We start from the raw sequence: 72,089 nt of genomic DNA on the forward strand, positions 1-72,089 counted from the left end.
TACTGGAATATCATGAGCGTGAGGAAGCTATTCAAAGATTGATACAGGAATTGCATGAGCAGCTTGAGAACACTCAAAGAGAAATAAAGGAATAGCATGAGCAGGCTGAGATCAGTCAAAGAGAAAGTCAGGAATGACGTGATCAGGCTGAGAACACTCAAAGAGAACTACAGGAATTGCATGAACATGAGGAAGCTAATCAAAGAGTAATACAGGAATTGAGAGAGCAGGATGAGAATACATGAAGATCACTAAAGGCATTCATGGAATCCATAAACAGAAAGCTGAAAGAAGTCAGGGAGACCACAAAGGGAATGCTGAATGGAACCCAACAGAAGGAATGGGAGTCCAAGGAAACCATAACCAATCAACTAAGTGATTTGAGAATAAACACTGAACACCAAATTAAGGAAGTAAAGAAGTTCATACAGGATCTAAAACAAAGCTCCAACAAAGAATTTGAAGCCATCAAATCTGACCAACTAGAAGGAAAAGAAATAAAAAACAAAGTAGAAGGTCTTGATAGTAGGTTAGACCATGCAGATCAATCTCGGGGATTGAAGACAGCCTATACATTATAGAGAAAGAACATACAATCATCCAAGACAAATCCAAGAAATATGATAGATCTATGCAATACTTGGAAGACACCATCAGAAGGCCTAATCTGAGGATAATGGGTATAGAAGAGCACCTAGAGACAGAAATTAATGGTCTAGGAAATTTGTTTAACAGAATCTTAGCAGAGAACTTCCCAAACATGCAAAAAGATAGCCTTATTCAGATACAAGAAGCTTTTAGAAATCCAAATAGACCAGACTAGAATAGGACATCCCACCATCACATTATAATCCACACAGGATCAATTCAGACCAGGAAAAGATCCTTAAAGCTGTCAAGGAGAAAAGATCAATCACATGTAAAGGGAAACCTATTAGAATCACCTCAGATTTCTCAGCAGAGACAATCAAAGCAAGAAGAGCCTGGAATGTTGTATGCCATGCCCTAAAGACAACTATCTACCAAGAATACTATACCCAGCTAAACTTTCCTTCATAACTGAAGGTCAAATAAAAACCTTCCATAGCAAAGAAAAATTGAATCAATATATCTCCAGCAAACCAGCCCTACAAAGATTCTTAAAGATGTTCTACACATAGAAAACCAGCAAGACCACAATAAAGGCCAAGAAACCACACCCAAACTGAGAATCCAAGAACCATAGGAAGAACCCAGTTGCCGCAGCCCCCAAGAAGGTGGATAAAATGGCAGGAACTCCCAAATACTTCTCAGTCCTATCTCTCAACATTAACAGACTTAACGCTCCCAAGATAGACCACATTTTAGCCCACAAAGCAAACTTGTCCAAATTCAGAAACATTGAAGTTATACCTTGCATCCTCTCTGACCACAAGGGAATAAAATTAGAACTCAACACCAAAAGCCACCAAAGAAAGTCCTGTAACACATAGAGGCTGAACAACACACTGCTGAATCACGAGTGGGTCATGGAAAAGATTAGAAAGGTAATTCAAATGTTCATGATATTCAACAAAAATGAACACAGAAGCTACCAGCTCCTCTGGGACACAGCAAAGGCAGTACTCAGGGGCAAGTTTATACCTTTGAGTTCTTACATCAACAAATTGGAGAGATCTGAAACCAACAATTTAATGAGACAACTGAACCTCCTTAAAAAAGAGCAGCAAGATAACCCCAATCCAGTAGAAGAAAAGAAATAATTAAAATTAAATCAGAATTAAATGAATTAGAACCCAAAAAACTATAGAAATAATCAACAAAACAACGAGTTGGTTCTTCGAAAAAATTAACAAATTGACAGACCCTTGGCAAATCTTATCAGAAAAAGAAGAGAACACACCCAAATAAATAAACTCAGATGAGAATGGAAACATCAATACAGAAACAACCAAGATTCAGAACATCATAAGGGAATACTTCTCAAAACTTTATGCTAATAAGTTTGAGATCTTGACAGAAATGGACCTTTTCCTAGCAAATATTGACATACCAAAACTAAACCAATATGAGTTAAACCATTTTAACAGGCCCATATCAAGCATTGAAATAGAAACAGCAATAAGAGACCTCCCATCTAAGAAAAGTCCAGGACCATATGGTTTTACAGCGGAATTCTACAAGGCCTTCAACAACTCTTCAATGAAATTGAAAGAGAAAGTTCACTACCGAACACATTCTATGAAACCACCATAACCCTCATCCCAAAACCAGGCAGGGACTCATCAAAGAAAGAGAACTATAGACCCATTTCTTTGATGAACATTGATGCAAAACTTCTCAACGAAATTTTTGCCAATCGACTTCAACAATTCATCCAAAAAATCATACACCACGATCAAACAGGATTCATTTCAGGGATGCAAAGCTGGTTCAATATACGCAAATCAATTAATATTATTCATCACATCAACAGGAGCATGGTTATCTCAATAGATGCAGAAAAGGCATTTGACAAGATCCAATACCCCTTTATGATGAAGGTTCTGGAAAATCAGGAATCCAGGGAACATTACTCAATAAAGACGGTATATGACAAACCTACAGCCAGCATTATACTTAATGGTGAAAAACTAAAGCCATTTCCTCTTAACTCAGGAACAAGACAAGGATGTCCACTCTCTCCACTTCTCTTCAATCTAGTATTAGAATGCCTAACTACAGCAATAAGACAAGATGCAAACATAAAGGGGATCCAAATAGGGAAAGACGAAGTAAAACTCTCCCTCTTTTCAGATGACATTACCTTGTATTTAAAGAATCCCATGGAGTCAACTCTCAAATTACTCCAGCTGATTCGAAATTTTGGCAAAGTAGCAGGCTGTAAAATTAACCCTCCCCCCCAAAAATGGCTTTTCTGTATGCCAACAATGAGGAGAGTGCGGGTGAAATCAGGAAAGCAATTCCTTTTGCAATAGCCCCACAAAAAAAGAAAATACCTAGGAGTTAACTAAAAAAGTAAAGGACCTCTATAATGAAAACTTTAAAAACCTGAAAAAACAGAACTTAGAAAGTAGAAAAACCTCCTATGCTCCTGGATCAGAAGGATCAACATTGTGAAAATGGCAATACTTCCCAAGGCTATCTACAAATTCAATGTGATACCTATCAATATTCCAACCTCATTCTTCAAGGAAATAGAAGAGTCAATCCAAACATTCATATGGAACAATAAAAGACCATGAATAGCAAAAATGATCCTTAACAGAAAGAATAGTACTGGAGGAATGTCAATACTAAATTTCAAACTACTACAAAGCTATAGTAATCAAGACAACTTGGTCCTGGCACAAGAACAGACCTCAAGACCAATGGAATAGAATTGAAATCCCAGAAATGAACCTATAGACCTATACCCACCTAATCTTCAATAAGAGAACTAAAAACTTGAATGGAAGAACGACCTCCTGTTCAGTAAATGGTGCTGGAAAATTTGGTTAATCAACTGTAGAAAACTAAAGCTAGATCCTTATATATCACCCTGCACCAGAATCAACTCGAAATGGATCAAAGACCTCAAAGTCAAAGAAGACACCCTGAAAACATTACAGGAAGGAGAAATCTTAGGTCTCCTTGGCACAGGCCAACATTTTCTTAATAGAGACCCAGAAACACATCAAATCAAAGAAATGTTGGAGAAATAGGATTGCATGAAGCTGCAAAGCTTCTGCATGGCAAAAGACATAGCTAGCAAGATCAATAGAAAGCCCACAGATTGAGAGAAGATCTTCACTAGCCATACAATGGATGAGGGTCTCATATCTAAAATATACTTGGAACTCAAAAAATTAAATCCCCCAACAACAAATCTTCAAAGAAACAACTGCCCAATAAATAAACAGTCTAAAGACCGTAAGAGAAATTTCTTTGAAAAGGAAATAAGAATGGTCAATAGACATATGAAGAAATGCTCAACCTCCCTAGCCATAAAAGAAATGCAAAGCAAAACAACATTGAGATTCTACCTCACCCCAGTTAGAATGGCTATAATCAAGAACTCCAATAACAACATGCTGGAGGGGATGTGGACAGAAGGGAACCTTACTGCATTGTTGGTGGGAGTGTAAACTTGTTCAATCACTTTGGAAAGCAGTATGGAGGTTCCTGAAAAGACTCCACATAGAGCTCCCCTATGACCCAGCAATCCCACTTTTGGGCATTTACCTGAATGATCACAAACAAGACCACACTAAAACTACCATCACAACTATGGTTATTGCAACATTATTTACCATAGCTAAGATATGGAACCAACCCAGATGCCCCTCAGTAGATGAATGGATCAAGAAAATGTGGTATATATATATATATATATACATATATATATATACATATATATATGTATATATATATATATATACATACACACACACACAATGTAATTCTATGCCTCCATCAGAAAGAATGGCATTGCACTATTTGTTAGCAAATGGAAAGACTTGAGAAAAATTGTATTAAATGAAGTAAGCCAGGCCCAAAGAAACATAGGTCCCATGGTTTCCCTTATTTGCAATAAAGAATATATGTCTGCGACAAGAAGAAAAGGTCAAAAGCTATGTACACATGACCAGATAAGATTATGTTAAGCGAAATGAACCCCAAGATAGGGACACAAGTTGTTTTTTTCTTGCTTGCTATTGTTATAATGTACCACATGTTTTTTTTGTTTCTTTGTATTTTCCTCCCCCATGGTATGACCCCTGTTTTCACTGTATTTGATGTTGGTGCCCTGCATCTTGTATATATACTTCTCTAATTTGGGGAGGAGAAGGGAAAAAACAAAATGCTTAAATAGGGATACAGGTTTAACAATGACATGTAGAAGACACTATATTGAAAAACAAACTTTACAATTTAGGCTGACGGGAGTGTGTGTGTGTGTGTGTGTGTGTGTGTGTGTGTGTGTGTGTGTGTGTGTGTGTGTGTGAGGGGGGGACTTGGGGGGAAGGTAGGCATATAGTTGTGGAGTGGGGAAGGAAGAGATGGTAGGGGACAAACAAATGAAGAGGTAACAATTCTTGGTAGGAAATGTACTCATTACCTTGCTCATGTAACTGTAACCCCTCTGTACAATATTTTTACAATAAAAACTTATTAAAAATAAGATATTAAAACAAAACTTGGACACACTTTTGCATCCTAAAAAAAAAGAAGAAAAATAAAGAAAGCCAGAATAGCTGTTATCTCTTGGACAATATATCGAACTTGGCAGATCATATGTATTCAAAATTGTAACGTTACCGTCTCCCAACAGCTATATTGAGTGTGTTTCCTTCCTAACTGTCCCGAGAGCAATGATTCCCCGCCAGGATTTCATAGCACCCTCAAAAAGATCTTCAGTTATTTTATATCTTGTCATGAGAATCTCAGAAAATTGTTAACAAAAATTAATTCCTTTCACTTAAAATGTAATTCTAGCACTGAACTAGTGGCTCATGACTGTAAAGCCAACATTTAGGAGGCAGAGGCAAGAAAATCACAAGCTTGAGTCTAGCTTGGACTATATAGTGAATTTCTAGACAACCTAGTCTATCTAGCAAGATCTTATCTTTAAAAATATGTTCACATAGTTATTTAGTAAGTAGTTATCACAATAAATTCAAACAAAGGGATTGTATAGGGTGAATTTTGTTACCCCAAAGTCCATATGTTAAAACCCTAACCTTCAGTACAATAGCATTTGACTAAATTTGGAGATGAGGCTTCTAAAGATACAAGAAATCATATGGTACACCTTCATCTAATAAGATTGGTGTTGCTATAAGACGAGAGTGAGACACCAAGTTGTCCATCTATAGAGACAATAATACAATGAGGCAGAAATTTAAGGAAAGAGGCTTTAAATCTTACACTTCCAGTGTTCAGAATTACAAAGATTATAAATTTTGTTGTTAAGCCACCCATTCTATGTGGGATTTTATTATAATAGCTTTAGTAAACTAACACATAAGTGCTATGATTTGTATACAAATCCCACCAAGCCAAGATCCTGTCTCTGCATCCTCCCAAATCCATTGCAAACTCTGATTGTAGAAAAAGCCCATAATCAGGCCACCTACCTTACACACAACTACCTCCATTAACCACCAGATCAATTCTGGACATCTTTGTTTGTTTGTTTGTTTGTTCTGTGTTGGTCCTACGGCTTGAACTCACAGACTGGGTGCTGTTCCTGAAAATTTTTGCTCAAAGCTAGCCCTCTACCCCTCGGGCCACAACTCCACTTCTGGCTTTTTAGCAGTTAATTGGAGATAAGAGTCTCATAGATTTTCCTACCTGTACTGCAATATTCAGATCTCAGCCTCCTGAGTAGCTAGGCTTACAGGCATGAGCTATTAGCACTGAGTTGAGTATCTCTTTTAGACTCTGTTTGTACTGGCCTTATCTCTTCCAGCACCCACAGAAAACTTTTGGTACAATGTCATGGACAAGGGAATTGCCCTTGGCAGGGCACTGCCAGGCACTGCTAAGCTTGATTAAGAAATATAAACCATAATTGTGCTTAGTGGGAGTTTCCTTTCTTTGTACTTTCACATCCTATTGTCCAAGAGCTCAGGGAGTTGAATGAAATATAGCTGCTTGTAGTTTTTATGTGGGTTACAGGTGTGTTCACCATAGAGTCAACACCTCTGACCAGGGACACATAGCATTGCACTAAAAACTCAACATGTAAGACTGTTTTCAAATCTTCAAAATGGGAATCATATGCCATTGATATAAGTCTAAGGGACTTACCAAACCTTGGTGTTCAAGACAATCCAATTCACTTACCATCAGGTCTAATAGAAGAAGGAGGAGGAGGAGGAGGAGAAGGAAGAATAAAGTCCCCACTGTTATAAGGAAATAATGAAAAGCTACATTATATAGGGAGTCTTACATAATCCCATCTGCGTGGGAGATCTAAAAATGATCATTTTTATTTACTTCACAAATAATTATGTTTACAACACAGTACTTCCCATGTGCAAGTCACTATTCTACATACTTTATTAATATCAATTCATTTACGCAGAGGTGGGTTCTATTCTCAGGCTGCTTTTACAGGGGGAGAGCTTGGCACAGAAAGATCAAGTGACTTACCCAAGTTTACACATCCAGAGCTGGGGTTAAACTCATCCCTCTAAGGTGTCCACATGCAGAACTATGACTGCTTGACCCTGTTGTTTGAGACAATATGGAAGTGAAGGGCATTCTTAGAAGACCTTCTCTTACTCTCAGGCTCCCCTTCACTGTGGAATGATAGGTAAGAAGACTGACTGTCCACTATCCTCAGCTGGACTACCAGGGGAGAGAACAAGAGAGGATGAAGCCAGCCTGCCAGTCCTCCAGCCCCACCATCAGTCACCAGCCTTTCTCTTCCCCTCAGCCAGGGCGTGGCTCTCAGAAACTAGCTGAGGCCCCTAACACCTGAACCATAACTAAATAGCACTGTGCATATCCCAGGATGACTGGAAATTGCTTCTTATTGCTGCCAGTCTCTCTCCCCACACCCTGTCATTCAGCATAGCAGCAGAAAGGGCAGAGTGGCAACTCATATTTTATTCTACATGCTGCTGTACTCCACACAAACATGGGAGCACTCACATGCACAGAGAGCTTCCAGCTGAAGGAGAACCAAATCCAAGTGGAACACCAGGGAAGCACACTGGAAGTGAAGATGGAGAAGGCTAGTTTCCTTCTTTCGTTTCATTCATTCACTCATTCATTCATTTACTGGACAAAGATGCAATTAAGAAGATTTTTCACCAAGAGAAATCACTTCTCTCCCTTCTTTCCCTCTTTCCTCCCTCACAGGCTTCCTTTCCATCCTCCTCTAGAGAAACTCTCCCCAACTTTATTTCTATGGTTTCTCAGAGTTCCTATTCCTAAACAAAGAAGAGTATCTCAGGTAGAGATAAGTACTACCAAGGAACTTAATTTAACCCAGCACTGGAACAGGGTAGGTGCCACTCTACTTTCTGGATAGAGTCACCAAGAAAGGTATGGAAGAACAAGAAAAGCATTTAGGGGAATTGAAGAGTAAAATCTCTGCATTCAGTGTCCAAGAGACACTCTGGTTAATGTAACTGTGGGTAACAGACCAGATATTGCACAATATAGACAAATACTCATTTCTAAGAGGCATCAAAAGTCTTTTGGTAGATAAATATGTGCCATTTTGGTATGTTAGTTATATGGAAAAATAATAGAAAACTGCTGTGCCCAATTCTTGTAACTAGTGGGGTAAATGGGGAGAACTCCATCTTGGAAGTCAAGAGAAAGCTCATTGTCTGATCCAATCACTTAGTGTCACAAGCCTTCTTATCCTCATCAGCGAAGTGGGGGAAATGGCATCTGCTTTAAACGGGTTAGAATTTGATGAGACAGACATCACAAAATTACGGGCATGTCCTTTGACACATGAGATACTCAAAATTTGGGAGCTACTGTATAGCTAAGTACAGCTAAGCTACTGTATAGCTACTGTACAGCCTAAGCATTGTGGGGCCTCAGGCAAGTTCCTTAAAGAACTATCATTTATACAGTGTCTTCATATAACAGGCCTCATTTTGGACATCATTCATGGGCTACATTTTCTCACACATTCTTACAGTGATGAGGCTGGATGATAACCAACATCTCTCCAGTTTAGACATCTTCCATTAAGATGAGGTATGCTGCGACCACCAAGCCAGGGAAATAAGAGTAATGCCTAGGACAGCCTAATCTGAGAGAATTTCCCAGGAATCCACAGGGATCTCAGTAGCTCCAAGTCTCTTGAAACTCAGGCCACATCCCCATCATGTGCCTAAAGTTGCCTTATCTAATAATGAGGTGCTCCAGACATTTGCTCTGGTACTGCCTTCAGTGAAATTTCCATTCTGTTCTCCCATCAGCCACCTGGTCTATCTGATAGAACACCTGTCCTAGTCTCCAAATTTCTATCTTGGCACTGCATGTGTCGTGTCATTATGCCTTGGGGGAATAGCCCATGAGTACTCTCCCCTCCAGCCCCATTCCATACCCACATGTTTTTACCCCAGGGGAGGCAGCAGTGGTAAGCTAGTGATAAAGATGATCTGAGAGATGAGCCTGGAAGAAGCTTTATTTATCTCTTGGTCCTACCCAGTCTGCAGTGTAATGAAAGCCTCAAAATCAAAGATCTAGGAAGAACATGGCACTGGAGATAGCACTTTCATTGAGCTGAGGATTTGGACTTTGGGACAACCATTTACATTCTTGTCAGTTTGTTTATTTGATTTCCTCCCTGGGCTCATAGGTAGGTACTAATACATAAAACTTAGCTAACACTGTAACATTGTCTCATGCTTTTAGCAGAAATAGTGGTGGTCATGGTTATTTTCTGAGCTTCTCATGTGTCTCAATCTCTATTTGTATTTAATTCTTATACTTACTGTTCTCATTTCAACAATCCCAGTTTGCAAATGAGGAAACTAGGAGAATAAAATAGCTTAAGATAATAAGGCAGATAAATATTGAAACAGGAATTGGAACCTAAGCCTGTCCAAATCCAAACCCCAGATTCTTTCTACTATGCCCTTCCTACCTCTCAAAACAAAGCTGAAGGTCTTTCCAAAGCTCTACCAGGTAGAGGCCAGCCTCCTGCCCAGGCCCTACAGAAGCACAAGAAGGAGAATCAGACTCTGTGAAGCTTTCCTCTAAGTTCCTCAAGTACAGAGGTATCCTATGGACTAAGAATCAGAGGAGACATTCACCTTTCTCTTCTGCCCAAGTAGTTCCTTGTTTGTAATCAACTGAGCTCAGCCCAGCCCAGTCCCACTGAGCCCTCATTCTGCTTTTGTCTTTCCTGCTGAAGGCAATATTCTGCTCCTAGGGAATCCTCAGAGATTTTTCACCAAGAGAAACCATTTCTCTCCCTTCTTGCCCTCTTTCCTTGCTCACAGGCTCCCTTTCCACCTTCCTCTAGAGAAGCGCTCCCCAACTTTATTTCTATAGAACACATGTCTCCACTGACTCAACACTCCCTAAACCTGAGGAGAGAGTTCTTTTTCTCACCCCAGGGCTTCTTTCCTGCTCAGATGCTTCCCTGGCTTTCACAAAAGAAGCTGCGGGTGAGGGTTTTTCCATTTAATTTCATTTTTCATCATTTTTACTCCTTTTGGATGGTTCACATCTGAGGGTCTCAGTGGATTAACTGGCCAATCAGATTTCATTATGAGCCCAAGTAGTTCTTATCATTAAACCTGTAATTTATTTCTTCTGTGTTTCATAAAATGTGAAATATTACCATTCTCCAGGAGCTTGAAGAGAGCGGGGATGCCCCATTAAGTTCAACACTGCTCCTCCATAAGAGGCTGTAATTATATGCGGATTTTTTTTAAACAGCTAAGTTTCTACTTGCAGATGCTAACAAAAGAAATAAGCTTTTAATCCAAACATAATTAATATGAATTACCTCCCCAGTACACCCTGGCTTTGCACCATTAAACTTAATTTTTGTTTTGCATGATAATTGTGTTATCATTACCATTTATAGGACAACTCAGGGACCCTCACTTTGTTTTCAGTCAAGACCAAAGGGACTGGAAATGACTTCCTTCCCTCTGCCAACCCCAAGCTGCCAGCCAGCCTTTCTGACCTGACCTTCACAGCTCCTGTGACATGAGACAGCCAGACCACAGCTACATTGCTGACCATAGACTTTGCTTCAATAGAAAAAGAAGAGATTCCCACTCACCCAGGAGACAGGCAGAGGCAGGGGCTGCTGCTTTATCATTATCACCATCGTCGCCATCATCATCATCGTTATTATCATAATTGTCATTATTGTTCATAACAGTAATGAGTACCACACAATTTCTTTGCAGCATGCTCCAGCTACCCTGCTATTGGTTATGGCTCCCAACTATCTAGGGAGCCTATACTCTGAATTATTTAAGCAAAGCCCTAGAAAATCATAGATTGAGCATAAAAGCCCTTGGTTTTGTTAAAGTTTCCATTCAAAACTCTGATTTCCTCTCACTCACCTCTGCTGCTTTGACATCTCTCTATCTCCCACTCTACTTTATAAGGGACACTCATGCATATTTGTTCATCTGAGAAGAAAAATGAGCATTGCATTCTTCACTGATCAAACAGTTATTGAAAACTGACCATGGACTCAGTACTGTCAGTAATAACCCCTGATATCATAGAATTTATGATTGAGTTGAGTTCAAGAAAGGGAAAAATCAACTATCCACACAAAACAACAATACTAAGCATGACAAATGAAGCATCTGACAATGTGTCGGTGGAAAAAGATTGTCAAGTGTCAGAGGGAAGACTTCATATAGGAACAAGAGCATGAGTTAGCCTCTGAAGGGTCTTCTCTTGACTGAACTTCAGCAAGAACATGCCAATCTCAGACTTACCTCTTTGAAATCCCTGTTTCATTCTCTTCTGTTTCCTGAGCTTACCTGCCCAAGAAGTAACCTCCTTCCTGCTTTAGCCACATTCTTCTGGCACCTAATATCTAAAACACCTACAACACAGAGAATGGAGGTGATCTGGAGTCCACCTACAGCCCATCCCTTTGCCTCAGCCCTTGTAGCTATATGTCTCTCATTTCTAAACTTGGTTGGTATTGCCAAGCCAGGTCAAAGCGATCTAGAGTGTAATATAGTTCAAAAGTAGCATGGAAGACATCCTACAATCACCTCTTCCAACATCCTTTGAAAAGAATGTTTAAAAAAACATAGAAAGGAAAAGAAAGAAAGATTTATTAAAGTGAGGAGACAGGATGTCTCGTTAAAATACATAAAAAGAACAGCCAGCCTCTCTACTACAATTTTGGGGACTAGAAGCCTGGCCTCCATTGTAGAGTGGAGGACATGGCCAGAGGAAATGAAGACCTATTTATTCCCTGGCTTCCAACCCAAGAAGAAAGGGCAGTCCTTCTCAGCTATAGTCAGGAAAGGTTTTGTGACTAAACTCTTAAAGTCCTCTCTGTGGGCACAGTGTGGTCATGGGCCCCCAAAGCAGGAGGTTGCACTGGGTGTTTATCAAGAGTCCAGTCTCTGGCCAACCAGTAATGGTTCATACCTACTTAGGAGGCTGAGAGCTGGAGGACTGTGTCTCAAAACCAGCTGAAGTATGAAAGTTCAAGAGACTCCATCTCCAAAATAAGCAGCAAAAAGTCAGGCTGGAAGTGTGGCTCAAGTGGTAGAGCAACAGCTAAGCAAGCAAGCAAGCTGAGTAAGTGTGAAGTCCCGAGTTCAAACCCAAGTACAGAGACAAGACAAAAAGAGTTGCTGTGAGGACTTATTTACTCAATTTCAGTTACTATGTGTGAAAATGATCTGACCAGGACCTTTAACTATTACTAGATAGAAATTTATTAGCTGTTAAGAGACTATGTCTTTTCTGTTGTGAGTTCAGTTGTTTCCAAGTCCACACACTGAACCTGTCACACACAGTAAGAATCACCATGTAACAGGCTCCACTTGGCAAACAACCCACTGAATTGTGTGGTCATCTTATTCATTTGACAGAATATAGCCATCCTGAAGCTTGCATGAAGTTATAACCTGCATAATGACCCAAACATAGGAACCTTTAAAATTTTTATTTAATAAGATGATATGTGTATATTAAAGAATTTCTGAAAAAGCATTATAAAAGATTTGAAAATAATGTTTTTGAGCCAGGCAAGCACCACAGTTTCATGCCTTCAATTCTAGCTACTCAGAAGTTTGAGATCTGAGGATCATGGTTTGAGACATTGGGCAGGAAAGTACTTGAGACTCTTATCTCCAATTAACTGCCAAAAATCTACAAGTAGAGCTGTGACTCAAGTGGTAAAGTGCTAGCCTTGCGCAGAAAGCTCAGAGTCCAGCCCTGAGTTCAAGCCCCAGGACTAGCACAAAACAATATTAATAATAATCTTTTACATCATTGCTACCCCTGGTCCCTACTTTAATTCTGACATTTTTTCCTGTGTTGTGATGGACATTTTAACCTAATTACAATGATTGGATATCACCATTTCCCAAAACTCTCTTCTGAAGAACATTAATGTGTGGGAATGCTAATAGATGTTGGCTGGATAAAGGACTCCAGGGTGAAATAAGTTTGAGAAGCAATAGGTTAAACTACAGAAGTTCTCAGAAGCTTAGTGCTGATCTGCATTGTGTGGTCCTGAGAGAGGCCTATAGCACAAAGTATTTCCTAAATATGGTCAACATGGGAGCAGGGCTTCCAAATATACACTCACGAAAAATGAGGCTCGGCAACTTTTTATTCTTGTCAGAAGCAGTCTGTATTTTTCATAAAGTTCCATAGAGTCCTTAACCATTTGGCTGAACTTAGGTGACTTTAGAATTGGGGGATTTAGGAGAATTTCAGCTAATATAAACAAAGCTGTACCCAATTGTCTATTTGCATATGGTAAATTACAATGAAGTGAAAAATATTCAGGCTTGAATTCTCAGGACAGACTCCCAGAAGAAGATTTACTAGGTCAAAGGGCATTAATGTCTAAGTTTGGTACAGGCTGCCAACTCCAGAAACCAGTATCTATTTTAACCGCCCAATAGTGTATGACACACACCCAACCAGAGCAAGGCAAATGACCATCAGGCTAAAAGTAGGGCTGCTCGTGGCTATGCACAACAACTTTCATTAGCACTACTTCAGGTGGCAGCCAGGGCAGCTGGCAGGTCTGATGCTCTGTTCTCTGTCACCTACATGTCTGTCCCCCAGCTCCTAAAACATAGGCCCCTAGGTGTCCAGGGTACATAGTGTCCCTAATCCCACAGACCAGGATTCCCTACTGCCAACACAAGAGGGCATGAAAAGATGTCCTACTCACCAACCAGAAAGCCCAAGGAAATGTCCCAGCTCTATGCAGCATTTGCTGGTTTCAGTGGCATAAATAGACGCATCGTGGCTAACTCTATGCTAACAACCCAGAAACAAAAATTCCATAGAACCTGAAGATGGGAGGAGATGTGCAAAGAGGCTCACTCCAGACACCCATGCCTATTTGTTGATCCAGCCATATGACTGGCCACCAAACTTCTCTCCCCTTCTCCTTTTGTGACTCATCACCCCTGCCTGGATTCTCCTCCATATTCAACCACTCCCAGGAACCTGGATAGCTGAAACTAGCCCTGGAGTTTCCAGCCTTTGAACTATAGAGCTGTCTACACTGGACCAATGCTGGGGCTTCAGCTTAATCTATGAAAGAGGCTGATGGTACTCTAGTCTACCATTGCTGTAGCCCGTGGTCAACCACTCACCCTCTCTACTCTGGCTGCCAAAGCATGGAAAATCTTACCTTGTGTTCCTTCTCCATTCCTCCTCCCTTTCTGTTCTACTTTTATATTTGCCAAACTCCTGACCTCAGTCTTTGTCTAGAGTTTCCCATCCAGCATGGAGCCCACAGATCCAATAGCAAATTCAAGTTTTAGACTAGTGAACTGTTTTGGATTAGACCTTGAAATCATTCTCCTATCACCTGCCTCCCTTCTTGAAACTCCTCTATCATCCTTGTCCTATGATTCAGCCCTGGAAGCAGTCAAATTCACAACCTCCAGATATGAGTCTACCAAGCTTTCACATTGCACTTTTTGTTGGAACATCTTGCTGTATACTCCACTCATCAGATAGATAATCACTGACTCTCTGCTTCAAAATGTCACTTGGGAGGCACTAGTCCCCTTGCATAACCCCTGTGGCCACCAAGCCATGTCATGAAGGACAAATAAAGTCTGAATTCCTAGTGTCAGGAGTCCCAACAGGAAACACTGTCCCTCCTGTAGCCCATATTATATCCTGTATCGTGGATAACTGCAGCACCCTTGCCCCATACTCACCTGCTTACTTTCTTTCCCATAGTTGATCCAGACAACTTTACAGACAAAGGTCTGTAAGGACCCTTGGCAATAGAGGTAGAAATAGAGGTAAGTAGAAAGAGGCAAAGGGAAAAGCTGTAAGGAGAAAAGGAAATTTAAAAATGGAGGGGAGGGATGAGTGAGAATGTTGAAAAGGGTGGCATTGATCAAGAAATATTCATAAATAACTCCTTTATGCAGCTACTTAAAGATATAATAATAATAAACTTAATGGAATAGCAAAGTAGCAAGGAGCAACAGAAGGAACCAGGGGATAATAGAACATGTAATATTCCCCACCATTCATAGAGTTCTAGATCCTAAAATTAAAAAAATAGAAATAATGCCTTTATTTAAGAATAGAGATATAAGTGGATTATTTTAAATTCCCTATCAGGACCCACATTCTAGCTGAGTACACTGTTAAACTCCATGAAATGTATATGAAAGAGTTAAATGGAATATTCCTGCACTGAAGTAGGGAGATGTTTAACAGTGTTACAAGGAAGCATATGGGTCCCCAGGTTTTTCACCAAAGGCAATCTATTCTAAGCTTGGACTCAATCTGGAAGTCACTCTTCCCCCAAAATGAGTTGAGCTCAAACACCCTTACCCTATCACGGTGCAAGGCACTATGTTCAATAGCTCAATACAGGAGCAGCAGGCAGGGAGGAGGCCGCAAGAAACAGAAAGCTAGGATCATTCAAATAGAAATCCCAGATTAAGTAAAGCTGGCAGTTGGCATTTGGCTGATCATATTGGAAAAAAAAGCATCCATCCTCAGGAACATCATTGGTAAAAATGCTGAAGTAAATCTTGAGGAATTGAATACTGAGATAGACAACTGTCTGTGGTTAGGAATGAGGCCCTTGATCAAAGAACATAACATCCCAACCTACACCATGGTGGAGGGGAAAGAGTGTAGTGCTATGCATATGCCATGGGTTTATGTGAGTATTCTCCAGGGCTCATTTGTTGGGGTTGATCCCCATTTGTAGGACTCTTGGGAGATGCTACAAACTTAGGGCCCAACAGGGGCAAGTCTACTAATGGAAGAAAATCCTTGTGAAGGAGATACAAGGGGCTCATCCCCACCTCCCTGCTTCCTGGCCGGTCTGAGATGAGCAGCTTACCCCACCACCCCTACCTCACGCGCTGCCTCTTCACAAGCCCAAAGCACTGGCACCAACAGATCATGAAATGGGACTTCCAAAACAGTGAGCCGAAATAAACCTCCCCTCTTTGTAATTTGATTTATCTCAGGCATTTGTTACAGCAATTCGAAGCTGACTAAACCAGCACAGGAGGGGGAAAAATAGCATAAGCTAGGAGAAAAGTACAGAGTAAATCATAATAAAAACTATCACTTTCTCCCCACCCCAGCCCCACGTGGTTCAGTTAATTCCTTAATGAGGATGGATTATAATTAATATAGAACTACACAGTATAATTATTGCATATAATTATGCTTGAGTTAACAGTGGAGTAAATCATGTAGAGTTTGCATTCTGTAGTATGCATTTCCAATTCATCTTTGGGAGGGGGACATGGAAGGTACTTCATAATGTCCTTCAATAAAGGGCACTTCCAGGAGTGTTCCTATCAGATGGATCCCTTCGGAGACTTCATGCAGGATTGGAATGTTCAGATTGCTTAACTTCAGAAGCCACATCCCTCACAGAATTGTGTCTTCACACCCTTACTGCTTCCAGACAGCCCAGCCCAGAGAATCAGCCACAAACAGGATGATAGAGACATCGGATCAGAGTCAGCCTCACAAATAAGGCTACTTCTTGGTCCCCTGATCACTGGGCTCTCTTGTGGGGCCTGCAATCTAGTTCTGAGGGTCCCTGACTCCTCATCTCCAGTTGCGACTGTCCTTAACCTGTGTGTCTTGGGACCCACTTTCTCTACCACATCCCCCAGGACCTTCTCAGACTATCTCCTCCCTCTTCTTCGTGGTTCTCAAGGTATAATTCATGCACCATTGATGGTCATAAAGTTCAACAGAGGAAGGATTACAGGCCTCCAGCTGCTCCAAAATGCAAATCACATGTAGTTAATGAAACTTGGACTAATAAAGGACACAGATTTTGTTGTAGGGGAGTCTAAGTTAAAAAAAAAAGCAGAGAGACAGAGAGAGAAGAGACAGGGAGACAGACAGACAGAGGGTACCACTTGATCTACAGGAGAATCCTAGAGGGTTGGGGAGAGCTAGTCAAACAACAGGCCTTTCCCCTCACTTCCCTTTCTTCCTACCTCTACTCTGTGTAGCTGTTTCTCCCACAGGGTCTTGGCCACCACTTTGCAACAGTGGCTTTTTTCTCCAGGTGCTGTTTTCCCTCCTGATGGCCCCCTCCTCTGATGCCCACTGTGGCTAGAAGAATCCTCTCAAGTGAAAAGACTCCTTTAAAGCTAAATTAATCCATTAATTGTGAAGGAATCTCTACTTCCCCCTCATTAACTCTATTTCCCTGGACCCTTTTCCTCCTCTCTAAAATGTCCCCTCCCTCCTCGTCTAAAGGCTCAGAGGTCTTCTCCTCAGAATGCCTCCCTGCTGCACTGGGTTTGGATGGATGACATTAGAGCTTAGATTCCCCAGCCCAGCCCTATGGTAGCCAGAAACTTGATGAGCTGAACACCTCCCCTCCCCAGAGCTTAAACCCTCTACCTTCTTTAAAAACCAACTCCAAGCCAAGAGCCAGTGGCTCATGCCTGTAATCCTAGCTACTCAGGAGGCTGAGATCTGAGGATCACAGTTCAAAGCCAGCTGGGGCAGGAAAGTCCGTGAGACTCTTATCTCCAATAAACCAAGAGAAAACCGGAAGTGGTGCTGTGGTTTAAGTGGCAGAATGCTCATCTTCAGCTGAAGAACTGAGGGACAGCTCCCAGGCCCAGAGGTCAAGCCCCACAACCAACCAAAAAAAGGAAGAAGAAGAAGAAGAAGAAGAAGAAGAAGAAGAAGAAGAAGAAGAAGAAGAAGAAGAACCAACTCCAACTGGGCACTGGTAGCTCAGTCTTGTAATCCTAGCTATTCAGGAGGCTGAGATCTGAGGATAATGGTTTGAAGCCAGCCTAGGCAGGAAAGTCCATGAGACACTTATCCCCCAATCAAACACCAAAAAATAGGAAGTAGAGGTGTGGCTCAAGTAGTAGAGCACCAGCCTTGAGGAAAAAAATAGCTCAAGGAAAGTGCCACAGCCCTGAGTTCAAGCCCCAGGACCAACACACATGTACAAAAGTACCAGTTCATAAGACTAGAGACAGCCAAAACCGTTCATTAGGTAGCCCCCTGCCCTTCCACGAGAGCACCCACCAGCAAGAGACCAGCCCAAAGTCCCCCAGGATCCTGTCCCCACAGCCTGCTTCCAAAGGCCATTCTGAGATAGAACAAGTGACACTAGAAACAGCAAATCTCCCCCCACTCCACCCCTCCCCTGCTTGCCCACTGATAATAATGGGCCAAGACACTTTTATTATCATTATTAATTAGCACTTTCAAGCAATGGAATTAAATCAATATGGTGGACTGAAACTAATTTTAACAAGCCATTGAGATCAATCATTGGGACTTTTATCTACATAAATGCCACTAAACTCAGCTCGTTAGTGTAACATTAGCTGGAAAGAAAAAGAAGGGAGAGTGGCGGGGTTTTAATTAGGAAGACATAAACCGAGCCACAATTTTTCTTCTTTGATTTGCTTTTAATCTCGTCTGCGAAGCTCTTCTGGTGCTGCCCAGGCTGATTTTCAATCCCAGGCCACTAGGACAGGAAGGGGAGGGGACAGAGAGAAGACGCATGCAGGGCAGGTGGCCAGGAATACTGCAGACACCTTCTCTACTGGGCCCACTCCAAGATGAACAGGTATCATTCCATGGCCCTGAATTCTCAACTCTCATGTTTTCAGTCAGCTGACCAGAGCTTCCTTTGTGTTCACTTTTGTTTATCATTTAGTCATTTCTATAGTATATGGAAATTGTGTTCATTGATTCATTCAATAAATAACTCATTATGGACCAGGTGCTCCGCTTCTGTAATAGGAGCATTAAAAAAAAAAAACAAAACAGACAGAAATGAGCCAGATGTCTAGCTTAGTCCCTGGAAGGTAAAGACCATAAGTTATTTTCCTGTCTACACCCCTTCCCTGCATCTGGCCCTGTATTCTGCATCTATATGCATACATGTTTGCAATGAGTATTAGTTTTCCATTCCTATAACAAGATCATGATAATTTGGGCTCAGGGCTCAAATCCATGACAGGTTGGCTGCGTTGTTTCGGGCCTGTGGCAAAGCAGCACATCATGGCAGGAACACTCTTCCACCCCTGTAACAGCTATCATCTTGTGACCACAAAGGAGAGAGAGGAGCTAGAGGGCTGCAATACTGTTCAAGTGCATGCCCTCAAAGACCTAAATACTTCCCAGCCGCTAGGTCCTACCTCGTGAAGTTTGAACCTGGGACAAACCACAACAGGAAGAGTATCTAAGGACCTCCCACCTTTGCCTACATGTTCTATCCTGCCACACTGAACCCTCCCTGACCCTTGTTTTGCCCTCCCTTAGTCTTCTTTCCTGATAAGTGTGGTTTCTTATTCTTTCAGATCATTCTAGGTCATGCAGGTATGGAGGTCTGGGCTCCCTCAGCTGCTCATTGACAACCATCAGTTTGGGTAGAGGTCTTTTGCCTCCTCAGCTGAACGGTGAAGGCAGACTCTGGACTCTAGTGACCTTTTCATCCTTCGTGTCTCCTACAAAGGCTGACATGGAACCAGCACTCATTCAGAATCGTACACAAGCCTGGAATGATCTATGTGGTTAGAGACCTGGATAGAATCACAATCAGCTTGGATAGCTCATCTTCCTCTTCCTTTGGTACGCTTTTGTAATATTTTTTTCCTCTGTTTCCCAACACAAAGTCAATGTCCTGGGTATGTCTTGCACATGTCACTGCTTTTCTGGCTCACTTCACTTTCTCTGCTTGCTTCAGAAAGGATTCTCACCTTTCCGAATCCTACTGACATTCCAGGCCTACACTTCCACCCCATGCTGATTAGCCTCCTGATCAGAAGAACCTGCCCTGATCTCTCCCTACTGGGCCACCTGGGTGGACTTCCTCACAGATTGCCTTCCTCTAATTGCTGTGTGCTGTGCCCAACTTTCATGCGGGATTTGGGATCCAAGTTTTCTTATGTGGCCCTGGCTCTGGGAAGCAAATCATTCCTCAGGGGAACAGAGAGCCTAGGGTCACTCTTAGGGTTTTAATATGAAATGTTCCCTCTTAGGCTCATGTGTTAAACGTTTGGTCACCATCTAGTGGTGCTATGTTGGGAAGAGATGGAAATTTTGAAAGATGAAGCCTAGCCTAGCTGGATGATATAGACCACAGAGAGCCATGGCTTTGAAGGTCATCTCTTGTTTCCTACCTCTCTGCCCCCTCTTTCTCCTTCCTGGCCTCCATGAGGAGAGCAACTTTGCTATCACACCCTTCCATCATGATGTTCTGCCTCACCATGGCCCAGAAACAGTGAAGCCAGCCAACTGAAACCTCTAACGCCAAGAGCCAAAATAAATCTTTCTTCTTGTGAAATGCATTTTTTCACAGCTACAAAAATCTATCATAGTCACAAAGTCCCTGCCAGTCATTGTGTTCATAAGTTACCTACCTAACCTTGCTGGGCCCTAGTTTCCTTACTTATGAAATGGGGTTATTGTAGAAATTAAGTGAATTAATACACATGAAGCAGTTAGCACTATGCACAGTTGATCAATGTCATCATTGATATACTGGTTACTGTGTCATTTGGTGTCAAATGACGTGATGTGATTCCCATAACAATTTATTAGAACTTTCCTACAAGAAAAGGTTTCACCTGATCTGTTAACAGTCCACTAATCAGATATATCTCTCATGACAAAATAATATATTAAACTTTTAGATCAATCCTACCAGTCCCTTATAAGTTAGCTATGGCAAGTCAATCTGTAAATCCAGCTCACTCTACATATACTAACAAATACACTTGCATGGCCAAAGGCCTAGATCTTGGAGACTACCAAGGTACCACCAACTTGGGGCCCAGTACCTGAAGTTAGCAAATCTTTATGAATTACATGTATTTGGGTTCCATTGTTTTATAGAATTGTTTCATAGAATCCTCAAGCTTTGGCTTCTTCAGCTACAATATGGGGTAAATGTAAGGATTTCTGTGTCAAATGGGTACCGGTAAGGACTGAATGAGAAACTGAATGGGAAACACTTGACTGTGGCTTTGAATAGATAGGTGTTTAGTGATGGCTAATTCCAAGAGCTATTAAGTGGTATTCCATCTCATCGCCATTGTTTCATGCTTTTATCAATTGAAACAATATTTCAGAGGAGGGCTTGTATTCCCAGCACTCACAATGCTGACAATCTCAGGTTCAAGGCCAGCCTGAGCTACATAGCAAGACAGTACCAAAAGAAATAAACACACACAAAAATTAAAATCTAATGCTTTATATTTACAAAGCCTTTCCATATATGTTATCTAGTGTCATGACACATACTCCCAACCTAATAGAGAAGAAAGCTGGGAACAGACTGGTAGTTTCCAGGGACTGGAAGTGAGGTAGGAAATAAAGGGTTGGTCAAATGGTACAATATTCCAGTTGGACAAGGTGACACAGTTCCACAGATCTGTGGTGCAGTGCATAATAATATGTATAATACTAATATATATTTGACAATCACTAAGATAGCAAGTCTTAACTGTCCTCACTAAATCTCTCCCACATAGAGGTCGTAATACAAAATGATACTCATTAGAGCTTCATGTGGTAATCATATGTGTGTGTGTGTGTGTGTGTATGTGTATATATATATATATATATATATATATATATATAAAATTTGTATATATGTCAAAGCACCACATTGGCAGGGTGCCGGTAGCTCACACCAGTAAACCAATCCTAGCTTACTTGGGAGGCCGAGATCTGAGAATCAAGGTTTAGAAGCCAGCACAGACAGTAAAGTCCATGAGACACTTACCTCTCATTAACCAGCACAAAACCAGAAGTGGTGGTATGGTTCAAGTGGTAGAGCACCAGCCTTAAACAGAAAAGCCAAGGAAGAGCATGAGGCTCTGAGTTCAAGACCTAGTACCAGCACACATACACACACAAAGTACCACATTAGACACAATTGATATATACAATCTTTTTGCCACTTATACCTCAGTAAATCAAGAAAAATCAAAAGCCAATTTATCTGGGGCTCCAAAGGGGCACAGAGTAGCCACTAGTCTGAAACCAGCAGCTATGTCCCAGCCCCAAGATCTCTGAGCATCATGGACCTTTAGGCCTCTGACATGCCAGCGACCAAGTAAGTAGCAACCGAAGCCCTCAAATGAAGCCTAGTGGTTCAGTGGTCAGCCTGAAGAAGTGGAACTCAAGAGCCTTCTGGACAAGAATTCAGAATGTGAGAAAGAGCTACTGGAAGATTCCAGCTCTGAGCATAGCCATGCACTCCCTGACAGCAAAGATGGATACCTGGAGGCCACCATGACATGACAGGAACCTCAAAGATTTCAACATGCATGTCAATGATGCTTTAGCTGTTTCCCTGGACTCCTATGATGGTTTCTGTACGTGGCCTCCAGTCAATAATGAAGAGGAGCTCTGGAAATCCTAGGTGCCCCTATCTACCATGGCTGCTTGCCTGTCTGCTACTGAACACCATCAAGGCGCAGGACTCCTGAAAGTCCCAGAGTGGCAGCTCTCCCAGCTCTTAGAGAACCTGTCTACGTTGGAGAACTGGGTAAGACCTTGAGTGGAGATGAAATTACTTTGAAAGGAAGTGGTACTGAAACTTTGTTCTCCTTGTATTTGTTTCCTTCTCTCCCTGCCCATGTTCCCTGTATGACTGCATGTGTGTGGGGGAGAGGAGGGGTAATGGAGACCTTTTCCACCCTAAACCCAGTGTTATAGAGAACAGAGAAGCTGAATAGTACCTGTATATCATTCTCATCTTCTTCTCTGCTCAGATTGGTTGAGCTCAGGTTCACCATCTGCTTGTGATTGGCTAGTTTGAATAGGGTAAGCTATGGAGGTGACTTAGAAATAAGATTAACAGTATGTAAGTAATCTCATAATATACCCACAGCCTCTGCTGTGTTTTAATTTCATTTTGAAAAGAAACCAGTTTAAGACAAAACCTTACAGTTCAGAGCAAGTCCTCTTTTCCTTAACAAGAGCCAAGCTACCAGGCCAAAGCAAGAAGAACTAAGCAACATATTTTGATAGAAAAGATGGTTTTTCTCACAGGCAAGTTGGCCTTCCAGGAGCCTGGCTGCAGTTGAACCAGGAGAGAATACGTGTGCAGACCTGGGTTGCTATAGCTCTAGGACTTGTGTGAGAAAGAGGCCCTAGACCTGCGGTGGGTACACCCTGCATCTCTACCCTTCTCTCTGTGTCCACAGGTGATCACTAATGTCCTCATCCTTCTCAAGCATATGGTCTATGGGCCTTTGTGTCTTTTTCTCCTTTGTGAACAGATAGACTATAGCAGCCAGGGACCTTGGGAAAGGCAGCCCCATAACCTGGCTCTCATAGTATTTTTTCTTTGATTCTGAATAAGTCTTGCTTGCTTGTTTGTTTTAAACTGACCACTTGGAAGAGATCCTTGGTTATCTATGTTCTCAGGCCCTGTCTCTGCCCCTAGCCTGTTGGAGTTGGGCACTTGCTTTCCTGTAGCCCAAAGAGTCTCTGGGTCATTGGCAGACAATGAGAGCTGCCTCCAGCAGGAACAGAGGATCCTTGTGATTGACTAGCTGCAGAGAACAAGTAGTGGTTTGATAGGAAATCTCTAAAAGGAGAAGCAAGCTGCCAAATTAGCATTTCTTGCCCAGCCTTGTTCATATAGAATTTGGCTCTTTCCCCTACTCTTGAACAATAATATTCAGATTAAGTATGGTCATTGTGGTAAGAGATGAGAAAAGAAAATATAGCGACACACAGAAACAGACAAATGCGGGCTGGGAAGGTGGCTCAGCGGTAGAGCGCTTGCCTTGCATGCCTGAGGCCCTGGGTTCGATTCCTCAGCACCACCTAAGCAAAAAGAAAAAAGCCGGAACTGGCGCTGTGGCTCACATGGTAGAGCGCTAGCCTTGAGCTAAAAAGAGCTGAGGGACAGCGCCCAGGCCCAGAGTTCAGGCCCCACAACCGGACCCAAAAAAAAAAAGAAAAGAAACAGACAAATGCAAATCTATCAATGGCTATATTTGGATGTCATAAGCACAAAATCCATGTCCAAAAAGAGTGAATTCTCTACACGAGAATGTTGAGCGATGAGTATGTTGGATTGTGTGGTGTCGATTGTGTGTGAGCCCTGAGTCCAGTTCCTATGAAGGATTCCGCTCAATGTTAGATACAGATCTAAAACAGGTATGGTTCTCTCAAGGTAATTCATGCATTGACTGTTCACTGAAAAAAGGTATCACAATATGGTTGGGTGTATTCAGCAACAGGGCAACAACAGCTATCTGTGTTTACCAGAGATGTAGCTTTCTAGGGAGAGGTTTTCCTCTCCTTGTTAGATCTTCCCAGAAGAACAGTCCCTCCCTGCTTCCTCTTGGTGAAAGACAGCAGGTAGCCCTACCAGAAATCATCCTCCTGAAACCAGTCATCTCCTGCGTGCCAATCACCTGACTGAGAGACTGCAAAAGACTCCAGTCTCTGAGATTACTTCCTCATCTGCTGAGATCACTTCCTGAACTGCCCCAGTCACACCTCCTTGGGACAGTGAGAAGGTCCCACATTCTCTATGGTCACACCTCCCCGGCTTTCTCGATATAATCCCTCTCAACCACCCTTCCCTTCCACCCCCTTTTTCTCTTCTTTTCTCTCTGCACACCTCCAGCTCATGCAGGTTGGCAGTTTGCTCTCCCCACAATAAACTCTTTTCTGCCTGAACCACGTGTCAGGCTCTCTTTGGCAAAGCTTACAGTCCTCATCACAGCAATGTGAACATTGCTCTGTGGACACTCAGCGGCTTGCATTCTCTTCCCTGAAAATAGAAACATGCTCCAAACCTGTCTCCCTCCCAATTCTGCTGCACATCCTCCAAAGGAGCCCCAAGGAGTGTCCACAACCAGCTGAGGAAGAAGTTGAAAGTGAAATTTCAGATAGAAACTTGATTGGACCTTTAGTGAGAAGCCTGAGCTGGTTGTGGCCCAGAGTTTGAATGTGTAGAATTGACAGGAAGTGTTGGAAGACACCCCAGTACCACTGTAGGCCTATCTTCCTCCAATGAGGTCCAATGGCCTCCCCCAGGCTGGTATGGGGCCACGGGGACCCAAGGGAAGCAGCCCTCATTTTTCCTAACACTTTCATTAAATCCAAACCAACTCACTGAAGTGGCTCAAAGGGGAACAAGTTTTACTTGTTTAACTAAGCAAACAGATGAGTTCTGACCCTTTCAAGTTTCTTTGCCCAGTGAGAGCTAGGCTGGGTAGAGACTGTTATCTCCACCATACATCCTACCCGGAAGACCTAAGAAGATGAAACTGAACAGCCAAGCTGTATAAGATGGTCACATCACAGATTGGTTTCTGCTGCTGAGAGAAAGAGCTGGCAATGGGGAACTGAAGGAAGATTCAAGGGGCCATGTTTGAGTCTTGATCCAGTCAGGTGAATGAGAAGAAAAGGGTTAGTGGAGGGTTTGGTGTTAAGATGAGAAAATTTGCACATGCTGAGACATGTCACCCATTGCCATTTGTCAGGTATTATGAATATGTGTATTCATAAGATTCAGCTCATCAGACTTCTATGCAGTCTTGGTGATGAATTTCCTGTGCTATATTTCCTGTGTTCTGAAGACAGATACCACTATGAGAAGCTCAAATAAAAAGAAATTCCATTTGGGCTCTAGTGGCTCAGGCCTGTAATCCTAACTACTCAGGAGGCTCAGATCTGAGGATTGAGGTTCGCAGCCAACCCAGGCAGGAAAGTCTATGAGACTCTTATCTCCAATTAATCACCAAATAATTTTTTAATGGAAGTGGGGCTTTGGTTCAAGTGGTAAAGTGCTAGTCAAGAGCAAATAAGCGCAGGAACAGCACCCTAGCCCTGAGCACAAGCCCTGGGACCAGCACCAAAAAGCAATTCCAAACATTAAAAAAAGGAAAAGATAGAGATGTTGCTTAAGAAATATAGTGCCTGCCTAGCAAGCATAAGGCCCTGAGTTCAAACCCCAGAATTGTTTTTTAAAAAAAAAGATGAAAGAAGAGGAGGAAGAGGGGGAGGAGGAGGAAGGAAAGAAGGGAGGGAGAGAGGGAGGAAAGAAGGAAGGAAGGAAGGAAGGAAGGAAGGAAGGAAGGAAGGAAGGAAAATTACAAGTAGAACTGCATGAAATTTAAAGTTTCTACAGAATAAAAGAAACAATCTTCAGAAATAAGGACATCCCACTAAAAGGGAGAAAAATCTTTACCAGGATTACAGGGATAAGTCATAAGCACTCAGCTTTTGGCTTGTTTTTCATAACCTCATAACCTTTTTCCACTGAATAATTTCCTCAGTTCCTTCATATCCCTAGGGAATGATCTGGTTTTCTTGAGAATATTACTGTGTCAGCTATGTCATGAGACCATCTAAGGGGTCTGCAGTCACAATGATGCTCTCCTAGTGTTTTCTCAGTGCTTTCTATACCTCTGTCTATCTTTTCCTCATACAAACTTTTGAAGCATCTCAAGAAATTCAACTCTGGCCAAACTGGTATACTATGTTCAGCAAAACAGAAGAATCAGTTCTCCTACTGTAGTTTTCTAGGTTTGTTTTCATTAGCAAGTCAGGGCTTAAGATGGCTGTGGAGTTCAAGCCAACACACCTGTATTAAGGCCGGGAGGAGTATGAGCAGGAATTCTAGAAATGTCCTTCCAAACTGAGTCAGCTTCCTTCAAGAAGACTGCTCAGAAGAACTACACACTTACATCTCCCTGACTTCAACTCAGTCACAAGATCACACATTGCTCCAAGAGCGACACAGTAAAAACTGAGGAGGACCTAGTGGAGTAGATGGGGGTGGGCGGGAGGAAGGGATAGTAGAAAAAAACAAATGAGAGGGTAACACTGACAAAAAATGTACTCATTACCTTACTCATGTAACTATAACCCCCCAATACAGCATCTTTATAAGAAAATATTTTAAAAATCTGAGGACCTATAACTAAAAAGAATTAAAAGGAAAGGCAGACTAAGTATTTGGGTAGGCAATCAATGGTCTCCACTAAAAACTTAGAAAAAGGACTTCACCCTCATGCCCTGGTGTCCTTTTACCATTTCCCACATTTCTTACCTGCCTGAAGGCTCTTCTACCCTTTTCTACCTAACTTTACTCTTTCTTAGAGATGGAACTAATACTACACAGCCAGGAAAAACTTCTTTTACATCACTTACCTCCCCATTCATCACCCTCCATTCTTTTGCTTACAGTAGCATTTTTAACACTTTTCCAAATTCGGGTCTTTACTGATTTTACCAGAATAAAAGCAGATTAAGAAGCTGGGCACCCGTAGGTGATCGTGCCTGTTATTCCTAGCTACTAAGGAAGCTGAGATGTAAAGATAGCAGTTCAAAGCCAGCTCAGGCAGGAAAGTCCATGAGATCTTATTTCCAATTAGTCACAGAGCAAAACAGAAGTGGAGTTATGGCTCAAGTGATAGAGTACTAGCCTTGAGCAAAAAGAGCTCGGGGATAGCACCCAGGCCCAAAATTCAAGCCCCAAGACCGGCAAAAAAAAAAAAAGATAAAAGAAAAGCAGAGTGTGGCTCAAGTGGTAAAGCGCTAGCCTTGAGATGAATTGCTCAGGGACAGCGCCCAGACCCAGAGTTTAAGCTCCATGACCAACAACAACAACAGAAAAAGCAGAGTAAGAACACAACCCCAAGCTACATTGAATGCTAGTCATTTATTTTTCCTATCATTCATCTTTTTTACTATTTGAATTTGACTTTTTTACTGTTCACTTTCCATGTGTATTCCATTCCTTTGTCTGTTGCTTGGGTCTGCCCAGGGCTTTCAAGGCTAGTGGAGAGTCTGTAAGAGCCAAGAGGACTCTGATCTTGAATCTATTATAATAAAGCTTCAGCAGGGCACTGGTGGCTCACACCTGTAATCCTACCTACTCAGGAGGCTGAGATCTGAGGATTGCAGTTCAAAGCCAGCCTAGGCAGGAAAGTTTATGAGACTCTTATCTCCAATAAACCACCAGAAAACCAGGAAGTGGTGCTGTGGCTCAAATGGTAGAGCACTTGCCTTGAGTTGAAGTGATGACGGACAATGCTCAGGCCCAGAGTTCAAGCCCCATGGCCAACAAAAGAATAAAGCTCCAAAGCCAGAATGGGTTTAACAAGTCAGTACAGCTCTTAAGTTGTTTTAGCCTACTTTTTGGGAAGAGTTCATACTCTAGGAGAATCTGGTCCAGATAGGCCTTTCAATGTCTTACTTGTAAGAAATGATGGTCTCCCTCACAGAATATTTCATGATAAAGTATGGGGCAAGGCAAAACCCAGTGCATCTTCTGCAAGGTATGTGTGGATTTACTACAACTTGTGGGACATCTGGTGTTACACTGAGATAGTTTCCTACCTGGGCATCCCAGGCTGGAATCCCATTATTAGGACAGATCACCATCAAACCTGGAACTCATCAGCACAGAAAGAGTTGTTGGGATGCAAGTCTCCTTCTCATGAGCCCTTCTGTTCACAAAAGGCCCCTGCTATCTCTGCTTCACATCTTAGATGTGGAAAGGATGAAGGAGTTATGGCAAATGTGTCTGTAGCTAGATGCTAATATTCCATGAAGAAAGGCCAGAAGGAGGAAGGAGGAAATTCCTGAGGAAAGGACCCTAGACTATAGAGGACAAGCCACTTTTTGCAAGGCAATTATCAAATTTCATACAAGTATTTAGGTTGATCTCCCTTTCATTTTCCTCTTTTGTGTAGTAAAGATATGTGTAAGAGATCTTTGTGTTCTATACAGTAAAAAGGGAGAGGTCTTGGTCAATACTTAGCATAAGGGTTAAAGAGGAAGTAGGTTTTTTTCCTTCCCATGCCCCTTGTTAAGGTAATAGCCAAAATTATCATTGCTGAGGAGACAAGAATTGATTTAGCCTAATAAAAGTAATAGTCTACGTATAAAAACAAAGAATCAAAATTACTTGACAAAGAAGCAAGTAGACTATGGTGAAAAAGACTTAATAGTTTGAGTCAGAAAACCTGGATTTGAATCCCTGTTCTGTCTTAATCTGACCCAAAGCCAATTACTTAGTACTCCTGCTCCTCAGAGAGATAACAGAATCTACTTCACAGTAATGTCTGAGTGTGATATAAACAGGATGTAAAAGTAGCATGTATGTTTAAGACTAGATGTGTGTATGAATGCTTTAGGGAACATGAGAGAGGAACACCAGAGAAAAGACTCTGAAGTTCCCTCCCTATAGTTAGGTATTTTCCATCTGCTAGAATACCAGTGTCCCTTTCACTCATCCCACACATGAAACACAAGGACTATTTACTCCTCCTAAGTATTTCAAGATTCAACAGTCCTACAAATAAATTTGAATGGAACACCTAACACTAAAGCACTCTTTCCCAAGCATTAAGAGGAAAAGAATCAGCAGAGATCAACTCTCCTCTGGCAATTAGAGTTTATTGACCACTGGAGATAGTTAGCAAACAGTAATTCTCTTGTTCCAAGAGTTTAGTATGGGGATTCTGCCCAATTCTGAGGGTGTCCATCCCATTATATACTCAAGAACTGGAAGAAAAATTGAAGACAAGGTCCATGGAGTCATGAGGCTTCTCTGAGATGGATTCATGCCAAAAGTCACTGATCATTTGACCACCAGAAGTTTCTACTTTGACTAGTGGATCCCAGTGGTATCTGGGATCCCTAATGTCAAATCTGAGCTAGTTATCTAGTAAATTAGGGTTTCCTTTGCCACCAGGCCCTGTAACTCTAGTAAATGGCCAGAAGCACCTCTGAGCAGACTTGGAGGAATTTGCAGAATCTGGATGAAGTGGTATTGCATGTTCTTCCTCCAGGGAGCCATCTCCCCATTCTGAAAAAGAACTGAGCCCAACATAGTTTGGGGCTTACACCAGGACACTAGTTCAGAGGCTAGTATGAGCCAGTACCCATGACTCACACCTGTAATCTTAGGCACTCATGAGGCTGAGCTCTGAAGATCTTGGTTTCCATCCAGTCCAAACAGAAAAGGTCCTTGGGAGTCTTTTATTCTGTGTGTGCTGTCTTGGGACTTGAACTCAGGGACCTACATGCTGTCCTTGAACTTTTTTTAGTTTTTGTTTTTTGCTCAAAGCTAGCACTCTACCACTTGAGCCACAGCTCCACTTCCAGGTTTTGTTTTTGGTTTTTGTAGTTCATTTCTTAGACTTTTCTAGGATTACAGGTATGAGCCACCAGCACTTGGCTTCAGTGAGACTTTTTTTGCCTTTTTTAATATATATTTTTTATTGTAAAGATACTGTACAGAGGGGTTACAGTTACATGAGCAAGGTAATGAGTCCATTTCCTATCAAGCATTGTTACACCTAGTAACCACCAAAAAGTCAGAAATGGAGCTATGGCCCAAGTGGTGCTATGGCTCAAGTGGTGCTATGGTTCAAGTAGTAGAGTACTAAACTTGAGGAAAAAAAAGAAGAAAAAGCTTAGGGATAGCTCCCTGGCCCTGAGTTCAAGAAGAAAGAGGTGGGGGAAGAGGGAGGGAGGGAGGAAGAGAGGGAGGGAAGGAGGGAGCAAGAGAGAGATGGAAGAAGGGAGGGAGGGAGAGAGAAAGAGAAGGAAGGATGGAAGGGAGGGAAAAAAGGAAGGAAGGGGAAGGGAGGGAAAAGAAAGGGAAGAAGGCAAGGGAAGGAAAAGAGAAAAGAAAGAAAAAAGAGAGAAAGAAGGAGGGAGGGAGGGAGGGAGAGAGCATACAAGGGAGGGAACAAGGGAGAGAGGGAAGGAAAAAAAAGATTCTCCATTCCATTGTTCCAAGTCAGGTTAAACTTCTAGAAATGTGCCCTCCAACATTTCTGCTTTATTCAAGATGTAAAATTATAGTAGGATGGCTGTCTATCTCCTTCCTACAGACACAGTGATCAATTAGACTCGGCTGAAGATCCCAACAGGTCATCCTGCTTACCTCTATGTCCCTGATGCCCCTTACAGTAATGATCTTGGGTAACTTAGAGCTATTCTTTGGCCTCTACTTCTTCAGAGTCCCTGTGGAAATCAGGAAGTATGTGTAGCAGCTACATTCCCATCTCCACAGTTTCACAAAGGAAGTCAGCATAACATTCTCAAAGATGCTGCTGCTTTCATCACTAATGAACCCCAGCCTTTCCTTAATAAAAAAACGTCTTCTAGGTCCTCTTGAGGGATGTGATGAAGGTGGGTATGATGATGCACAGCTTGCCTACAATAAATCCATTCTAATATCTGTATCTTGTAAACACTTTTGAATCCATTTTCTAGATTATGCCACTACCACACTGAATATGGTCCATTGTGGAATCAAAGTTTCAATCAACCAATCAAGTAAACTAATCTTCAGAGCTACTTACAATGTCAGACCCATAGTCTCTGGACATAGCCAGTTATGCTTGATTCCATTTTATGTTCTGTCCTGCTGTTTTTGTTTTTGTTATCATATTGTTTTGTTCTGTGCTAGCCCTGAAACTTGAACTTAGAACTTGGGTACTGTTCCCTGGATTTTTTGCTCAAGGCTAGCACTCCTAGCACTTGAGACACACTACCACTTCTGGCTTTCTGCTGGGTAATTGGAAATAATGGACTTTTTTGCCTGGGCTGGCTTCAAACTTTGATCCTCAGCTAGATCTCAGCCTCTTGAGTAGTGAGGAGAATTACAGGCATGAGCCACCAGCAACCCACACTATCCTGTTTGTTTTAACCCCCAAAGAAATCATTCCCACACATTATGCTGATGATAACTGGCTGATGATAATTGGTATTTATGTTGGAATATAAGCTTTTTTGTCAGGTCAGATGGTTGCAATAAATAATAAAGAGAATAAAGGCTGGGAAGCCTGAAAACAATAGCAGCCCTTTTCAAGGCACCTCCTCCAGAGAGGTTATTATCCATTCAACAAAAGAAAAAACTGTTCTCTCTGAAGGTAGCTTAGAGAGACTTGGGAGTTAAGATTCTCAGGTTCAAGCAAATCAAGGTAGAGACTTGGTGTGGGCTGTGACTTCAAATTATGTTATAGCTCCACAACCCCCACACAACTAAATTCCAAGTTGACTTTTCCTCAAGACTGGCCCTGTACTTGCAAATCAATTCTTCAGGTAACTCTCTTTTAGAAGCACCCTGATTGTTTGAACATTTGAGCACCAGCTTAAAGACTTGAGCTTGTTGTATCTGTTGTAAATTTTTGGATACAACTGGAAGAAGCCACTGTATATCAGAGTTGTTGAAGTTGTTCTTATTGACAAGCAGATCAACTTGGTCCTTAAGACACTGACTGGCACAGTATTTTACCATAAGCACCCAGAGGTGATGTTTTCACTTTCCACTGTATAAATGGAGTCACAGTAACATGGAGTTTAACATTGATTCAAGGATAGGAAACAAATGGAATGAAACCTAGACTTTTTTTTCCTTTTTTCTTGCCAGCTCTTAGGCTTGAACTTTGGTCCTGGGTGCTTTCTCTGAGCTTTTGTGCTCAAGACTACTGCTCTGATACTTGAGCCACAACTCCACTTCCAGTTTTTTATGGTTAATTTAGGAGTCTCATGAACGTTCCTTCCCAGGCTGGTTTCAAACCTCAGATCTCAGCTTGCTGAGTAGGTAGGATTACAGGCATGAGCCACTTGGAAAAATCCAGACATTTTTTTAGGGTCTTTTTCCTGTGGTCTTTCCATTGCCAAACATTATACTAATATCCTATCAGGAAATCAGACTTTGGTAGGAATATCAACAGAAAACTATAAATATAGGCCAATGGTAACCCAAGTAATAAGCAAAAAGCACTATTACAGCTGAGGCCCAATGAGGTTCAGTTTATCAGAATAAGAAGCTTAGAGTAGGAATCTCCAAAGTCTGAAGTACCTATCACTGAGGAAGATCACACTTGGCTGCTAAAGGCTTCTCAGGAGCACATAAAGAGGAACCCCAGAAATCTGGGCTCAGCCTCTGAAGGGCCATAATGAAGTTGGGTCAGGAAACACTGAAAGAGGCTGAAGGGTAGAGCTCATTGCTGCTCCCAAGGTGAGGGGCCCTCAGGAAAGCAGAACTTTCTTCCTTTTGACTTTCATGTTTGTCTAGAATCTTCCACCCTAGAAAGCCAGACAACAAAAGAGAACAATTGTTTGTAGAGTCCCAGCATGGGCACCACAGAACAGGAAGTACAGGGTACTTAGAAATAAAAGATGAGAGCCTAAGAACCAGTTCAAACAAACCTTACTAAAACCAACATAAAAAATAGAAAACATAGTATGTTCTGACCATTAAGCAGAAGTCAAAATTCTTTCTTTAATATAATCACCCCAGATGACTTCCCCCAACACATCTTTCTAATTATTCAATAAAGAATCCATTCCGTTGTGTGTAGTCTTCTCCCTAACTCAGCATGAAGCTAGCATAGCCTTTATATCAAACTAAGCAAAAGATAGTAAAAAAAAAAAGTTGTATTCCTATTTACATGCACCTAGCAATAGTTAAAAAAGATAATAAATCTTACCAAATTAGATTCATTCCAAGAATAAACCAAGTTGATTAAATGTTATAAAATCAAATAAGATAATTCAACACATTAGAATTTTAAAGAAAATATCATTTGAACATCTCAATAGATGGAGTAAAAAGGTACTTGGTAAAATTAATGCCACTTCATAATTTTTTGAAATACTTTTAGTGCCAAGAAATAAAAGTAATTTGCTTAGTATGATAAACTTTATCTGTTTAAGAATTACAGAGAGTATATTTGCGTTCAATTTAGATTACTACAATGAAATATTTAAGGCAACTAACTTTATAAAAAGAAAATGTTCATTTAGTTTGCAGTCTGGAGTGGGGGGTTCAAGTGAAGGTCAGACAACATCATTCATTTGGCCTCTGATGAGGATGGATGGTATATCATAATACCATCATGATCCAGGAAGGAGAGAAGAAGGAAGGGGAAGTGGGAGGAGGAGAGATAAAGAAGGAAAGAGAAAGAGAGAGAGAAAGGAGCTCTGCAATCCCCTCTGAAGCCATGCCTCCAAAGACCTATGGACTTCCTACTAAGTCCCGCCTCTTCAAGATCCTCAGACCTGCCCCAATACAGCCCCTTTGGAAATCAACCATTAAGACAGAGACCTTGGGGAAGCACTATCCCTAAAAACTCCATAGCAAATTATTGTAGTTAAGGCTGTTTGAATGGTTCCCAAGCGAGAAGTAGAACAAACACTAGATTCTTCTCTGACCTTTTCTCTCAACATTGTACTAGAGGTGCCTGTCTATGCAGTAAGGCAAAAACAATCAAAGGGATATTGCATGAAAACAAACAATACTACATTTATATATAGATAATATGATTGCATCCATGTGCAGATCATTTTACTGGAATTAATGGGAGATATTTCAAGATACTGGGAAACATAAGCACTACTCTTTGTAGGATAAGAATAGTTTATATTGAACTAAGACTTGCAAAAATAGCATTTATGAAATGTCCAACTATTTGAAGGCACTAGAGGGTGAAAAATGCATTAAGATGTACTAGACTGACAGAAAAGGGCTTCCTGGGGTGGGTGGGTTTTCACCAAGGGTACAAAAGTGTTCACATAGCAAGAGATAGCTAAAAGCCAGACAGAGCCATGCACTGGTAACTCATATCTGTAATTCTAGTTATTCTGGAGGCTGAATTGTGAGGATCATGGTTTGAATCCAGCACAGAAAGAAAAGTCCATGAGAATCTTATCTTCAATTAATCAGCAAAAATATGGAAGTGGAGATGTAGCTCAAGTGGTAGAGTGCCAGCCTTGAGTGAAAAAGCCAAATGAGAGCATGAGGCCCTGAGTTCAAGACCCAGTACCAGGCCACCACAAAAAAGTAATGCCAAAAAGAGTGCTTCTTGCTTATTCAAGGAGTCAAAATATGGACTTCCCAAACCACTAGACAACCCCAGTACTACCCAAAATTAAAATATATAAAACATTTCCCATTACATTATTCCAAGAGACTAGTTGTATTGTGAGTCTTTCCATGTTAGTCATTTGCTAAAACAAGAATAACCATCCATCAAATAATGTAACAATCCAGAGTCTCTACAACTTATCATCAATTTCTAGTGTGTAATAAATTATCAGACTTGGAAGAAAACAGGAAAATGTGATCTAGAGTTAAGAAAAAAATGAGAAAAATGTCATCTATAGAAACCAACTTCTAAATGATTCAGATGTTAATACAGGAGATAAGAACTTAATAAAAGTGTCACAAGTATGTTCAAGGACTTCAAAAAACTAATGTCAATGATTAGTTGAAAAATATCATAGTATAGAAATAAAAACAATAGGGCTGGGAAGGTGGCTCAGTGGTAGAGTGCTTGCCTTGCATGCATGAGGCCCTGGGTTTGATTCCTCAGCAAAAAGAAAAAAGCCAAAGTGGTGCTATGGCTCAAGTGGTAGAGCGCTAGCCTTGAGCTGAAGAGCTGAGGGACAGTGCCCAGGCCCAGAGTTCAGGCCCCACGACCGGACCCCCCCCAAAAAAAGAAAGAAAAACAATAGAAAAGAACCAAACATATTTTGAAATAAGAAAATACAATATCTAGAATGAAAAGATAATTAGACAGTTTTTCAAAGCATATCAGAAGCCAAGCACCAATGGCTCATGCCTATAATTCTGGCCACTCAGTAGAGTAAGATCTGGAAGATTGTGATCCAAAACCAGACCAGGCACCAGTAGTTCATAACTATAATACTAGCTACTCAGTAGGCTGACATATGAGTGTTATGGTTGAAAGACAGTCCAGAAGGAAAGTGTGTAAGACTCTTATCTCCCATTAACCACCAAAAAGCCAGAAGTGGAAGTGTGGCTCAAGTGCTAACCTTGAGGAGGAAAAAAAGTCAAGGAGAGCATCTAAGCCCCAAGTTCAAATCTTAGTACTGGCGCGCGCACACACACACACACACACACACACACACACACACACACAAATCCTAGTCAAACGAGTCTATGAGACTTCATTTTCAAATAATCAGTAAAATACCAGGCTAGAGGCATGACTTAAGTGGTGGAGTATTAGTTGTGAGCAAGAAGCAGTTGAGTAAAATATATTCATAAAAGAAGATTGGATCTGCAAGTTTATTAGTAAGCCATTTAAAATCTAATCGAAATGAAAGGAAAAAGAAAAGATTTTCAGGAAGGAACAGAATTTCAATATTGAAGGACAATATTGAGTCTCCAACTTGCATGTATTTAGAATCCTGGAAGTCAAAGAATTTCTGTGAAAAACATTAACCTAGAGACCTAAGGAGTTCAGCAAATACTAGGAAGTATAATTATGATGAAAAGGAAATACATTTGACCTTTCTAAAACTCATAAAGATACTGAAAATGCAAGTCATAGAATAGTAAAGATATAAATAAGAGTACATTCCAGAATATATAAAATTCCTACCAATCAGAAAGATTAAACAAACTTCCAAGAAATGAGTAATAGTGTTAAGACATATCATAAAAACAAGAAGTCTATGGGACTCATCAGCTTCTAAAATGTGCTTATTCTCAATAGAATTCAACAAAATACAAGGTAAGACCACAATTAGAACATAAAACTGTCAAACCTCTCAAGTGTCTCTTTTTTATGATGTTAGGAGTGAATTCAGGGTCTTGCATAAGCTAAGCAAGCATTCTACCACTGACCTAACAAATCACATTCTTAAGAAAAGAAGAATATAATTCATATTCTAGAAGAAAATATTTGCAAAATATACTTGATAAAAAATTGTATCCAGAGAAATAACTATTCAAATAAGCAATCTAAAAATAGTAAAAGATTTAGATGTTTTACTAAAGAAGATATCAAAATTGTCAATATACAGGCACAAAGATTCCCATAATCAGCTACCATCTTGTATTATTTAACTGTAAATTCATATACAAGATATCACTATATGCATGCACCACTCCACTTCTGGCATTTGGACAGAAATTTCCTGTCTAAGCCAGCTTTGAATCTCAATCTTCAGATTGCAGTCTCTTGAGTAGCTTGGATTACAGATGTGAGTCACCAATGCCTGGCTCAATATCTAAAAATTTTAAAGATTGATTATACCATGTGTTGACACGGATGAAGAGCAAGTAGAACTCCCATAGGCCTCTGGTGTGTAAAGTGTGAAATGGCAAAAGCACTTTGGAAGACAGTAGGTATTTTCTTATAGTTAAAATTACATCTTCCCTGGCACCCAACAATGTCACTCTTAACACAGTTATGCCAGAGAAATGAAAATACATATCTGCAAAAGACTCATTAAATATGTCTTAGAAACTTTATGCTTAATCACTACACATTAGAAACATTCCAATTATCTATCTAAAAGATAATAGATAAACTGTGATATACCACTGAATACTACTCAGAGAAAAAGTAAATCTATTGATATAGACAACAACATGAATGAACCTCAGGAGAATTATGCTAAGTGGAAGAAGCCAGACAAAAGAATGCATTGTAGATGAATCCATCCACTGCACATAAAAAGAATAGTGACAGAAATTAGAGTTGCAATGTGTAACTGCGTGCTGGTGACTCACAACTGTAATCCTAGCTACTCAGAGGGCTGAAATCTGAGGGTATCGGTTCAAAGCCAGCCCAAGCAGGAAAGTCCTTGAGACTCTTATCTCCAATGAAAAAGCTAGAAGTGAAGTTATGGCTCAAGTGGTAGATTGCTTTCCCTGAACACAAAAGCTCAGTGACAGCACCTAGATCCTTAGTTCAAGCTCCAGGACTGACACCAAAAACAAAACAAAATAATAAAAAGTGCTATGAGAGAATTGGGAGGGTGATGGAATTGTTCCTTATCTTGATGGTGGTGATGTCTGCTTGGCGGTATACAGTTGTTGGAAACTCACTGAACTACAAGTGCCAAAAGGAAGAGTATTTTACTATATGTAAATTGTATCTCCACACTTTAATAGATTTAATTTTTTTATTAAGGTGATAAATCCACAATACATTATACTCAGCAGATCGGCAAAATTGTAAGTACACATCCATCAAGTGTTGACCAGGAGGAAGGGCCACAGGCAAAACTATAGGCAGTTCTCAGAAAGCAGTCTCTGAATAGAGTTTGGTGAAGGCCAGGCTTCCTAGAGGTCAATTCTAATGAAAGCCAAAAAACTGCTCATGATGGTTCACACCTGTAATACCAGGACTCAGGCTAATCATGAGTTCAAAATCAGCCTGAGCTACATAGAAGACCTTGCCACAAAGGAGAGTGAATTTGAGGAAGAAAGAGAAGAAGAGAGAAGAAGGAAGGAAGGCACACAAGAATGCATACAGCATTACTGAAGTATATGAAGACTTTAAATCGGTGAAACTAAGCCATAAATACAGGCTTACCTTTCTTTACCATGTTTCATGTTACCGCCTTTTTCAGATAATATGTTTTTACAACTTGAAGGTTGTGGTGACTCTGCTTCCAGCAAATCTACTGGCACTATTGTTTCCTTGGCTCAAATGATTGCTAGCATTTTTTAACAATTAAATACTTTTATTCAAGTATGTACATTGCTTTTTAGGCATAATGTCATTATGTAGTTAATAGACTAAAGTCTAGTGCAAAGATAATTTTTATATGCCCTGGGAAATCAAACTCTCATATGATTCACTCTCTTGAGACATTTACTTTATTGCAATGGTCTGCAACTGAACCCATAATATTTCCAAAGTGGGCCTCATATAAATTATAGATCTAGCAGGCAGTGGTGGCCATTCCACGTAAAGGAACAAAGAACCAATGAGGACATATTTCCTTTTTAAACGTCAGTTGATGAACAAACGGCTCCATGGGCCCTGTCATTTCTAGGAAACACCTTTCACCTTGGGTTTAGGTTTTGTGGTTTGCTATTTTTTCCTGAATATTGTATTTTGTTTGGGTTTGGTTTTGGCTGTCATCTGAATGGTTGCTTTGGGGGAGGATGGAGGATTGTTTTGTGATGCTGGGGTAAAAGAACCTATGGCTTGGGGCATGCTAGATAAGCAATGTACCACTCAACCCCAGTCTGCTCTTGCTTTACATAGGCAGAATTCAGTTTCCAGCTTCCAGTTTCCAATTTCTAATTCCTATTCTGCTCTGGCTCCTCAGCAAGTCCTTGGAAGGCTGAGTATTTCTCTCAAAGCAAGAGACCTAGAGTCCATGCAAGACTAAGCAAGGTCTTATCTTCCCAGCACTACTCCAGGTTGGCCATTGACCAGAAAGATGAAGAGCAGATTATACAGGTGAAGAACCCCAATACTACTTCAACTGCCACTAACAATGAGCACTAGCCACGTGCTTACTTGAAGTAACACTTGATCTTTCTCCCTATGTCCTCCACAGGGTGCTTTTCTGGAGAATTCCATCCCCAGGAAGCAAGACAAAGGGTATGAGACAGGACCAGGAAGCACAAACAAAAGAAGCACATTACTGAGCTGGCCATGGCTTCATGACAACTGGGCCTCTTGATGTCATAGGACATCTGCACAAAGGTGGCATGAAGTCACTTCAGCTTCAAGTTCAATTCAGCTACGAGCTCCCATTGGTCAGAACATAGGTCACCAGGGTGTTTTGTTATTTTAATCTTCTAAAATTATTTTTAGATTAGAGGAGTAGGTCAATGTCTCTAATTTTTATTGTTGTTGTTGTTGAATTTAGGGCCTGGTCACTGTCACTGAGCTCTTTTACTCAAGGCTAGTGCTCTATCACTTTGAGCCACAGCTCCACTTCCAGTTTTTGAATGGTTAATTAAAGATAAGAGTCTCATGGGGATTTTTCTGCCCAGGCTGGCTTCAAATTGTGATCCTCAGATCTTAGCCTCCTGAGTAGCTAGGATTACAGGCATGAGGCATCCACTCCTGGCTTTCTAATTTCATTATTATTTTTTAAAGTAGTTGTGCAAAGGGGTTTCAATTCAACGTGTCAGTTTATGAGTACAATACATCTTGATCAATGCCGTGTCTTCCATCCTTCTCCCAGCCCCACCAAAACCATCAAGTTACCCAGTTCCATTTTCACATATGTACATTGAGTATTATTAGTGTACTCTCCCTTCCTCTCCTCATCTGTCTACTCCACTCTCCTGACCTCACCCTCCCCCCCACACACACACCTCAAGTTTCAGCTTCCCGGTAATCATTTTGTTAAGACTATAGGTTCATTATTCAAAGGAGTTACACCATTGGAATTCTCCCCTCCCCAGGATGCTAACCCCTGGCACTCTAAAGCCCCATGGAGCATCAGTGCTTCCTGACTTCAAGGAAGCTCCAAGGTAGGCGTTAAAGGAAAAGAACAATGTGGCATAAGTGAAATGTGCCTGCTCCCTTGATTTTACAGCATAAGGAGCTAGGCAAAGCCACATCACACAAGCTCCTCGGGCAGAGGTGGCTGATTAGTCATGGTGGAGGCAGCAGCAATAAAAACCAGCTCTGTTTCACACCTTAGAGTGTGTGACCATCGCAGCTCTGAGACCTCTGTGGCCAGACAGCAGGCAAGGTTCCCTCAGTGATATGGCAGAGTATGGGACAACTGAGCCACCCATGCCAGGAAGCTGGGGAGTGGGGGGCGGGGGAGGGCGGAAATCTAGACTGTTCCCTCGCCTTTCTGCTCTCCAAATACTTTAGGTCCTGCAATATCTCATTTCAATAAGCAAGCTCTGTTGTGTGCCTTCCACCTGCACGGCTACTGTAGACAGCATGACTTAGAAGACAAAGTCACCATATTTACCATTAGCAATAAGTTAACAGTCTAGCAGAAGGGAAGCACCCCTCAGTCAGGATCAAGCTTTGAAGGTGGGGGTGCAGATGATCTGTTCCTTATTCCGAGCAAAGAGGAGCAGCCCACTGCCACCCCCTCTCATTACATTGGCTGCTATCTTCCTTATTTATAAATAACCTTCTTTATTGGCTCCTATGTACTAAATAACATTAAATTAGCATCTCCTGTAGGAGAGACAAAGAACTGGAAGCTTCTTCATACATATTTCATGTATTCAACAGCGCTTTCCTGATGAGCTCACCAGAGCTCAGAGTATTTAAGTAAGCTGCATGAAGTCACACAGCTAGTAGGGATTAGGGGAAATATCAGATCACTCATTTCACCAGTGCTCTCCCCATGTGAGACACCCCCACTTCCTCCCTAGAGAAATTGACTTTTGGTTCACTGAAGGAAGGGCACTTCTTCAACTCCCAATCTTTCCTTGCTTAATAATTGTCAGTACCAAAAGCCAAGAGATTTTTCCTCCTGACCCCATAACAGATATCTCTTATCTGTTAGAACACGTAATTCACCCCACTGCTCCCTACTCCTTTTTCTGATTTTTGTGGCAGCCTTGTTTGTGACAGCGCAAGTCTCTTCTATCCACATTGCCACAAAGGCCCCACCCTTCCTCCTTTGCCTAGTTGCTTCAGGACCAGTGGATGGGTTAGAGTCACGACAGGGATTCCAATAGCCATCCTGATCAGAATGGGTGGAGCCTGTAAAAACTCAGAGAGTCTGTCAGGTGCCAATGGCTTATGTCTACAATCCTAGCTACTCCGGAGGCTGAGATCTGAGGATCACGGTTCAAAGCCAGCCCAGGCAAGAAAGTCTGTGAGACTCTTATCTCCAAGTAACCATCAGAAAACCGGAAGTGGTGCTATGGCTCAAGTGGTAGAGAGCTAGCCTTGAGCTGAAGAGCTCAGGAACAGCACCCAGGCCCAGAGTTCAAGCCTCACTCCTGAACAAAGACAAAACAACAACAACAAAACTCAGAGAGTCTGATGGCATGGCTTGGGGGAAGCTACTTTGAAGAGCACATCCCATGCATGAGTTTACAGATCCTGGGAACCAGCTAAGGGTGAAGACAAGGGCTCTGGCCCGCTTCACACGCTCTGGGTGTTGCCCAACAGGCTCTTAGGCTGGGAAGGTAATCTTGCTGGAGCCAGGCTGGGAGTGCCCCAGGGGGCCTCCCTCCCAAAGTACAAGTTCATATTCCGAGATTGCCACAATACCAGGCAGGCCCTGAATCACGCGTGTGACTCACTTGTCAGCCGATTTCTCTGCAGAAAGCTCTTAGCAGTTAATTTCTGGCTAATTTATTATCCTTCAGCTAAGCCCTACAGCGCCATTAGCTAGGCGCCTGACACGACTGAGTGAAATATTGTCTAATTTATTATCTTATTACTCCTCTGGAACAGGATCAATTAATTACCCATTAAAGTATTTCAGCTGCAGAGATTTATTAGGGGCCCTCTGCATTTTAACAGATGATTAGTTATACATGTTTGTTTGCTTGAAGAGCAGAGACTAGCAAATGAATAGAGGCGATGGAAAGAAGGAGAGAGGAGAGAGGAAAGAGGGTGACGGTACAGCAGCAGGCAGCTAATGGATCTCCTCTGACTCCGTGAAAATGGAGCAGTCAATGACAAGAATTATCGACTCATTCACTTGCGGTTTTGAGATAACCATATGTACAGGGGAAGAGGAGGGGGGGAGGGAAAAAAACCCTCACTCAACTGCTTTTTCCATTCAATAAATTCACTTCAGAATATATTGGATTGGGGTTTGATGGCTATTTCGTGTTTTGCAGAGTGCTGACACTGGTATGATTCAGTAATTATTGTTTCTTTTAAGTTATTGCTGTAATTTTGCTCTCTAAGATCCCAATCAATTTCTGCCTCTCAAGGGCACGCTTGAAAAGCGATATTTGAAAACAGCCCTCTGATAGATTGTGCTGCTAGACAGTGGCTGAGACAAATAGCCTAATCTGGCACAAATTAGCTTGGCTTCCACAGATAGTTTTATACAGCAATGTAAATTATATTGTCAGGCCTAGTCACTTTCCTGCTTAGAGCACAGCTAACAAGGAACCATGGAGACGTGATTGGTGCTGCTGTGCACTCCCGGGGCTGCTGCAAAGCCATTTGTAAGGAGAAGGGAGAGAGAGAGGGAGAGAGAGACAGAGAGATTGGGTCACAAAAGCTAGGTGGTCAAGCAAAAACAAGCTAGGACAGGAGGCATGGATTACGCAGACTCCCTGTAGGACTGATGTCAGCAATTGGAAGGCAAGGCTCTGGAGTGTGTGATGGGCTGGCCCAATCCCTCGGAGACCTGGGAAAGATGCTGCCTCTTTAGAGAGAGCAGACAATAACCTGGCAATAAGTTACTGGGATATAGTACCCAAGAGGAGGTGACTCCAAACTCCTCTCTACCTGGAGAAATGGTTTCCCCTGGGCTGAGCGGGGGGAGGAAGATATGCTGAGCTGAGTGAAGCAAAAGATGTGCTGAGCAGAGCTGGATAGAAATATGCTGAGCAGATGGACCAGCCGGCTGCTCTGACGGCCCCAGGAAGGGCCTGGCAGGATGCGCTGACCAGCGTATCACAGGTTCCCTATGGAGCCTTGTCTGACATAGAACTTCTCTGACTGGCATTCAGAATCCTCCAAACTCAATATCACTCACCCTACTCAACCATCATCCCCTCCCTCCTCAGCCCCAGCCTGGTAACTCAGGCAGAGGGATCCTGGGCACGATCCTCAACAGTCAACTCCTGCCTCTTTCTCCTTTCTCTCCTATTTGGTGCCCTCTGTCTCATCCCACCAGAATGGGCTTTGCTTCTCTGTGCCCCCCATAACCTGTACCTTCTCTAAGTTCCATTCTCTTGCTGCTCCTGGGCCTGGCCTGGACTGCTGCTTTGCTGTCACTTGCTATCTGCCCCATGGAGTCCAAGTTCTCAGATGTCTGACCCTGAATTCTCTAGGTGCTGGGGTAGGGGCAGGACCACCACCATCCTAACTGGCACCTCCAGTATTCCAGGCCTAGGGACCACAGAACCACTGTGGAGCCGTGGGAGTGGGCTACGGCCTTTATACACAAGTTGGTTTGGGGAAAAGGGCTGTTTTCTTCCTATTCCAGTTCCTAAGGAACACTAGGTTTGGATGTATAAACTGCGCATCCTCCAGGCGTGAGCCTGCGAGGGGCTACTCTTCATCATCAAAGACCCCTCTTCGCAGAATGACTAAATATATGTCTCTCACAAAGTCAGTGAGCATCCTTAACAGGAAGCCTTGTAAAGGACATAAAACAAGTTTTCCACAGACAAAGGTCCTGGCTTCCTAGTCTAACAATAGCCTAAAAACCCTCACTGCTTCCAGATCTTGAACCAGATCTTGGTTCAAGTTTAGAGCCTTCTTTGCCCAGTTCAGTCTTCCTTTGTCCATTGAAGGCCCAGGAGCATTCACTTTCCTGCTTCGTGCTTGTTTCTCTCTCACGCCTCCAGGGGGAAGGGAGGGGCTGTGTGGCTACCTCGCCTTTGTTGAGTTCATTGGGGAAGTGAGAGTCACATGCATGGATGGCAAGGGACAACATTAGCAAGGGTGATGCGGACTCCTCATCCAACCTGATAAAACTATGCTGTCAGGGAGAATGAAGGAGGAGCTATTTGGGAAGAGGAAGAACAGCAGGAAGGGTAAAGGGAGACGAGAAGATTATGGGAAGGTTAATATGACCAAAACACATTATGTGCATATATGAAAATGTCATAGTGAAACCCATTCTTTTGTATATTAATATGCATTATGAAGGTCTTTTTTAATACGGTTGTCAGGTAGAAGCAGTCTTGTATTTATTTAACCTTACCACCTGACAGATAACTCATAGCTGTGCAACTTGTGTTTTCTAAATTAATTAGGCAGTGCTGTTTAAAAAAAAATGTGTGATCGTACAAACACCACAAGTTTGTCACTTACACTAATTCTAAAGCAGCACCTCTAATCCCCCCGGCAGTGACGGAAGCCCAGCATCCTTCCATCTTGTGGCTCCATCATCTCAGCATGCAATTTCCACACTGGCTGTGCCTACTTGCATTATGTCTGAAAGGGAAAGAACATGGTGGTTTGCCTGTGGATGGAATTTTCTTTGTCTAGGTTATGCCTGCAATAAGACTGCATTACTTATGCTCCCATTGAATTGATGAGAACTAATTAATCATAGATACACTCCCAGATGCAATTTCTCAGCATGAGCTGGACAGCTAACAGAAAGAAATACCTCTGCACAATAGATAAAAGGCAAGAATGTTCCATAGACAACTGTCATCTCTTCCATGTTATCTCTTCCATGTATTCCATTTTCTAGGTAAGGAGACTGAGATATAAAATCCAAAGTCTTACAGCTAGTAAATACAGAGCTAAAATTTAAACCCTGGTCAGTCTTATACCAAAGCCTATGGCTACACCACTCCACCAGATTATACCACACAGGAAAACAATCCAATCAAGGACATACGGAAGAAGAGATATAGCTCAAGTTGTAGAGTACCATCGTTGAGTAGAAAAAAACCAAGCAAGAGTACAAAGCCCTGAGGTCAAGCTCCAAAAAAGCACCACCATGCCCCACAAAAAAAAAAAGAGAAAAAAGAAAGAAAATAGACAGTATAGTAAATGTCATTTGTTGTTTTCTCCAAGACTCCACATGAGAATTAGTGTTAGAGCAGTTACTTCTTAGTGGACTCCTAAGAACTAACTCTTAAACTCAGCAAGCAGAGCTAGATTTGTCTCCTTGAAGAATAGTGGCAGAGATAGCTACCCACATTTTGAAAATGATCAATCTAAGGATTAAGAAAGTTAAGTAAAAGGCTTAAAATTAACACAGCTAAGTTACCAGTGGGCAGGAGGGAAACCTCATGTTCTCACTCCAAGCCAAGGGCATAATCCCAAGGCCTCCAAACCTCCCATCCTATGGGGCTTTCACATAGCAGAGATCACCATGTTCTCCATCATTAGTCTGCTTGTAGTACCTGTTATTATCTGAATATAGGTATAGAAAATGAGAAAAGTTGCCATCAATTCATGAGTGAGAAGGACAAACCTCATTGAAGGTAAGGGTTTTGTCCACCTTATTTATATCCCCAAAGGTTATTATAACACAGTCTTTGGAGAGCACTAGATATCTACTGGATGATGCATATCTGAGTGAGTAAATAAATGCAGTTTCCATTTTCCCTAGAAGCAAGATGACTTTCAAACAGAGCAAGCGAAGGGAAAAATTTTTATTGGCTTTTTTCTTTTTTTTAATTTTTATTTATTTATTTTTTGGGGGTCCAGTCATGAGGCCTGAACTCTGGGCCTGGGCGCTGTCCCTCAGCTCTTCAGCTCAAGGCTAGTGCTCTACCACTTGAGCCACAGCACCACTTCCGGCTTTTTTCTTTTTTGCTTATGTGGTGCTGAGGAATCGAACCCAGGGCCTTATGCATGCAAGGCAAGCGCTCTACCACTGAGCCACTTTCCCAGCCCCTACTGGTTTTTTTCTATAGAGGTCTTCTTTTTTTATTAAAAAAAAAAAAAAGTTGCTGAGACTCAGGTACATTACTCAATTTGATACTGAAATTGTATGCCAAATTTTTGTGTAAGTTTATTTCATCAATAAAATTCTTTTCTATGGTGATTATGATATATACTCTTAACTTATAGTCTTTATATAATTAATACTTTACCATTTAATGCAAAATTTAAGAATATTTCAACTATGGAGGTCCTTGTACTCTCTCTCCCTATGATGTATTCTCATTTGCATGCATCCTTAATGTGCATAACACCCAAAAGACAATGTTATAATTTAAATTTGCAGAATTTAAGAAGTAAAAAATGATACTTTATACTTACCTCTTATATTTCCTATTTTGATGCTTTTCCTTCTTCCCCCCAAAAAAACAAGCAAAAGTACTTTCTGTTGGCTATAATTCCCTTTGACGCTAAAGAATTCCCTTTAATGTATGATTTGTATGGGTGTATTAGTCAGTTTTTTATCTCTGTAAGCAATACCTCAGATAAATCAACTTAGAAGAAAGGTTTATTTGGGCTCATAGTTTAGGGGTTTCAGTCCATGGTCACTTGGTCGCATTCTTTGGACCTGTGATGGAACCACAAACCACCATCAACTTTTATGATTAATTGGAGTCTCAGCCTATGAACATAAAAGTTCAATGAATTCAAACAATAAATTTTTATACCAAGGTTGACCTGAATCACTATCTCTCAATCTAGGATTGAGTAGGTAGGATTCCAGGCTTGAGCCACACCCAGCTAAAAACAGATACTTTACTGTACCATCTTCAAGTTCACTGAATCTTTCTCAGTCATAATCATTCTGCTTTGGGGAATGCTCTATTTTTCAGTTCTATTCTTTTCTCTGTGGATATATTATCTTTTTTCCATTTGTTTCTATCATATTTTCTTTTATACTAATGAATATGTATAACTACCTTGAAATCTTTACCAAATTTTAATATTTGGATCAAGTAGGGGAGTCAGTCTTTACTAACTGTATTTTCTCTTGAACATAGTTCACATCTTTCTGGCTCTTGTCCTACATCTCTTTTGGGATATACTCTTGACATTGTGAAGGTAGTGTTATAGTTTTTCTGAATTCTGAAGATGAGTATTGAGTTATTATTATGGTTGTTGCCACCACAGACAATTAAGTTGGTTGGACTCAGATTGCAAGTTCAATCTCCTGGGTAGCATTTCAACTCTCAGTTTAATCATCTATCTTTAGCTGAGGTACTTGGACTCTACTCCACACATGCTTAATTCAGAGATTTGGGAAGAGTCTATATTTAGCAGTTGTGGTTGTCCAAAACAGTCATCTGAATCTTCAGGCCAGAGTCACTGCAGATTTCCTATCTGATTTTAACTATCCCACATGGTCCTGCCTATGTGGATAGGGCCATGATAAATAGGAAACATTTCATACTCTTTCTTTCTTCAAGTGCCAACACCTCTGGAGTCTCTCCTGGTTTTATTTACTTTCCAGTTCCTTCAGGTCTTTTAAAATCCTGTCTATAGTTGATACCAGAAATAGAACTCTACCAATATGTTTAGAGATGGCGAAGGGACAGGAAGGGAAAGCTACCACAGTAACAAGACCACCTCTCCCATTCCTTGTATCACAGTCATTCACAAAACTTTGCTTCAAAGGTGAAAAGGAATGTTTGTGGTGAGAATGTGAAAGGCCAGAATCCAGTTACAAATGTAGTCATCACTGAAGCTTTAACATGTGTTATGCCAACAAACATATGTCCCTATATTTCAGCTGGAGAATTTCCAACCCAGACTCAATGGACATTACATGTCAAAGCTCTTCCAACTCTGATGAATATGAATATATAGACTGTCTCTGTACAATCATAAGCATAGTTATTATTAATAAATACTATCATGAATACCAAATGTGTGCTGTGTAGCAACTCAAATCATCACAACAATTCACATTTTAATCATCTTCACTTCATATAATCAGTGTTATGAAGCATAAAACAATCAGGTGTTTTAACCTGCACACTAACTACAACAAATACTTACTATGAGCCTCATGTAACTTACCTATAAAAATAAGCCTCCAATGTTGCCATAATGATAAGATATAACAAAACCTAATAGAGAACCTTACTCAAAAAAACTAGTACTTTTCAGAGGGAAAAAATGAATATTAGAATGCTTAAATAACTTTCACATTATTAAGAAGTTATCCAAATACTAAAGAGGCAGAAATAGAGGATCGATGTTTAAGACTGGCCTAGGCAAAAGGTTAGTAAAACTTATCTTTTTAAAAAAAGGATGGGTATGGTGGTGCATGCCTGTAATGCCAGCTACCTGGAGAGTGTAAGTAGGAGGATTCTAGTCCAAGCCACCCGAGGCCAAAAATAACCTGAAAAATAACTAAAGCAATAAAGGCCTGGAAGTCTGGCTCAAGTGGTTGAGCTATGAAGAAGAAAGAAGGGAGAAGGAGGAGAAAGAGAAGCAAGAAGGGGGGAGGGGGAAAGGGGACCTATTGTGTCAAAATGAAAAGTATTGTATATAACCTACAGTCAACTCTGAAACCACCCAAAGTTAAAAGAAGCAAGATCCTCAGATAAGCAAAAATTTTCCCTCGTAGAATCATCAAAATTACAGATCTTAAAGGTAATTCTTCCTAACCCAGATTGAAGGTCTTCCTCTGGTGAAATACCATCTTTGATGGAGAAGTTGTCTGCCCTGGAATGCCAAAGAAAGACACTGGCTTCACCTAGAGACACCGAGCTGCTGTGAAGACTGTTGGTTGCCTACTGTAGTCAAGATTGCATTTAGATAATCAGATGGATTGGCAAAAACACAAAATTTTGGCAGGGAAATAGTTAAGGCCCTTTCAAGCCAATGACACTAACACTGTTTCTTGTCTTGTTGTATACAGGAGAGAATCAGGCTAGGTATTATTCACACATGTGATATCTCAAATTTCAATCAAGTCCTGAGTTATAGTAAAACTTCTTTTGTCAAACCTGTCATTAGTGGGTTCAGGGTTCTTGAGGTATATATCCAGATCTCCCACATACCCACATAGTTACTTAAAGTGATCGTTGAATTCACTTAAGAGCAATTATCTAGTCTGCTGGCCAGATTCCACCTCTCTCCTATATAATATAACATGTTTCAATGTTTCTGTTTATTATCACATCATTGTTGACTTATGGGTTGGTGTAAAATCTTAGTAACATTGCCAGACCACTGCTATAGACATTTGTACATTTATCTACTTCACAAATAATTGTCAAATGGATACCTGGGTCAGACACAGAAGGCATAGGCTTTGTTGCGCTTTATGTTCTCTATGGCACCTAACATAGTGGACAATGCCTACTGCTAGACTCAAAGACCTGAACTCAGGTTCTAGCTCCTATATTTACTCAAAGAAAGATTTTGGTTAGATCAACTTAACTGATTCCCAGTTTGCACATCTCTAGCAGGGCCTTGGATAGAGCAAGTTAAATTACATAAGTAAAAATGTTAAAATTATAAAATGATACATAAATGTAAGCTGCCATTGCTATAGTTAAATATAACTTGAACATTTCTGTTCATAAATATAACTTGAACATTTCTGTTCATTACTACTTTTTTCTTTCTCTCTACATTCTTAAAGTTTTTTGTGATCAAAAGCTGTTATTAGAATATCTATGCAGTTCATCATTATGGAGTCCTTGCATAGAGCAGTTTTGAGTAAAGGGGTAAAGGAACTATTTAAAAGTAGTATTTTCTGGCCGGGCGCTGGTGGCTCACGCCTGTAATCCTAGCTACTCAGGAGGCTGAGATCTGAGGATCGCGGTTCAAAGCCAGCCCAGGCAGGAGAGACCGTGAGACTCCTATCTCCAATAACCACCAGAAAACCGGAAGTGGCGCTGTATAGCTCAAGTGGTAGAGCGCTTGCCTTGAGCTGAAGAGCTGAGGGACAGCACCCAGGCCCAGAGTTCAAGCCCCACGACCGACCAAAAAAAAAAAAAAGTAGTATTTTCTGAATACTTGTATGTATAGGTGATAGGGGTAGTGGGGCTTAAACTCTGGGCCTTGTACTCTCACTTGGCTTTTGCACTCAAAGCTAGCACTCTGCCATTTGAGCCACACCAACCTCTCTGGCATTTTGCTGGTTTGATGGGAGAGATAAGAGTCTCTTGGACTTTCCTGCCTATGCTGGCCTCAAATGTCAATCTTCAGATCTCGACCTCCTGAGTAGATAGTATTACAGATGTGAGCCACCAGCCCCTGAACAATTTCATAGATTTTATTCCTTAAATAAATGAAGGAATCCAGGTCCTCTTGGAGTATATGATAAAGTCACATATACAGATCTTGGCCATTTAATTATTGATCAGTGTTAGTAAATATGAATGATAAGCTGCTATAGGAGCATAGAACAAGGAGAAAACCTAGAGAAAGGAGAGAGATCTTGCTGACAGGATCATCCCTGAACTGAGCTCTCTGAAGGATTAACAATAGTTAGTCAGACAGGGAAGGAGAAAAGAGGACACACTTTAACACCAAAAAAGATGGAGCAGAGAGATAGCATAGCTGATGTCAGGAATCAGGACAAGTCCAAGTATCAGGACTAAAGAGAATCAAGGTCAGACTCAGAGATGACCAAAGTCAGGACTGGAGAGAACCAAGTCAGGAGGCATGAGATAAGCATGATGAGGCTGGCACAGATCAAGTCATACCAGGCATTCTAGGGCACATGAAGAATGTGAATTAATGAAAAGCCATTAAAGGGTTTTAAGCAGAAACAATGGGATCCCAGCTTCATTGTTAAAGCATAACTTTAAAGCTCTTGGATAAGTTCATGGCCACCTGCCCTTTCTGGAATACTCAGAAATCTAGACTCACTTGTGGAAGAGAAATAAGTTTCTATCAGGATTGAGCCATTGTATTTTGTATTTTCTTTGTTACAGTAAACTAGCCCTTGCAGTTGTCTAATATAGAAGAACTCAGGACAGTTGCAATACTTTTTAAAAAATCAACCATGGAAACTGACAAATAAATAACATGGCTCAAAAGAGAGAAAATAGATTGACAAATCAGACACTTGGTTAAACTCCTCCAAGGTTTGAAGAAGAAAGATGAGCAGACCCCAAGGGAAAATGATGTTCCAGAAGGAAGGAGTCAAATACAGGAGAGAGGCACACAAGATGAAGGTCTTAAAGCTTATTGGTGACCATGGGGAGCAGTTTCAGAGGCCATATCCCAAGTGGCTGGGAGAGAACAGAAGGAATGTGTTCCATGGCCCACTCAGAGAGGGTGGCTGGAAAGAAATGGGGAAGGATAGTTGACCTAGAGATGATGGTACAAGTAGTATTATATTAGATGGAGAGATTGGACATGTGTAAGTATGAAAGATGAAAAGCGTATATATAGGCTGGACTTTCAGAGTACAAGCAAGTGAACAGAAATGGAATGATCTCAAACAAAGTGGAGAAATGGAATGATCTCAAACAAAGGGAAAGAAATGGCTTCCATCTTAACAGAGGAAGAAGATTTTATCCAGCCACAGTCTGTGACACCAGCCTGGATCCATGTCCACAGCCTTGTGTTCTCGTCACTACTGACAAGCCACTTATCAAAGCAGTTAAATGGGAGTTTTTCAAATAAACATTCAAAATAATGGTCTCTCTTTTGCAGAAGTTAGAAAACAACCTAATCAGTGGGTGTTGGGTTTTGGAAATGTTCCCATTTTTCTATGCATACTAATAAGTCTACAAAATACTTCTAAACAAATGGGGACAGGGAACACAGCTGACATGAAGCCCTGGGTTCAATCCCCTGTACTGCAAAATAATAAAATAATAATAATAATAATAAAATAGAACATGCAAATTGCCATTCAAAACTGAAATCATGAGCCCTTGGAAGACAGAAATTTTATTTTATCTTTTTTATTTGAAGCCCCAGTACTTAACAGACACACAATAAATATTCCAGGATTTGGTTAAGTTGAAACTAGAAACTTTACACAGCAAAAGCTGCACCACCAGTAAATGACCTTAAATAGCCAACAACTTTGGTGCATTTAAACTTCAAATATAAATTTGCACTAGAATTTCAGATATAAATACACTTAAAATTTTAAATAATTATTGTATAATTTATCTTTCCAAAGTTTTGGAGACACACAGTTGGCCACCATATCTGGGATTTCTGCATGGATTCAACCAACCGTGAAGTGAAACAATTCGGGAGAAAGAGTATGTATACTGAATGTGTCCAGACTTTTCCTTGTTGTCATTATTCTGATCCACAGGGTGGGATGACTGCTTGCATAGCTTTACACTGGACTTCATATTACAAATACTATAGAGATTATTTGATCTACAGGACAGTTATAGGAGGCTATACACAAAGAACTATGCCAATTTATCCAAGGGACTTAAGCATCAACAAATTTTGCCTCTTCTTGGACTCATTGAAGCCCCTGTAGATACCAATAAATGAAGATGTCTATTAAGTAAAATCAAGAACCCAGATTTTTTAAAAATCACTATTGGATAACATACCAGTAGCAGAAAAATTTCTGGAAGATGAGAACTTCAGATGACTAGCTAGTTAGAGAAAGCTTGTCCCTAGGTCTCAAGTCATTCGACTAGACTGTCTTAATTTTGTACCTTTCAATGTGAGTTCACAAAGCCCAGAGTTTACCTATTTATCTTGTCCCTAGAATGAGTTTTTCATTGAGGCCAAAAGGTGATTATAGGAAAGAGTATGCCCACTATGCATACTCTGATGCCAGTTTTTACCTAAGCAGTAAAATGCCCCCTACTGTACACTTGGGGCCTGAATTTTGCACCCATATGCCCTTCTTGATCCTTCTTGGCCCATCAGCAGATGGAACCTGATATCAGCCCCTGAGTGCTGCATCTCCCTGTCCTGCCCACAACCCTCAGGAACACAACTAGACAAAGTAGCTCCAGCCCTCAGCCTTCATGTGCCTCCAGAACTGCAGACAACAGGCCTGGAATGTGGAAACTTCACCTACAGAGACCGGAGACCATGGTCAATTTGCCCAAAGTCATTGGCCACAGATCACCACAGGCTGGAACCTGGATCAAACCCCCTGACTCAGCTGGCACGGGTGGCTCACACCTGTAATTCTAGCTACTCAGGAGGCTGAGATCTGAGGATCGCAGTTCAAAGCCAGCCCGGGCAGGAAAAGTCCATGAGACTCTTATTTCCAATAAAACACTAGAAAACCAGAAGTGGCGCTGTGGCTCAAGTGGTAGAGCACTTGCCTTGAGCTGAAGAGCTGAGGGACAGTGCCCAGGCCCAGAGTTCAAGCACCACGACCAACCAAGGAAAAAAAAAATCCCCTCACTCTGAGGAGAGGTTTTCCTGGGAGACTTCTAAATGAAGGCATGAGCCGCTTTTCAAACACTGAGTCGCAGCCATTTCTGCTTTTTCTACACAAACAGGAAAAGAACACATGCATTTCTATTCATAAATGGTTTTTCTAAGGTAAGACCTTATTTGGTAGGATTTGTTCCTGTATGACATGTAACTTTCCATTTTCCATCCTATTGTTTAATCCAGGAGCCCCCAGTAGGTTTTAGAAGCTTAAAATCTCAGCTTCATGTGCCAAGTTCTTCATGAACTTGTTCCTGAGTGTCTTAACCTGCCTGAATCCCTTTCCTGATTTATAAATTCACCCTCCAATGCCCTACCCTCACCCCCATCCAAAGCCACACCCAGTTAAGGAAGCTAGGGTGCCCTTGGAAATGGCCTCTGTCTTCCAAAACAAAAGTCATACCTCCAGGGTTCCTTTGTGTCTCCCAGTACCATACATATGTGTATACAAACATAAACATACACATGCAGATACACATACACACACACACACACACACACACACACACACACACACACAGAAAGCAGCCACAAGCCAAAATGAGAAGAAGGAAAAAAAAAAGTGGGCCCATGTAGGAGAGGAGAAAATGTCCCTTTTATATCTACAGGCTGCCTCCAGCAAAAGCATTTCTAAATATGAGAGGTTAAATATATTGCTGCCATTACACTCTACAAGAAACACATTCCATAAAAACGAAGGTGCTGTAAATTATACAAATATGATGCTAACAAGCCAGGAAACGCGCTGCTAATGAGGTCAGCTACAGAACTCCCGCAGCGCAGCAAATCATGTGCCAATCCTGCATATGAGCTCTGAGAGCAGCGTTGGGTCAGCATTTTCTGAGAGGGTTTGAAACCTGCTGTTTGGTGTATGGTTTACACAGGTAGATAAAAAGCCTTCTACCTCTCCCCCCTCCCTGCCCCCCTCCCCAACTTTGTTTATGTGTCAAATATCCAAGTCACCAGATGAGCACGCTCTGCATTAATGTACCTGACTATTATGTCTATTGTTTCCTGCTCAGAGTGGAGAATTAGTCACTCAGATGTGTAAATATTGGTTACAGTTTTGAAGCATGCAAGCTTTGTGTTTCTATCAGCCTGTTCCTGGAGGAATTATGCATGCTGTTGGCACTGGGTTTTGTACACACTGTATTTGCTAAAGCTCTAAAAATCAAATAAACATGTTCTCAGCTCCTGAATTATTAGTCCATTCACCATCTTTCCCCGTTAGGGGGGGAAACAATAAACACGCCGAAATGTGGCATTTAGGAACTGCGACAAGATTTCTGCGTGGCATTTACAAGTTGGAGAACAATCAAAACCCGTTTCCTAGGCCTTTGTCACAAAGCCTTCAGCACAAAGAGTCAGGATGTCTTTGAAATCGCTCTTGACCTCTTAGAGAATGAACCCTTCATCTAGAGTGGGGGCGCATGCCCTCTTCACACATAGCTTCCAGATGTGAAGATGAGTACTGTGCCCAGAGACCAGGCAGATTAACCAGAACAAGACTCTGGCCCTCAAATAAATCCTTACTGTCCAAATTCAGAGGCCCGAGTTGTCTTTAAGAGCAGCTTGACTGGGTGCTATTTAGGAGGCTGAGATCTGAGGATCACAGTTCCAAGTCAGCTTGGCCAGAAAAGTCCAGGAGATTCTTATCTCCAATTAACCACCACAAACCAGGAGTGGAGGTGTGATTAAACTGACAGAGCCCCACCTTTGAGTGGAAAAGCTAAAGGACAGCACCTGGTCCCTGAGTTCAAGCCCCAGTACAGACATAATTGTTCTTTTAAGAGTAACTTGACCTTCCCTCTGAGAGCTGTCTGTTTCTGCTCTCTGTTGGATTAGGTAAACACCACCATGGATTGGGGGGCGGGGCACTTTTCATAAGGATTATGTCCAACATGCAAAAGACTCCCCAGACTGGAAGCCATTTGGAAGAGGAGAGAGCAGCCAGTTTTACAGTCCAATCCCACAGTTTCTTGGCACATTTTTTCCTATATCATGATCCAGGGCAATTAAGGTTTAACACCATTACCATTGAGGGTAAACAAATAGAAAAGTAAGAAGTTTAATGAGAGATACTCAAAAGAGTATTAGCAGGTAAATAGGATCACAAAGACATCTCCTACCTCCCGCAAAGCTAAACAAGGTGTTTGTGGAGCTTGTGTTTAGAGCCAACATCAGGGGAGGGGGTAGCTTTTCCTGAACCTCTTGGCCTGCCCTTGTGGCAGACACCTGTTTATACTCCATCTCGAAGGTTTTACTGAGTTTGTGAGCACCCCAGTCTAGGGGCCCTGCCGTGGATCTATTTGTATACACATATCGCAGGTTTTGGAAATAACCTCAGCACATAAATGCCATTATTTCCAACCGAGTTGGTGTAAACCATATTTACTACCTAAACACTCAGCTGAAAATCGAGCTGCAAGGAAAACAGTAGCACTAGCAAGCTTACAGAAACAACAAAGAAATCAGTGACAGCCACAACCACAACCGCAAATCACACAAATCCGGAAGGTGGCCTTGAGGAGGGAGCCTCACAAAGCAGAGACAGAGCAAGGTAGCAGGCGGTGGCAAGGCTCAGTTAGAAGAAATTGAATTTCCCATTCCCTACTCTGAGTTAAATACAGGCTGCACACAGGGAGCATCTGGGGATGCAGAAAGGAATGGGGAAGGTGTGAAGAGAGGGGACCCAGTAAGAATCTACCATAGGTATCTGAATACCTTATGTTGTAGACAAGGGGACCAGGGCCTACACAGTGCCTGCTGGGGTTATTACTAACACACACACCCAACAGCTACCCAACGGTCCAGCATCATCCAAGCAAGAGGAAATGTCTCCTGGAAGCATCCCTCAAGTCAACTCTCCCTTGGCCTTGGAAATACAAAGTGTTTTGCTTAGTTTTCCAACCAAGAAAAATCAGGCCGCAACACCAGAGCCACATTCACATCCCATATAGGACTTCTCATTTGCTTATTGTTTCAACATTCGCTTAGCATCTACTTTGTACTAAACAGTTAAAGTTATATGTCTGATGGTGCAAAGGAAAGAGGCATACATAAGACATTATAGATTAGTGGAATAAGAAAACTTAAATAAGAAAATGATAGATAGATAGGAAAGTGGCCATAGCTTTTTTCTTTCTCTCTCTCTTCTTTTAGCCAGTACTGAGACCTGAACTCAGAGCTGCATACTGCTCTTCTTACTCACCTTATTTGCTCAAATGGTACTCTACCACTTGAGGTATATATGCGTCCAGTTGGGTTTTTTGCTGATTAATTGGAGATGAAATCTCTTGGACTTTTCTGCCCTGCCTGGCTTTCAACCAAGATTGTCTAGGTCTCAGCCTCCTGAGCAAGTAGGATTACAGGCATAAGCCAGCAAAGTCCAGATGAAAATGACAATCGCTTTTTTAAAAGTCAAAAGACTATTAGCCTAGGGAAGGGGTTATAAGTGTTAAGTCCCAAGTAAAGAAAGAACACTGTAGGCTAGGACAACTCAGGAAGGCTTCAAAGAGAAGAGAAGAGCTAGGCAGGGTGGTACAGGCCTGTAGTCCTAGCTACAAAGATATGAATAGTTTCATGGCCAACCCAGACAAAGTTAGCTCAAGACCCTAGCTCAAAAACAAAATTTTAAACGGAGGGTTAAAAATAAAATTAAAAGGAGAAGGTTAGGGGTGTAGCTTAAGTGGAAAAGCACCTGCCTCACGAGCTCCGGGCTCTGAGTTCGAACTCCAGTGCTACCAAAACACAAACAAACAAAAATGGACTGTGGGTGTGGCTCAAGTGATAGAGCACTTGTCTGGCATGCTAGGCAGAGGAGGAGAAGGATTAAGTTGAATGTAGGAAAATAGTTTAGGGGAAAGGCCGAGAAATGGGCTAAACACAGCATATCCAGGAAGTGATTTCTTCGACTAACATGTAGATTAATGCGGGAGACAGAGGAAGATACACTTGAAGAGGCTGTTAGTTGCCTTTGAATATTAATACTGGAGATTTGATTGTAGCTAAAAAATTACCTGTAATGAATGCAAGGCAGACTTTCATGGCAGAGCATTGTGCACTGGGGATTTTCATGTCACTTCCTTCCTGAAGCACAATAAGCCATCGTGGCTGGCTTACCAGCAGTCTCTGCTTCCCCTCAAACAAGAGGAATGTTTGGAGAGAAGGGGGACAGTGGAAGGACAGAGACACAGTTCTTCCCAGCTGACTCGGTAAAAGGTACTTGAACATTGTGGGAAGGTCGGCCATTTGTAATGGGGACGAGGAGAGAATTGCCATAATCCAGAGCAGACAAAGTGTAAAATATTTTTTTTCTCCCATTTTACACCACTTTTATGAGACCTCTGTGTAGATGCAGCAAGCAAAGCCCTTGGCTCCTGCCCTGTGAGGTTGGCAGATTTATTGCTGAGTTTTAAAAAAATGAAAACGGTTCAGCTGTCTGGCCAGGTAGAAGAGATTATCTATACTTGAAAGAAAGCAGACAATAAAAGGCCTTCCATTGCTGAAGAGGGGGACCCCTCCTTTGCCCGAAGCTGTGCACCCTACTCTAAGGCTGAATACACCCTTAGTTCCCCTTTTTTTCGTGCCAGTACTAGGGCTTAAACTGAACAGCTGGGCACTGCCCCTTAGCTCTTTTGCTCAAAGCTCATGTTCTACCACTCAACCCACAGCTCCACTTCTGGCTTTTTGGTGACTCATTGATGATCCGATTCTCATAGACGTTCCTGAACAGGCTGACTTCAAACCATGATCCTCAGATCTCAGTCTCCTGAGTTACTAGGATTACAGGTCTTTGTCACCAGTGCCAGACTGACCAAAAGTTCTTACACCTCTTGAAATCCTCCTTTAGCCTGGGTACAGGAACCACGCTGTCTCTTCCCAACCCCCTCACTGGCTCTCTGTGGTAACTGCTCTCCAGGCCTGTCACACCATGCCACGTCTCCTGTGTGGTACATAATGATTTTCCACCAGCCCCTAAGAGGGTAAGTCCATGCTCAGATAGAACCCTAGCCAGGCATATGGACGTACCTGGGTCCCAAAGCTCCAAGTTCTCAGATAAGCCCCAAATCCACACACCCAGAGTTGGCATGGCCCCTCCCCAACCAAGGCTCAACCTATCTTTGGGTCAAAGACTTCACAAACAGGAAATTAAGCTTGATAGGGTCATTAGTTTCTATTGCATATTAATGTTGGAGAAGGTATCCTAGTTGAAAATCGCACCAGGCAGACATCCACAGCAGGATAGTACACATTCCCCTAGCTACATAAACTTGCAAGAGAGGTGAGTCTGGCTTCACTGGAGTATGGGGGTGTGGCCCCTGCCTCCTGCTACTAACATGTGTGCCCTGTATCTTTCATGTCCCTTCTCTTGGTACACAGTAAACCAGAGAAAGGTCATTTGCAGAAAAAAATGGTCCTTTTCACTAAGGCCATTGCAATGTACAAAATGTTCTTCCACTTACTTCATTTGACTTTTTTTTTTTCATTTCTGTTTGCCATACACTGTACTGGGCCCTGGGTGTGTGAAATGCTAGACCCATTGCCCCTGTCCTCCAGCCTCTGCAGAATAACAGGATGATGTTTTTTCAGGCTGCTATAACTAACCACCTCAATTAAACTGGACAATTTATAAACACCAGAAATGTATTTTTCATAGTTCTACAGGTAGGGAAGTCCAAGATCAAGGCACAGGCAGATTCAGTGACCAGAAGTTTCTCCCTTATCTCATAAAAGGTGCCTTCTCTCTGAGATTTGGAGTGGCAGAAGGAACAAAAGTCTCCCTCTAGCCTGTTTTATATGTAAACAAACTCTGTGTACCCCCTGGATATCTTCTAATCCTATTGCATTTGACGATGATTATTTTTTGTGTGTGTGCCAGTACTAGGGCTTGAACTCAATGCCTGGTCTCTGTCCTTCAGCTTTTTCTGATCAAGGATGGCTCTCTGCCACCTGAGTCACAGCTCTCCTCCCAGCTTTAATTGGAAATAAAGGTCTCACAGACTTTCCAGCTTGAGCTGGCTTTGAACCTATCTCAACCTCCCAAACAGGTAGCCACGGACACAAGCTCAACATGAATTTTGAGGGGAAATAAATATAGACCACAGCAGCTGGCCCCTGCTCAGGTGGGGCTTATTTTGATGTTATTGGATGTGTATGGAATTAGAGCTCAAAGAAATCAAGTTCTAGCCAAAGTTGAGAGCTTTTGAACTCCATCCTAGGAACTGGCTCCATCAGTCTGGATCCACGACCTGCACATCATCCCTCTACACCCTCTGTTGTTCTCGATAGCCTCTGTTTCCTGCCTGGCCCTCGTTTCTCCAGTCATCCTTAGAACAGACCTTCCTCTCACTTCTCTTCTTCAGAGAGCCATAGGGCTGCTTGTGTATATTCAAGGCAACATTCCTGCCTCCCAGGACCTGAGCCAATGGGCTACCTTGTTTCTGGCTCTAATTATTAGCCTGAGTTAGCCATGGAGAATGCATTGACTCTTCCTAGCTCTGACTAAACCTTCAAGTGCCATCGCTGTTTGGCTGTCCACTAGCATTTGAAGCCATATCTCCCCAAATGGGACTTGTTTCCCTAGACAATTGCAAAAGAGGGAGCCTCAGTGCCTCTGCCCTTACCTTTCACCCTCAGCCTCCACCCCTGTCCCTGCCCATCCTATATGACCTTTCCACTTAGCCTCAAACTTCATCTCCTTGCCCCATAGCTCTCCCCTCCCTCTAGCTCCCGAAAAAGAGAGGGATTAGTGTTTGCAAAGTGCTGTGAGAAGGAAAACAGCCAAATGCTTTCCAACCGCAAGAAGAAAGTCTTTTTAATTGAAAAATGAAATCGTATATTACATGCAAATCTTTGTTGGCAAATTTCAATTACCACCAAATTAAATGCATGGCTCAGCTAAGCATCTTCAGGGCACTTCATCTAATGTTTGCTTGGGATGTGCCTATGGCAGTCAGAGACAGCAAGGTAGAATGAGCCCCTAGGAAAAGACACGGGAATGAGGCCTGCTACCCCCTACAGCCTTCTGAAACCTAGACAAGATTATCTCAGCTGGCCAATGGCCTGACAGGGTAGGAACAAGAAAGAGTTCTGCTTAGATTTGTCCCTTAGGCTTTCTGTCTTGCAAAAGCAGTCACTAGCAAGGGAAAATTAGGAGGGAAAAAAATGGTCTCAGAGCAACAATACTAAAAATTACTTCCAAACACAATAATAATGTCTTTATTTTTTGCTATTACTTTCCAAGAGAGAAAAGAGTCAGAATGTCCCTTTATGCACCTGAGGAGGATCCTAGAAAAAACGTACAGCTACACATGCTCAGAAAAAGATTGTGTTCCTAGACAGTCTCCTTACACAGAGTAAGTCTGTGTAGCAGGGTCCACACTGTGAGTCTGTGGGTGACAAAGCTAGGTTTATGCTGCCCTTCTGTCCTTCACAGATGTGGCTCACACTTTGCACATTCCCTGTCTTGCTTTGAGAATAGACAGACCCCTCACTACTCCTGAGAATGTGGCTTAAGACAGTCTCTCCAATCACATTGAAAATGCCTTTGAAAAAGGAAAAAGAACAGTGATCATCCAACTGGATTTAGTAGCACTTGCCTGTAATCCCAGCAAAGCAGGAGGCAAAGGTAATCTCAAGTTCTAGGCCAGTCATAGACAAAATAGTAATTCCCTACCTTAAAAGCAAAAAATAAACAAAAGAGCTTGGGGTGGAGGTATAGTTTGGTGTTTGAGTGTTTGCCTAGCATGCACAAGACCCTAGGAAAAAAAGAACAGTCACTCTTAATCATGCATCTCTCCCATCCCAGACCAGCATCCTTTAGGACCTCCTTCAATGTGTAATAATGAAAAGTAATGCATCATTTCTGAAGAAAACTGTAATATCATGGTAGACGTTGCTTAAAATATGTGGGAGCAGATTGTAAAGTGTTGCCCTGGATTAAGGGATGCTTATAGATCCTTTATTCCAGTAGGAGGCTACTTATCAGCAAATTATTAAAATATTGGCCAACACTCAAGACTCTAGAATACCCCAAGGAGAATTTTTCCAACAATCATAACCATCACAGCATGTGCTGGGGGATGGGAAGGACATAGCTCTGATCCTGCCTGGGGTCAAGTCCCAGGGCCTTCACTCAGGGGAAAGAGAACAAGAAGGAAATGCTGTGTGGGTCTGCTCCCAAAGCAGAGACCCACACCATTCCATGAACCAGAACAGCCACCAAACCCATGGTCCCATCCTCAGAGTCTGGCCAGAGACATCTGACAGGCTGGACTGGCAGAACGAAATGCCCTCAGTAGGGTCTAAAGCTGCTTAGCTAGAACCATGTCTCACCCTGACTCCACCCCAGAAAAGCACGTGGGTGATGGGTTCTCCTGGCCTTATCTGCCAGATAGCTCCCAGAGGGGATGATTTATTAGGTGCAGAAAGCTGGCTGATAAATTTTACTGCAAGTCCCCGACAGAAGACTGGGGGTAGCAAGAGTCCAGCACAGGCGGCTCTAATGGAAAGTGCCGTCACCAAAGAGCAAAGCATTATTTATGACTGTCTGTAATGCCGTTCGGGGGAAATTCATCATCGCCTCCCTATTTCTGTGCATGTGGGGACCGCAGCTCTGGGGGGAGAGGGAAGGCTCAGGACAGGTGGGGAGCAGCAAGAGCATCACTGGGAAACTGCCAGTGGAGAGCAAGGCTGTATTTTCCCTGGGTGACCTAAGTCCCCTTGTCAAGCACTGACCTATGAATTCCCTCTGGCTTGGATTCTCCCCCTTACTTCCCTCATCCCCCAACCAATCTCCACCCCCAAAACAGACACAAAATGGCCACACCTGTCTGGAGCATCAATTCTTGCTGGTCTGCCCAGGTGAGAACAATTGGCCCAGGAAGCAGAGGTTTACACCACGTGACCTCTTCTGACCCCCATCAAGCTCAGAGCAAAAACAGGAGATGCCCTCCTAACCACTAAAGAAATGAAGATTTGGAGCCAGACAGTGGCGCAGCCATAACACCAAAATCAGAACCCAAAGTGAAGCTGGATCTTTGATGGGCTTTGAACCACTTTTTCCTTCTGACATCAGCTTGCCCCTTGTGGAGGGGTCACTCTACCCAAGTGTCATGTGCCCTCACCTGGAAGGGGACACCTGTGGGAAGTCTTCTCCTAGCTCATCTTTCCTCTCACCGTCCTTCCCTATTGTACATGGAGAGCAGTCATGACTGCCACCTGACTTACAATTGAATTATTTCTGTTTTGTCTGTTTTTAGCCTCAGATGAAGAGCTCCTTGAGGGCAGGATCTGTATTCTATTCATTCTGATTCCACCTCAGCAGTAAGCAAAGCGCCTGGTACATAGCGGCCTCGATAAATAAAATTACATTGACAGACTGAAGATAACACGGGGATAGTGGCCCCATGTGTTCTCATTCGTCTGTCACCATGCAGGTATTCATAGAATTACAAAGGATCTGGTCCCCACCCAAGCATCACTCAACATGTATAATGAGAAGAGAACTGGATTAAGAGTCAGAAGGGTTGGGTTGGAGTGGGCGGCAACCCCACACATTCTTTGACTGAAAGGGCCAAGTCAGATTTCACCAATTCAGATTTTGTTAACTCCTCTACGTGTGGGTACACCAAGGAGTGAAGGAATAGCAGCTTCTGCTCACTCCAACTAACAGGACTTTGATGGCTACAAGGTATGGTGAAAAGCAGATCAGGGTTCCCAATCAATGGCTCTCTAGACCAAGAACCATGCAATGTGCTTGTCTAATTGCCTTTGCAATCATTCTGAGTTGCATTCTATTATTATACCTATGATGTAAATTTGAAAACATATTGTCAACTTCTTTCACTCACTGGCTAAATGTCCTTGAGTGAGGTCATTTTCTCCCTTGGGATCGCCTGTCTCATCTGAGAAATAAAGGAGAGGGACTAGATGCTCCATTAAGTCCCTTTCACTGCAAATCTTGTTCCAGTGAATCTTCTAGTCATACTGTCATCTGAGCAGCCCATGGGAGAAGTGGGGTGAAAATAGGTGATCACAATTCCCAAGAGCCATAGCTGCACCTTGAATTTTTTGCTTTAAGTCGCTCCACAAGAAATCTCAGAGCAGTAAGGCTGGAACCCACTATGACAATCTCCTAAGAAAAGAATCCTAACAACTCCAGGCCCTGAAAGGGCAGTTAGGTGTGTCTGGAGACTGACCTTCAAGAATGTCTACCATCTAGCCATCTGAACAAGCAGATGCGAGCTTTGACAACAATGCTGCCATCAAGACTTTGTCAGTCCCTTTGCCAGCTTCATGGATGACATCTTTCCCCAGAATCATGACATTATAGATAAAAACAGAACTTCATGGTCTCTGATCTGATTTGTATGGGAGCTGAGTAGGGTGGTAGAGTAACTTGTCCTGGCCAAACCTACTGATGAATTGCATTAGTCAGCTTTTTGTCACTGTAATCCCTGAGATAATTAACTGAAAACAGAAAAGGTCTTTTTGGCTCACAATTTCAGAGATTTCCATTTACAATCAGCTGACCTTGTTGCTTTGGGCCTGTGGTGAAGCAACACATCTTGATAGGAAACACATGGAGGAGCAAAGCTGTTCCCCTCAGGGCCAGGAAGTAAATGAAGGGAAGAGAAAGGGGCTGGGTTCCCACTATCCCTTTCAAGGACATTTACCCAATGACCTAAAGACCTCCCACTAAGGGGCAAAAACCAAAAACCAAACTTTTAATACATGAGCCTTTGGGGTACACTTAAAATCCAAACTGTGAACTGCTCATCAATGCTCTTTCATCCACTGGAAGATCACTCCATCTATTGGGCTCCACCTGAGTCTTTCTCCTTGTGTCTCTCCACAGTCTATTGGAAGAACACACTCTTTGTTCCATCAAAAACCACATGTGTAAAGACCATGTTGGTTGTTGTCATTTGCTTGATTAATAATAATAATAATTAAGAATGAATCTCAACCTTTCAGAAATATGAATTTGAGATATAAAATCAATTCTGATAGTTTAACAAACTTTTATAAAGGTAGACAAAAATATGCCTGGTGTTCAACTTGAAATCAAGCCAATGGGGATGCCAGAATTTAACAGACCACTATTACCGTATTTAGTAAGAGTTCTTCTCAGTTTTGACTAGAGGTTTGCAACGCTAATGATGGCTTTTGGTTTATGTTCCAACAATCTCACAAAGCACAATATTTCTTAGAAACAGAAGTTAGAGTGTAGTAAATAAGCATTTTGGCAGGGCACTAATGGCTCACACTTGTAACCCTAGCTACTCAGTAGGCTAAGATCCAGAGGATCTTAGATCCAGAGTCTTTGAGACTCTATCTCCAAAATAACTAGCAAAATGACAGGGCTAGAGGGATAGCTCAAGTGGTAGAGCTCCAGCCAAGCAAGCAAAGCTAAAAAAACCATAAAGACCTGAGTTCAAACTCTACTATTGGCAAAAATAATAACAACAATAATAATAAGCATTTTGGAGTCAAACAGGTTCAAAACTCACATCCATATTTTGGGACATTCAAGGCAAGTTACCATTTCTGAACTTGCATTCATTTTTTCATAGGATTATTTTAAAGAATTTATTAGACAATGTTATATAGTCACAGTGAGATACCCAATACAGAAAAAATATACAATGTATATGATGTATATTGTATGTATGTATTATTATGCCTACAGTTTGCAGAAAGCCAAAAGGACTCCAACATAGGTGTATAGCCTTTACTATGGTTTGAGTGTTTTCAGCCCTTCCCACATCAGGTTGAATCTTTTTGTTTTGCTGATCCTGAGGCTTGAACTCAGGGCCTGGGCTCTGTTCCTGAGCCTCTTTGTGCTCAAGGTTAGCGCTCTACCACTTGAAACACAGCGCCACTTCCAGCTTTTCCTGAGTATGTTATTGGAAATAAAATTCTCTCAGACTTTCCTACCCAGGCTGGCTTCAAACCATGATCCTCAGATCTCAGTCACTTGTAGTAGCCAGGATTACAGGAGCCACAGGCACCCAGTTTCTAGGTTGAATCTTAATACTGTTGGGAGGTAGAACTTAATGGAAGGTATTTACGATTAGACTAGGCAGGACTGACACGAAAATGTGGGCTGTCTCTCTCACTCTTCTGCCATGTAGAGTATAGAGTTTGTCCCCATTTGCCCTTCTTCCATCCACCAGGTGAGGGTGAGCCGGGAGGCCCAGACACCAGATCTAGTGCCAGACTTGTAGACTTGCCAGTCCAGAACTATGAGAAATACACTTCCATTCTCCACAAATATTTTTACTATAGCAGCACCAAACAGACTAAAGCCAGAAACTTTGACAATTTGTCTTGGTCATCATTAACTGCTTTCTTCCTCCCTAAACCCAGCCCCAAAGAGAATACATGAATATTCACATATAACAGTCACAATAATTCAGATATGTTTGAAAGACTAATCTCCATGAAATCCAAATGACCAATCCCTCTGGAAGTTACTTCAAATTTCCAAATGATTTCTGGGTTGTTGTTTTGGCAGTGGGGTTGTTCTTTGTTTCGTTTTCTGTGTTGGGTGCTGGCAGTGGAGCTTGGACTTAGGGCCTGAGCACTGTTCCTTAGCATTTTCACTCAAGACTGGAATTCTACCACTTGAACCACAGCTCTACTGTTCACTTTTTCAGGTCAATTGGAATAGAAAAGAGTCTTAGGGACTTTTCTGCCCAGGCTGGCTTCAAATTGTAATACTCAGGGCTCAGCCTCCTGAGTAGCTAGGATTCCAGGTGTGAACCACTGGTGTAGGCCAACTGCTGTTTGTTGTTGTTGTTGTTGTTGTTTTATGGCCTGGAATACAATGGAATGTAAGGCAGATCAGACAAGAGCAATTAATGTGGCTTTTCTTTTTTTCCCCCCTCTATCCACATACATGGAGTAGAGGGGACCTCCTATTATTTAAGTTCCTGGCTCCTTCACCCAGATTGAAGATCTGATTGAGGGTTTACTTCCTGAATCACATAAGGTATCTGGTAAACTTGGCCCCAAGGCCAAGATCTTTGATCTGATCTAAAATGAAGCCCAGGAATCTGAATTATAAACAAGCCAGAGAGTTCAGATATACATCCAGGCTGAGAATTGTTGACTCTTATAAACCAATGGTCATGTTTCTATGCGTATTTTATTATCCTTTTATCATGTATTTTTCTGACTCCTTAAATGTAATATTTATACCATTAAATCACAGAGATTTGGGAGAAAGGAGTGAGAATATCTTCAAGCTGGTCTTATAGCCCCATCAGCAACTTTCATTTATATTTTGAGATTCTCACCTCACTAGATGTTATAAAATGCCTTCTTCTAGTCTTGGAGTTTCATAAAAATGCCCTGCAGTATTTAAGACAGTAGTAAAGTTTTAAGACTTTAAACAGAAAAAAAGCAAATAGAATTTATCTGATGTAGTACAACTGATTAATTGGCAGGAGCGTGGTGCAATGCCAGGGAGACCCTGGGAGAAGAGCCGGTCAGGAGGAAGGTGTGCAGGGCTAGCCGAGGTACAGTCACAGGCCAGCTCAGGACAATGTCACTTCCTGCCAGCTCCACTTCAGAGCTCAGTACTCCAAAGAAGGAGGAAATCAAAACTGATTTGCAAACAATATGCAAGTCGTTCCTAATAATACTTGAGAATTTTTCTTCCATTCTTGTCATTTTCCTAACTACACTAAAAGAATGTTCTAGAATCTGTGAGCATCTCATCTAGACAAAGTAGGAAATAATCCAAAATAAAACACTGAGGTACTGGACTCTGCGTCAGCCAGGACAGATTACAGCTTGTAAATAAAGGAATCTTTCTCATCTCCTGCCTTCCCTTGAGCTATCCCTTTTACCTTCCTTGCTTTTCTTCATCCTTTATTTTTTTGGGGGGGGGGTTTCCGGTCATGGGGCCTGAACTTGGGGCCTGGGCGCTGTCCCTCAGCTCTTCAGCTCAAGGCTAGCACTCTACCATTGAGCCACAGTGCCACTTCCAGCTTTTTTCTTTTTGCTTATGTGGTGCTGAGGAATCGAACCCAGGGCCTCAGACATTCAAGGCAAGTGCTCTACCACTGAGCCACCTTCCCAGCCCCTTTCTCCATCCTTTAATGTGTTTTAGTTGCTATCCTACCAATCACTTAAAGGTCCAAATAAAGACCTATCTACAGCCTAACAAAAAATTTGACAAAATTCCTCATTCCCAGGTGGAATTATTCTCCTATAACTTTCAAGGACCTTATGAAGATACTCTTGGCAGTCTGCCTACATGCTCAGGCTAATTATGTGTTTGTCTGCCTGTCGCCCTCGGCTGTAAGCCCAGGAGCACCCACAGGGACTCAGATGTACTAAACGGGACAGGCATCTAGGCTGAACAAGATGATTCGTGCCAGCTACTCAGGAGGTTGAGATTAGAAGGATCACAGTTCAAGGCCATTCAGGGCAAAAATAAATAAATAACAGTGAAACCTCATCTCAACAAATAAGCCATTTGCCAAGAATAGTGATGCACATCTCTGGTCTCAGTTATATGGGAGGCATAGGTAAAAAAACACACTCTAGCCCAGCTTGTGGTATTAAATTAAACACACACACACACACAACCCTACCTTAAACAAAGGGGGCAGGAAACATGGCTAAAGTGGTAGAGTGCCTGTCTAGCAACCACAAGGGCCTGAGTTCAAGCAATAGTAACACACACATCATCTAGGCTTTATTGAATTTATTTAATGAATAAGATTGCTCTGGTTTGGATAAGAGTCCCCCAGAGGTACACATGTAATCCTGGTGAGAGGTGGTAGAACCAGATTTTCCAGTCCTATGGGGTAATGATCCTGAGGGGGAGATTGGGGGCCCAGCCCCTCCTCTTTCATGTATGTAAGGTGAATAGTTTGTTCTACTATGTACTCCTCACCATTGCCACCATCCCAAAAGCAATGAACTATCCAACAATGCACTACTACCACTAAAAAAATGAGCCAAAATAACTTTCTTTCTCTGTGTGTGTCTGTGTGCATACATGTGCACACAGGTCCTATTGCTTGAACTCAGGGCCTGAGCTTTTTTTTGCTCAAAGTCAGCCCTCTACTGCTTGAGCCACATCTTTACTTCCAACTTTATAGTGGTTAATTGGACATAAGAGTCTTAAGGAGTTTCCTACCCAGGCAGGCTTCAAAGATCAATTCTCAGATTTCAGCCCTCTGAGTAGCTAGAATTGCTGGTGTGAGCTCCCAGCAATTTCTTCTTTTTTCAGTTGATTTTCTTAGGTATTTTGTTAAAGTCACAGAAAAGCTGACTAACAGAGGGGTGAATTACACAAAGGAAAATGTTTGTTGTTGTTGTTTTTTCATTTTCTCTGGCATCTAAGTGCATGAGAGCCTTTATGAGGAAATGTCCATGTGGTTTCATCCCCAAGACACGCTCTCTACTTCTAGGGATGATGCAGGAGTACCAGTGTTGGAGCACCCTTATTTGTGGGCATGTTTGTGAGATGTAATGTCTGAAAGACTTTAGCACTCCTGTGTGGAGTATGAGGGTACCACTAAAAAGTAGACCCAATAGGGATGAGAAAGGGAGTTCATGACATACTTTCCCAAGATAGTGCTGACCTGGAGGTATGTCACAGAGTGGCCAGGTGGCCCAGCCTCAGGCCCAGCCTTCAGAGCATCTGTGCTTTTGCATGCACAACTATATTTGCTGCTATCAGGCTGGCCAGTCATTGGTCCAGGCCCAGGAGGCCTTCTCTTTTCCCCAAGGCTAATAAGTGAGCAGGTGGGAAAGGCTGGGAAGAGGAGGACTTGGGCTTACTGACAAATCAGAGCTGAATCTGTGTCATCCATGGTCACTTCAGAGATAAGGCTTGCCAATCAGTTGTCAAGAGGTACATTTCCTACTGGGCACTGTGCCCAAAGGGTAGTATTGCCCCCTCAAGTCAGCTCAGTTCCTTATGGCAATATTAGGCTGACCAGCAGGGCTCCCCATAAAAGAGAGAGCCCAGGAGATAAAAAAGATAACATTCATATATATAATTTGGTTTTTTTTCTCTAAAAGTCATTTCTGGTAAAACTATAGAATTGAAATCTTTAAGAACGTATCTTCCAAAGCCCTTCATTTTGTAGATCAGAAAGCTGAGGCGTAGACACCCCAAGTCACTTATTTTCTTCAGGGTCTCCACCAGGCTAGTAGCAGAGAAGGAAATATAGCTCAGGCCGCCAGGCTTTCCAAGCTAGCATTGTTTCTAACACAAGCTTTCAAGTATCCTAATTATTGGTCATAGCTTTTACTTGACATAGGTAATGATTTCTGACAAGATGTCATGATAGTACATGCTTTCTGACAAGGAGGCTGATGAAACAGAGAAATCTGTTCAGATGCTGCTATTTTCCCTCTTGGTTTGCAGAATCATGCTGGACAAATGGTTTAGCGGCTGCCAGGAGAGAAAATATGAACAAACAAAGAAATCTAAGTGTTCTTAGATCCTACCCATTACAGGAGGCATTTTTACACAAGTTGTTACATTAACTGTGTGGTTTGGAGAGGAAGTGCATGTGCACACACACTCAGCTCGGTTGCCAGTTGATGACTTTGGAGAGTTGGTTGGGTCGTGAGGGTGCTAACTTTATCAATGGATTAATTCATTGATAAATTTAGAGCTGAATGGACTATTAGAAAGTGAAGTCTGGGTAGAGGAAGTAGGTCTCTCGGGTATATCTTTAATGGTGTATCTTGTCAATAGCCTCCTTATCCTCTTCATCCCCCTTCTTCCTCTCTTTTTCTCTCTCATAAAAACCACGAAAGTAGGTATTAATATCCCTACTATTATATGGGAGAAAATAAAATCTCAGAACTATCAAGAGACTAACAAGAAATAAAATGGCAGAACCAAGACTTGAACTCAGTTCTTCCGACTCTCGGGCCATTGTCTTTCCACTGTCCAATGGTGATACTTTCTTTCGGAGGTCTTGATCTGTTGAGACCAAGACAAGGCAAGAAGGCACCTCAGGGCCTGAGTGGTCAAGGCCATTCTGGAGGGCCCTTCTCCCACCCCACCCCATTCTACAACATGCCTAATGACAGATGCCCTCCATTCTTCCTGGGCCAAGGTCTCTGAGATACTTAGTCTCTGGTTGGCTATGAATCATCCAGGCGCAATTACCTGTGCTCCAGGAAAAGAAGAAAATACAGATCAAAGGGAAAGAGGTCTTCCTCTTTGCCATACTTCAAAGGGGAAGGATGTACTTATAGAGGCCCAGAATGGAGAGGAGCATGCTCTGTGTTTCATTGTAACACAGTCCCCTCCCTTGCAAGCAGGATGCTATGAGGACAGATGAGGTAATATACCTGAAGTGTTTTGAAAGCTTTCTAAGTGCAACATAAATATGACAATGGAGTTGCTGATGCTGGTAACAATAATAACAACGGTGATGATGGGACTTCAGCCATGGCCATAATTTAAGGGAAAATTTAAAATGAGAAAGCTCCACCAAAATCAATCCACTGAACTTTATTTAGAAGAGAGGCTGCTCATAAAAATGTTATGGGAATGTGAACTCTTGGGAAATAATGATGATTTTCTTCTATTAAAAGGCTCATCAGATCCATTTCCAAAGTCAACTCAGTTACCAGTAGTCTTTTTAACCACTTGGTACAAGATCTCTGTTTAAAAGAACCAAAGTTGGGCACCTGTAGCACACTTAAATTCTAGCTATGCAGGGGGCTTACAATCTGACTATCGAAATTCAAAGCCAGCTTGAGCAGGAAAAGTTCATGAGACATCTCCAATAAACTTCCAAAAAGCCAAAAATGAGGTTATGGCTCAAGTGGTAGAGCACTAGCCTTGAGCAATCAGAGATAGTTCGCAGGCCCCAAGTGCAAGCCCCAGAACCAGCACAAATAAAAGAAAAGAAAACAAAAAAAGAAAAGCCAAAACTAAACCAAGATGAGTTAAACCATCTTAACAGGCCCATATCAAGCATTGAAATAGAAACAGCAATAAGAGTCCTCCCATCTAAGAAAAGCCCAGAACCAGATAGTTTTTCAGCAGAATTCTACAAGGCCTTCAAAGCAGAGATCACACCAATACTCCTCCAACTCTTCAATGAAATTGAAAGAGAAAGTTCACTACCGAACACATTCTATGAAGTCATCATAACCCTCATCCCAAAATCAGGCAGGGACTCATCAAAGAAAGAGAACTATAGACCCATTTCTTTGATGAACATTGATGCAAAACTTCTCAACAAAAAAATTTGCCAATAGACTTCAACAATTCATCCAAAAAATCATATACCA

This window comes from Dipodomys ordii, unplaced genomic scaffold (genome assembly GCF_000151885.1).
Source record: "Dipodomys ordii isolate 6190 unplaced genomic scaffold, Dord_2.0 Scaffold4, whole genome shotgun sequence".
In the NCBI taxonomy this organism is placed as follows: domain Eukaryota; kingdom Metazoa; phylum Chordata; class Mammalia; order Rodentia; family Heteromyidae; genus Dipodomys; species Dipodomys ordii.